The 72,089-nt window shown below is 32.6% G+C and overlaps 2 protein-coding genes across 4 annotated transcripts in view; one reads left to right on the forward strand and one right to left on the reverse strand.

Annotated features, from left to right (window-relative positions):
• Nucleotides 1-634, forward strand: part of LOC139485236 (homeobox protein CHOX-CAD-like) — an 8,100-nt gene extending 7,466 nt beyond the window's left edge. Inside the window, exon 2 of the mRNA XM_071269522.1 lies at nucleotides 1-634. This exon is cut by the window's left edge and continues 141 nt beyond it. Coding sequence (XP_071125623.1) covers nucleotides 1-362 — 362 coding nt within the window. The 3' untranslated portion in view covers nucleotides 363-634.
• A 24,482-nt stretch (nucleotides 635-25,116) lies between these two features.
• Nucleotides 25,117-57,256, reverse strand: LOC139485237 (pancreas/duodenum homeobox protein 1-like). Of its 3 annotated transcripts, none has more exons than XM_071269523.1 (3): nucleotides 57,082-57,256; nucleotides 56,197-56,674; nucleotides 25,117-25,673 (listed from the first exon to the last, which is right to left on the reverse strand). In XM_071269523.1, exons 2-3 carry the CDS (start codon nucleotides 56,657-56,659, stop codon nucleotides 25,255-25,257), a joined length of 882 nt encoding a protein of 293 aa, XP_071125624.1. In that variant the 5' UTR covers nucleotides 56,660-56,674; nucleotides 57,082-57,256; the 3' UTR covers nucleotides 25,117-25,254. The 3 variants fall into 3 exon arrangements, with proteins under 3 accessions (XP_071125624.1, XP_071125626.1, XP_071125625.1); XM_071269525.1 differs by lacking the exon at nucleotides 57,082-57,256 and adding an exon at nucleotides 56,989-57,052; XM_071269524.1 differs by lacking the exon at nucleotides 57,082-57,256 and having other exon boundaries at nucleotides 56,197-56,745.
• Nucleotides 57,257-72,089: the final 14,833 nt, after the last annotated feature.

The following is a 72,089-nucleotide window of genomic DNA, read 5'->3' on the forward strand; positions in this document are numbered from 1 at the left end:
GACAAGTTAAAATATGGTTTCAAAATAGGAGAGCAAAAGAGCGAAAACAGAATAAAAAAAGAGGGGATGATATCAAAATAGAAGAATATCACAATGAGACTTCCGGTCATATTCCCAACATGCAGCACCAAGTTCACAGCTCACAGACACCCACAATGCAGCAGGTTACAATAAAACAAGATCCTATTGACGATTATCCCGTTCCTCACGTGACGATGCAAATCCCAATGTCTAATCCATCTGATAATCACGTATCAACATCGCCCATACAGACCCCTCATCACATGACAAGCTCAGTTTCAGACACTATGACAAACATTAAAGTAGACACCGGAGAACCTCCGAATGTTATTCAATCTTAAAGTTATTGAATCACATTGAACGACATTTGCTTAAATTCGAGCTCAGCTTCCAACATCTTGCCAGATTATTTTCATTTAACAAAGATGGCTATATGTGCACATAGTTTGAGGTTTGTTGCAATGACAAGACTGAGATTAATAAGAAACATGAAGGGGAAACATTTACATGAATAATTATAAAACATTGTTATGTTCTGTAAATAATATTTTATATTAAACAATTAATGTTAAATTCGATTCAATATTGGATCGACAATGATAATAAAAGAAAATACACGAAATACAAATGTGTGAACAATAAATTTGCCATAGATATGAAAACTGTCGCCCAGTCTTATTTAATTGTCAACAAGTTGTATTTGTTTATACACTAGAAGTATATCGAATTTGTACAAGAGGTTCGAGTTGGAAATTTATTGTTTTATTACCGGGTCTAAATCACTCCAGTTCATCAAAATTCTATCTTTTATTGCCCTCTTAAAACCGGAGATAAGCTAGGAACACATTTTAGAGTGCTATTCCAACATGACTTGGAGTATTTAACATATTCCACAAGGCTCTGGGATATCACCCGACTTCTTTGCACGACACGGCACTTTTGATAGTTTGATTTTATGGTGTTTGTGTAAATCAATATGACCTAATTACAAATTCTTACAATAACAATTTTCGAAGCAAATGTAGGCTAAACTTTTTCGATAACAATAGCAGAGAAATAGGAATAAAGGAATACACAGCGGTAAATGTCAGTGGTTTTCAAAGTAAAGGATCCTGTCATTCATTGGTTGTCATTTGTTATTTATGTGTTGAATACTTGTTTTTCGTTCATTTTTAGTACATAAATTTGGCCGTTAGTTTTGTCGTTTAAATTGTTTTACATTTGTCATTCCAAGGCATTTTAAAGCTGAATGGCCTTTGCTCGTTGTTGAAGGCTGTGCGGTGACCTATAGTTATTAATTTGGTCTCTTGTGGAGAGTTGTCTCATTGGAATTCTTTTTTATATTGATGCTATATACAAAAAAAAACCTGACGTCATCAGGGATACATTGCAGATACAATCACAAAATGTCAAGGTCCTGAAATAGATGACCAGCAAAAACAAACATTTGTTAGATAAGTAACAAAATCGTGACTTCATCATATGTAACATGATTATAAGGAATGCACAAATATAACTAAAAGTTTTGAAACATATGCTTGTAAGATCTTAGTAACTGGGCAGTGTTTTCCATTTTTCATTAAGGTAAGGTGGGTGTTTTGAAAAAATCACTTTCAACCGGGTGTTGCCTTTTCCTTTATTTTCTACCGTTTACTGGGATTTGTCAAACATTATCCTTATTGTCCAATTTCAAGAAAATCTCCCCGCTTAAGCAAAATCAGTCGAGCACTCGCTTGATTTTAGAACATTCAAATACGAAATAAAAGACAAATATTGGTCTGTTTTGTAGAGTTCTTATGTCAACTCTCATTTTAAACTACTAGTATCCCAGATTTTGAATAGAAATTTTTATAACAAGAAACGGGTTAACACTAATAGATGTGCTGGTATTTTTTTAACAAGATCGATTTCTATCCGAAGAATTTCAAATAAGGAGGATACTGACTTGATATATGTAAAATTTGAGATGGACAAACACCAGGTTTGAGGTTTTAACCTCTCTTTCTATCTTGGTTAATTAAAATAAAGTTAATACAAAACATACAGAAGAATATATACTGTAAAAAACAGCTTAGAAAAAAGCACATGAACTCAATTATGTCGACATTGAAGAAGGACAAAATACCCAAGTAAAGTAACTTTAAATATATGATATCAGATATAGTTTGCTGTTGTTGAAAGTGAGTACTTGATCTGCTGATATATGGGAGACGGAGCTAGACGACTTAATTTATAACACTCTTCGTAAATGGACAATATTTCCGTCACATTCTATATGTAAATTTGCAACTTTTTGGTATTAGATAATGTCTCTTATATTAAATTATAGGTAAAATAACAAAAATACCTGACTACATGGAAAATTAAAAACGTAAGGTCACTGTACGGCCTTAAAAAATGACCATACTGCATAGTCAGCTATAAAAGGCCCCGAAATGACAAATGTAAAACAATTCAAACGAGAAAACTAACGGTCTTATGTACAAAAAATGAACGAAAAACAAATATGTAACACATCAACAAACGACAACCACTGAATTATAGGCTCCTGACTTGGGAAAGGCACATACACCCGTACATGTATACAGAATGTGACGGAGTTAAACATGTTAGCGGGATCCCAACCTTCCCCCTAACCTGGGTCAGTGGTGTAACAGTAAAACATACGAACAAACAATAAAAATAACATGCATCTATGGATACAAATAGAAATGCATCTACCAAAAACAGAGTGGACGCGGCCGGTGACTTGTGTATCAACAACAAAAGGACACTGAGTCCTGATATGAGAGCACTCGCAGTTACTGACAGCTTGTTCATAGCCACTAACAACTAATAAAAAAAATCATGCAATCTAAGACTAAATGATCAATCAGTACATATCCAACATCAAATGGATTTAGTGTAAAGACGTCATAAACAGTCGGAGAAAAACATGATTTTGTGCAATGCCAAGATACGGGTATCGACAGATGGTAGGTCCATGAATGTGTATACATGTATGTATATATAACAATGATATTAAGTTTGCTTTTAATTAAATTTAATCAAACTCAATATAAATACCAATAAAACAATATTCAATGATCTAAATACAGTGTTGAATTGGTAACTTTTTAGAAAGTTTAATGTTTATTTAAAGGATCGATCAAAATGAAGATGCGCTATCCCGTTTGAAATAAGTTTTCTATATACAGGTGCAACTAAACTTCCAAACCAAATCTTTATATCTATGGAAAAAATTAATAAAGGTTTCAAGTAATATTTGTGGTAACGAAATCCATGGCTTAATAATTTAACAGTAATACATAGATTATGTTCGTTAAAATCGAAAACGTCACAACAAACACGGGCATAACGAACTAGTTGTGAAATATTAACACCGTAAGATGGTGCCAAAGGAACATCACTTTCCAAAAAGGGTAAATTAACAATAGGGAACGAAATATCGCACCTCTTGTCGAATTTTAGTGTGGAGTTTCCCGTGTAAAACCGAAATATTTTAAATCTATGAAACGACAGTCAATACCGTTTCAATTTGATTTATTTAAAGTAAGTTCGATTGGGTAAATTTCGGCAGGATATTTAGAAAATTCTTGATTATCTAACGAAAAAATATCAAGATGAAGGTAAGTGTTTTGAAATTATCAATTAAATCCAATTGGACGGGTCTTTACTGAGTTTGGTCATACACTGTGATTCATAACATTACAAAAATAAGTCTGCTATTAAAGGGGAGCAATTAGTGCCCATTAGAATACCTACAATATGTCGATAAACTTTGTTGTCTAAACGTTCATAAATATTACCAAGGACAAACATTAACAACTTCAAAACAACTTCAATCATCTCATCACACCCCCCCCCTTTTCCCCAGTAAGTATATCTACAAATATTGCAGTTCCTCTCCACGCATTTTGTATTTATTGACCCTCAAGTCTTATGTTGAAGTTATTGTCCCACTTCACAAATACTAGTATTGTATGGCATGTCCCTTTCCGCACATATTTTAGCTTTTTTCCGTCCCAGTTTATATTTTAGTTATTGTTCCTCTCCACACATAGCACTTCCTTTCCACAAGTATTGAAGTTATGGCCCATCTTCTCACATATTTTAGTTATTGTCCGTCTCGGTGCATATTGTAGTTATTGTCCCTCTCGAGATTATAGTGGAGGACATACTCCTGTTATACTGATAGTCCAATTTGCCAGAAATATTTCATGCTTGATAGAAAAATAGCAACTGCACAAATATTGTAATAATTGTCCCTCTCTTCATTAATGTGTAGTCACTCTCCACACTACAGTGCTGTCCATCTCCACACTACCGAGTGTTGTCCCTTTCTACCCTTTAATGTTTTTACTCTCCACACTTCAGTGGTGTCCTTCTCAAAACTAAAAATGTTGTCCCTCTTCACATAGCAGTGGTGTCCCTTTCAAAGTGTTGTCCCTCTCCACACTAGCTGTTGTTCCTCTCTACTGTGTTTTCACTCTTCACACTACAATGATGTCTGTCTACACACAACAATGAGATCCCTCTCAACACTATACAATGATGTCACTATTCACACTACAATGATGTCCCTATCCTCGCTACAATGTTGTCTCTCTCCACACTACAATGGTGTCTCTCTCCACACTACAATGATGTCCCTATCCAGACTTCAATGTTGTCCCTCTCCACACTACAATGTTGTCCCTCTACACACTACAATGTTGTCTCTCTCCACACTACAATGTTGTCCCTCTTCACATTTCAATGATATCAATCTCCACACTACAATGCTGTTCCTCTCCATACTACAATGCTGTCCCTTTCCACACAACAATGTTGTCTCTCTCCACACTACAATGTTGTCCCTTTCAACACTACAATGCTGTCCCTCTCCACACTACTATGATGTCCCTCTCCACACTACAATGTTGTCCCTCTCCACACCACAATATTGTCACTCTCCACACTACAATGTTGTCCCCTCCATAACACAATGTTGTTCCTCTCCACACTACAATGTTGTCCCCTCCACACTACAATGATTTCTCTTTCCACACTACAATGTTTCCCTCGCACATTTAAATGATGTCCCTCTCCACAATACAAATGTTGTCCCTCTCCACACTACAATTTTGTCCCTTTCCACACTACAATGATAGCACTCTGCACACTACAATGTTGTCCCTTTCCACACTACAATGCTGTCCCCTCCACCACAATACAATGATGTCCCTCTCTACACTATAATGTTGTCCCCTCCACACTACAATGATGTCCCTCTACACACTACAATGATGTCCCTCCTCACACAACAATGTTGTCCCTTTCAACACTACAAAGCTGTCCCTCTCCACACTACAATATTGTCCCTCTCCGAACTACAATGTTGTCTCTCTCCACACTACAACGTTGTCCCTCTCCACACTACAATGTTGTCTCTCTGTTTACTACAATGTTGTCTCTCCCCACACTACAATGTTGTCCCTCTCCACACTACAATGTTGTCCCTCTCCACACTACAATGTTGTCCCTCTTCACATTTCAATGATATCAATCTCCACACTACAATGCTGTTCCTCTCCATACTACAATGCTGTCCCTTTCCACACAACAATGTTGTCTCTCTCCACACTACAATGTTGTCCCTTTCAACACTACAATGCTGTCCATCTCCACACTACTATGATGTCCCTCTCCACACTACAGTGTTGTCCCTCTCCACACCACAATATTGTCACTCTCCACACTACAATGTTGTCCCCTCCATAACACAATGTTGTTCCTCTCCACACTACAATGTTGTCCCCTCCACACTACAATGATTTCTCTTTCCACACTACAATGTTTCCCTCGCACATTTAAATGATGTCCCTCTCCACAATACAAATGTTGTCCCTCTCCACACTACAATTTTGTCCCTTTCCACACTACAATGATATCACTCTGCACACTACAATGTTGTCCCTTTCCACACTACAATGCTGTCCCCTCCACAATACAATGATGTCCCTCTCTACACTATAATGTTGTCCCCTCCACACTACAATGATGTCACTATTCACACTACAATGTTGTTACTATTCACACTACAATGTTGTCCCTCTCCACACTACAATGTCGTCCCTTTCAACACTACAATGTTATCCCTTTCCACACTACAATGATGTCCCTCTCCACACTACAATGATGTCCCTCACCACACTACAGTGTTGTCCCTCTCCATACTACAATGTTGTCCCTTTCCACACTACAGTGTTGTCCCTCTCCACATTACAATGATGTCCCTCTCCTCACTACAATGTTGTCCCTCTCCACACTACAAGGCTGTCCCTCTCCACACTACAGTTTTGTCCCTCTCCACACTACAATATTGTCCTTCTCCACACTACAATGATGTCCATCTCCTCACTACAATGTTGTCCTTTTCCACACTACAATGCTGTCCCACTCCACACTACATTGTTGTCAGTCTCCACACTACAATATTGTCTCTCTCCACACTACAATGCTGTCCCTCTCCACACAACAATGATGTCCCTATTCACACTACAGTGTTGTCCCTCGCCACACTACAATGTTGTCCCTTTCCACACTACAATGATGTCCACCTCCTCACTACAATGTTGTCTTTTTCCACACTACAATGTTGTCACTATTCACACTACAATGTTGTCACTCTCCACACTACAATGATGTCACTATTCACACTACAATGATGTCACTATTCACACTACAATGTTGTCTCTCTCCACACAACAATGATGTCACTATTCACATTACAATGATGTCACTATTCACACTACAATGTTGTCCCTCTCCACACTACAGTGTTGTCCCTCTCCACATTACAATGTTGTCATTCTCCACATTTCAATGATATCCATCTCCACACTACAATGTTGTCCCTCTCCACACTACAATGTTGTCTCTCTCCACACTACAATGTTGTCCCTCTCCACACTAAAATGATGTCCTACTCCACACTTCAATGTTGTCCCTCTGAAGACTGCAGTTTTGTCACTCTCTACAGTGTTGTCCTCGTCACTACAATATTACCCCCCTCCATACTACAGTGTTTTCCTCTCAGCAGTGTTTTTCTCTCAATAATGTTGTCACTCTCTTCAGTGTTGTCACTCTTCACACTACCGTGCAGTCACTTTCTACACTACAGTAATGTTACTATTCACACTTCAGTGTTGTCCGTTTCCACACTTCAGTGTTGTCCGTTTCCACACTTCAGTGTTGTCCGTTTCCACATTACAGTGTTGTCCCTCTTTATCCTTCTATGACGGTTTCGTTACATTGCAGTTGTGTTCTTCTTCACTTTGCAATATAAGATCGCCGAATGTTGTTTACTATGCTATTTTCGTTAATTTTCCAAGATATTTGTCTATGTGTATAAGTGTTGACAATGAAATGAAATACATAAGTCAGAATGTGAATATATATGTTCAAACTCTTTAAGGTCATTTTTTAGTAGCAATAAACAAAAAAACTATGTCAATCATAACATGCTTTGATACTATATCTGCCCTTGAATTTTTACTAGATAACATTTTTGTTCGCTTTGGAGATTCCATATATCGTCAGGTTATCGGAATTCCAATGGGGACTAACTGTGCACCACTTATTGCGGACCTGTTTTGTATTGCTATGAGTTACAATTATGACAAAAATTAGCAAAGACCCACCGAAACAACATCTGATACACAAATTTAATAATACTTTTAGATATTTGGATGATATTTTAGCTCTCAATAATGACGACTTCAGTATGTATACTAAAGAAATTTATCCTGTTGAACTTACTTTAAATAAAGTTTATACTAACAATGACCACTGCCCTTTCCTCTATCTTAATATATATATCATTTACGGAAAGCTTAATACTAAAATTTATGATAAAAGAGATGATTTCTCATTTCCTATCGTTAATTATTCATTTTTAGATGGTGACGTTCCCTTGTCACCATCTTACGGTGTTTATATATCTCAACTTGTACGATTCGCTCGTGTATGTAACAATATTTTAGATTTTAACGAGAGAAATTTATGTATTACTGAAAAATTATAACACCAGGGTTTTCGATATCACAAACTAGTCAAAACATTTACTAAATTTTATCATCGGTATAAGGACATCATTCGTAAATATAGCTCAACATGCAGACTTCTTATACGTTCAGGTATTTCACATCCAATATTTTATGGACATATTCTTTATAAAGCACAAAAATGTCAGTATTCACCTCAGAAGCTTACAAAACCTTTAAATAGACTTATTAAGAAGGGATATAGTTACGATACTGTTGTCAGGTCATTAAAGATTGCATATTTTGGCGTTAACATTGATTCACTTATAGAGTCTTTGCATCGGAACTTAACACATTTATTATTATTAAACCAGTTGTTGGCATGACACGGGTTATGCTCTTCTCATATATGTTATGATGGTATGATACTAAACCCTCACAGGTGGGATTGTGCCTGATATTCATATGATGAAGACATAATTTTTCAATCAGTTTGATTGACGTTCGGAGCTGGCATGTCAGTTCACTGCTAGTAGTCGGATGTTATTTATGTATTATTGTCATTTTGTTTATTTTCTTTGGTTACATCTTCTGACATCGGACTCGGACTTCTCTTAAACTGAATTTTAATGTGCGTATTGTTATGCGTTTACTTTTCTGCATTGGCTAGAGGTATAGGGGGGGTTGAGATCTCACAAACATGTTTAACCCCACCGCATTTTTGCGCCTGTCCCAAGTCAGGAGCCTCTGGCCTTTGTTAGTCTTGTATTATTTTAATTTTAGTTTCTTGTGTACAATTTGGAGTTTAGTATGGTGTTCATTATCACGAACTAGTATATATTTGTTTAGGGGCCAGCTGAAGGACGCCTCCGGGTGCGAGAATTTCTCGTTGCATTGAAGACCTGTTGGTGACCTTCTGCTGTTTCTGCTCTATGGTCGGGTTGTTGTCTCTTTGGCACATTTCCCATTTCCATTCTCTATTTTATAAAAGCGCATCGAAGTAATGAAATGTATAAAGTGTTCATTTTTCAATTCATAATTAAATGTGAATTCTGTACATTTTGTTGATTCTTTTTTGCATTGTCTATATATATATATGAGCATGTCTTTCTCAGACCTTTCCATGGTTTCGTGTTAATGATACCGTTTTACACTAAATCCATCGGATGTGTATTGATTGGTATTTTAGTCTTGGAATCATGCTTAATTAATTAGTTGTAGTTGGGTTTGGCGTAGCTTTCTGTAACTGCTAGTGTTCTCAGGTCGATATTTTGCATCTTTTGTCTTTTGTTTGTTTTTAGCTTGTGTGATTTGTGTCGAACTATCTAGTCTAGACTTTTTCAACTGTGTTTTACAGTTTGATCTTGTCGTGTGCTGTTACACCCCTGTTCCACTTTCAGGAGAGAATTAAACACTTCATCGCAAACATATTTAACAATGCCACATTCTGTTATGTCATGTGGATGTTTTATGTCAAGAGTCTTTAATTCAGTGTAAGTTGTATTTTTTCCCGTTCATTGTGTGCACATAAGTAAGGACCTTTTATATAGCTTAATGTATGGGATTCGGTCATTGTTGAAGGCTGTACGATGACTTATAGACGTTTATGTCTACATGAATAGCTGTCTACTTTGCAATCTTATTTTCATAGGTAAATTAAAAATAAAATAGACGTTTGCGCGTAAATTTTGAAGTTTATGGCTCTTTAAAAAGCAAAAAAAAAAAAAAAAGAAGAAGAAAATCAACATAGACAATATAAGCTAAGTGCTTCTGTTAGTCAAAAGTAAAACAGGCCCGTGCAAATACATAACAGGGCCGTAACTAGGGTTCGACTTCAGGGGAGGCAGGGGTTTGGGGGCCGCCGATTGATTTTTTCTCGCAGTAAAATGGCTAAAAATGACCCGTTTTCCTTCGATTTACTTTAATACTTTAACATGTTTAAGAAACATCAGTATTGCTGGATCCTGGAAGCAATTTTTAATCAAACAATTAGTATCTGTATTTTAAGATATTTTTGTTAGAAATCAAACTGGTCAGTTAAAAAAAAAAAATATAAAGCAAGATCATAGAAAGCAAGATATTTTTTTTTGTCGAGGACCTTGAATTTCAATATTGTTGAAAGCTGAACAGACATGTATATAACTACAACCAGGGACTTTCTAAATTAGAATATACTTAGTTTAGAAAGTCTCTGCTTCAACGAATTGGAGTGTTTAACTACTAAGGCATTGACCATAATGTTCTCGTGCGATCGGCCGGGAGACGTTAAAAAATGACCCAACAGCTGATTCAGCCGGTAACGAATTTTCGATATCATAAAAGATTCACAATACAAAGGGAACTTCCTCTGCTTAATGGAGCCCCTAAATAAATGTGAATAGTTAAGTTTATTCAGAATTGTCGAAAGCAAAGTTTCATATGTGTTCTCGTACGAATACTGAATAACAGACGGACGGCCACACGAAAAAAAAATATACTGAAACGGTTCACTTTCGATCAAAAATCCGGAAAATGACAGATATATCACGTATCATGATAACAGTGTTAAAACTGTAAACTTGTATTGTTTATAATATAAATTCAAGTTCTTCGTGTACATATTGTCAATATTTCATTTTATTACTTCAAAAACAAAATTTTGGTGTAGAAAATTCAGGGGAGGCAGTTGCCTCCTCTGCCTCATAGGTAGTTACGGCCCTGCATAATTTATAAAAAAATAAAATCACGACGTCTCAAAAATTAAGTAATATTCAAAACTAACTTCCGCAATAACAAAATGACGAAAATTCTGATATTTTCAAATTTATGGCATATTTTGTAAGCAGACCTTTAATCTTATTTGTACGGCTAAGTTTGCACTTATATACGTCGTGCATAATTATTGGAGAAAAAAAATTAAAAATAATCAACTTAGTGATTTTGATACGAAGTAACACAACTATTTCATTCATATTGAAATAAAACAATATTTAAATCTGTAAAACAGTTTGTTAACTTGATGAAATATTGCCATTCAAATCTACAAAGAAAATATTTCTTTTATATAAAGGCAATAACAAACATAATAAATCGAGAATATAGTTATATTGGTGATATTACGGGCTATATATCCTTGGTAAGGTTAATTCCTTTAATTCCAGTAATTTATACGATTCTAAGCTAGTTTTTAGACTTTATGGTACGGAGGGTGTACTTTTTACAATATATCATAAACAGTTATAAAGTAATAGATGAGAATTTATGATATTAACATCAAAGAAAACGGGCTGTAATTTTCTCCTCTTATACCTGCCTTATAAAAGCATTTAGCAATTGCATTTTCATTTTCATAGGACAGACTATCTTTAGAGCTGTTCAGTAGCTAGTATAAACTCAGTCTTCAGTCACAATTATAGTTAAAAATGGAGGAAGGTTTCTATCAAGCTTTATAGGAATTCAGATGATTCAAAATGATAGGAAACTTGTCGTGCAAAAGTACCACTATTGCCAGATATTGTGTTTAAATCATATGGGAATTTTTATGTGCCTGTTTGAAGAAAGAAATTATATTTCATTGTAAACGAATATAATAACTCAATATCACCCTAAACTGCATGCAAGGCCATAGTTAGGTCAAAGAAAATGGAATTATTCATGTGATGTGTGATAAAGGCTGATATGTCAAAATTATACGTGAATTCCAGCAGTTTTCAAAAGTGTGTTTATCCCAGAAATCCCAAACGGTGTGCAGTCCTACATTGCGATTAGGATGCAGGTTTGAAATAAATCTGCATGGGCTGTGAAGACAAAAGTTGCCTTATTATCACATATATAAAGGAAGTACGTCAAATCGTCACATCAGAATATCTGTATATTTATATGTCGGAATCAGTGCTCTGTAGCATGCATGTTAGAATTTCTGGCCAATCAGAGTAATTCTATGCAAAGACCATCGAATATGCTATAGCTTCTAATTAGTTTAGCATCACTGCAACCAATAGCACATGACAAGAAAAATGAGACAGCGACTTGGGATTATACGGCTATAGAAGCCTACTGCTAACTTCTACGTCATTTAGTCTCTGGTGCAAGGATGTCTAATTGGTAATCGTGCATTCCACACTTTCTTCTAGACATGCATTGATATAATGTAATATAGATGTAATACCAGATTCAGTTATTTAAGTTTCATTCTTTTAATTATTAATTTGATTGATAAAAGATATTCAAGGAAATCAATATGAGAAAATGAAAAAGATGCATTTTGGTTGTTTGTGTGGTAATGATGCTGAGGAATACATCGTATCTCTTTAGATTCATACGTTTCGGTATTGTCTATAGATAGGATAAGGTTCAAACAATCAGAACCGTTTGAACCTGCAAGTTTATCTTGACATTATTGACTAGCTTCTTGTGCAAGGAAGTAATATTACATAAATTTTCGGTATATACAATTGTTTTACATGAGTATTAAAAGGGGAAGTTTGGATAAACATCAATGAGACAACGAAGAAATAACAGAATAAAACAACAAGAAATGACACCTAAATGTAAATATTTGTATATTTAATCAAGGGGTATAAGCTAATGAGACAGTAACCCAAAATGACAAACAATCCAAAGAGATATAGAGTTCCGCATACAGTCTTCAACTATTTTCGAGCTATAAATCTCCCCGTTACTGAAAAAGTTAATAAGTTAAACAGACAACTATGAACAAATTTCTCAGACTTAAAAAGAAAAGAAACTATAAATATACCACTCGTGAATATGTGAATGGGTTCATAAACATTTTGTTCTATATAGTTTTTGAAATTTCAACCTGATCCTTTCAAATCGACAAAGTACGAATCGAGATGGCTTCTAGTACATTATGAAAATTAAAACTATAATGATTTTCCAAATAACCTTTGTATATGTTGGGATATTTGCTTTTGGTCGTCGATGAAAGTTAGCTTTATTGTTTTATCAATTGCTGCTTTCCGTCTTGTATCAAACATATTCTGGATTATATAACATGGAAATGAGATATAAATATAAAATTGAGAATGAAATACCAGGTGCTTCGTCCTTAACTGACACAATGAGTCGGGATTTCTAGCTAATATTGCATTTGTCTGCAGGACTTACATTGCCCTACTTAGACAAATTATTCTGTCTTCGAGCCGACTAATCTTGACTGAATACTTCTTCACTCGGAGGAACATCCTCAAATATCAGTTTTAAAGTGTTTGGTTTGACCCAGTCGACGATCGAACCCTGACTTCCGACACTCGAGTTCAGCAGACTAAGCCAACCTAAAAGACCACAGAGGCGGTTAGGTTTTATTAAATCAAAAATTTGACACAGTATTTTGTCCATATAGTAGACTTGCAAAGAATAAGACCAGGGAAGAGCCCAGACACGTATAGACTTCTATCTTTAGGACAAAGAATACACTTGAGAAAAGTTCCCAAGATAGCTTCAGAAGAAACATTGTCGGTTTGTTTATCTGTTTTACATTCGTCATGTAATCAAACATAGGTGAAACACAGTAATAATTCATGAAATACTCAAAGTCAGACTTCAAGAGGGAAAACTAACATCGTAAATAATTTATGGTTATCATAAAACTCTCCGTGCGCCCATTTTATGGCTGGTTGTAATTTTGAAGTTGTTTTCTAATGAAACTATTGTTTGCACAATTTTATCATTTCAGAATATGTTGATACAGTTTTTAATGAACATACGAATGAACATGCTTTAGGAATTAATAACTATAAACTGGCAATGATTTTTTTTAACTACTTCTCGATTTAGTCAATATCAAATTATCATTTACTAGGAACTAGATTTAGGATTTGCTTAGACAAGGGCGAGTGAGCAAAAAAATGTTGTTTTTTTTTCTAAAGATTATTTGTTTAGAAGATACTTGCAAAAACGAGTAATATTTAAATTTCTTAAAGGAAATTTGTTTCGGCAGTGAAGAGAACACTGTTTGAGAAGACAGCAACTTTTTAAATTTCGTCTGAAAGTATATGTAAAGAATTCGAATGCTTTGGTTAGATCTTTAATATTTTTTTAACTTTGGAGAGATCGAGTGGCTAAAATAACAACTTAAACTGGCCAACCGCTGATTGATACTTCTTTAGATAAGAGCGAAACAGAAGCCGGGATCCAGTTTACAGCAAGAGTATGCTAAAAAACAATGCCAAAAAGTTCCGAGTTACAAAAAATGTAAGAAGCATTATGCATATCATACACACATGTAATTCTCTAGCAGTTCCAATCTATGAAAATGTTTCATTTTGTCAAAATATTGTGCTTTTTGTGCAAGATATTCCTACTTTGATTATATAATTAATATGATAATTTCATGATCTGATATACCGTGAGAATTATGCAAATTCAGATATGAGACCTTCGCTGATGTATTTGATATTCATATGATGAAAACATGAATTTTTAATCAGTTTAGAATCATATTCAAAACAGTGTAGCTGTGGCCATTGATTGACGACCTTAAATTATCCCATTGACTGGGGCAGATTAGGTAAACGTGTGTCTGTAACGACAACTGCTCACTATGTACTTGTTAAACTGTGGGGTCACAAAAGGTTCTCAACACCTAAATAAAGAAATTAGAAAAACTAATCAGGAATAACACGATGTTTTGATTTATATCAATAATATAAATCAAAACATAAAGTTATTCCTGATTAACTTTTCGAATTATTTTAATATTAAAGGCGTTTAGAACCTTTGGTGACCCCACAGTTTAAATTCTATAATAAGTAAGTAGTGAGCAGTTGTTGTTACAGACATACGTTCACCTAATCTGCCCCAGTCAATGGGATAATTTAAGGTTGTCAATCAATGGCCACACTACACTGTTTTGAATATGATTCTAATTGAGATCTTGAGCTGGCATGTCAGTAACTGCTAGTATACATAGCCCTTTGTTAAGTTATGTGTCATTGTCATTATGATTAGCCTGATTAGTTTCTTTAGTTACCATTTCTGACATCGGACCCGTTATTCTTTTGCAGTTGCGTTTTACTGTGAGTAGTGCTGTGTGTTGGTTTGTTCTACATTGGCTAGAGGTATAGAGGGAGGGTTGATATATCAAAAACATGTTTAACCCGTCGCATTTTTTGGCCTGTCCCAAGTCAGGAGCTTCTAGTCTTGTTTAGTATTATATGATATTTAATTTTAGTTTCTTTTATTAATTTCGGAGTTTAGTATGACGTCCATTATCACTGAACTATTACACATTTTTAGCTCACCTGACCCTTGTCAAGTGAGCTTTTCTCATCACTTGTCGTCCGTCGTCCGTAAATTTTTGCAAAAATCTTCTCCTCTGAAACTACTGGGCCAAATTTGACCAAATTTGGCCACACTCATTATTAGGGTAACTAGTTTTGAAAATGTGTCCGGCTATCCGGCCAACCAACCAAAATGGCCGTCATGGCTAAAAATAGAACATAGGGTAAAAATGTAGATTTTGGCCCATATCTCTAAAACCAAAGCATTTACAGCATAAATGACATGATGTAAAATTGTTAATAATGTCAAGATATATTTGCTCTGAAATTTTCAGATGAATCGAACAACCAGTTGTTAGGTTGCTGCCTGAGAATTTGTAATTTTAAGGAAATTTTGTCGGTTTTGGTTATTATCTTGAATATTATTATAGGTAGAGATAAACTGTAAGCAGCAATTATGTACACCAAAGTAAGAGCTACAAATGAGTCAACATGACCAAAATGGTCAGTTGACCCCATAATGAGTTATTGCTCTTTGTAGTCAATTTTTAACATTTTTTTGTAAATTATTTTGATCTTACTAAAATCTTCTCCTCTGAAACTACTTAAACAAATTTAATGAAACTTGTCCACAGTCATCAAAAGGGTATCTAGTTTAAAAAAAAAATGTGTCCGATGACCCTGCCTGTGAAACAAGATGGCCGACATGGCTAAACATACAACATAGGGTAAAATGCAGTTTTTGGCTCATATCTCTGAAACCGCAGCATTTAGAGTAAATCTGCTGTCGATAAGTAAAGATCTATCTGCCCTGAATTTTTTAGTCAATTGTTCAACTTGTTGTTGGGTTGCTTGCATCTGCATTGGTAATTTTAGAAAATTTTGCAGCTTTTGTTTATTATCTTAAATATTATAATAGATACAGATAAACTGTAAACAGCAATAATGTACAGCAAAGTAAGAGCTACAAATAAGTCAACATGACCAAAGTGGTCATTTGACAAGGAGTTTTCCCCCGCATAGTCATTTTTTAACAATTTTCATAAAGGAGTAAGTTCGATAACAGCCATATTTGGCCCCAATTATAAAGTTCACTGTTACAAGTCAAAAAACATTTTAAGTTGACCCAAAGACATGGGAGAAAGTTAAATAGAACAATTTTTGGCATAGTTTAATTCTGACACGTTGATTTTTACATCCCAAAAAGGTCAAAATAGAAGATTTTGATGAAATTTGACAAAATCGGCTGAATTTCAACCAAGTTTATGACCAGGAAACATAGAGCGCAGGCGTCGACAAACTAAATATTCAAATAAGACATGTGAAATGTCTTCACAAACATTATTTTAAAAGATCTTTGTTGTCGATGTATGCGCTCTATGTTTCCTGTCCAATAATCTATGGAAATTTATTTACCCATTTTCTTTGATTTTTTCGTGGAAAATCAATATGAGTACAACTTGTGACGTCATAATGAAACGCAGGAACGTAAATTTTCAACAAAATGGCTTATTTCCTATCTAGTCACTGTATTAGTTATAACTTATTGTGATATTGGTCAATAAATCATAAATCGAAATTTACGCTAATAAAGGGGGCCATTTTAGGACCTTACCGAACCTACTCCTTTTGTAAATGTTTGTTAATTCTTACAAAGTATTTTCCAGTCGCCTCTGGGCCAAGTTCATTACAGTTAAAGATGATTTTAAGCAGCAAGATTTTTCAGTAAAGTAAGATCTACAAACACATCACCAATATACAATTTTGTCATGAATCCATCTGTGTTGTTACCTTAATATGCAGATCGACAAAGGTGAGCGACACAGGCTCTTCAGAGCATCTAGTTTTAAGGGTCATGTGAAGCACGCCTCCTGGTCGGGATTTTCTCAATTTTCTCATTCAGAAGAAATAGGAAATCACTCTCATTATGAAAATAAAAACCCTAGGCGAATTATACGTTTTATAGTAGGCGATATGATACTCTAGAACACCATTTTATATTTTAGGATCCGGATTCGTTTTTACCATCTACATCATTTAAGTTTGAGTGGTGTAGGAACAAACCATGCCCCCACTTTTACGCTCTATAAATAGAAGTGACTATTTTGAAAAACTGTTAATGTTTTTATACGAAGATTTACAAAATGATTCTTTCATTTTTTAACCTTAACAGCTTTTTATATAATTTTCTTTGGAAATGTAATCGCAATAGCAGTTTTATATGCCCATAACATGATATAGATTGAATTAACTTGATTTTTCATTGTTGAATTGTTATCCGGTAAAAACAAAAGTTTAAAAAACACAGATTGTCATAAAAGGGAGACAACAGAAATATACTCCTAGTGACTATTTTGTAGTCAAATACTGCAGCACCGAACATCGGATGACCGCAAGTTTTTATGGATGGTCCGACAACTTTCACTTGTCTCAGAAAAAAACCCACATCTTTATACCTGAAAGTGAGGTTAATGAACAGATATATTTTTTTGGGGGACAAGTTCGTGCGTTATTTATAAATTAATGACAGGGACATTATTCTCGCCGTAATGACAATTATATTGTAGTGATACAAACCAGTATACTCTGGTTTATTGTTATATATTATATTAATACTTGTATATTACAGTTATATGTTTATATAATTTTCATGCATTTGTATATCATTCTATTCTACTATATTAATAATAGTGCAGTGCAAGTGCATGTTGGACACGACCGTCCAGTTGATGAGTATTGAATTTCATTAAAGAAATGAAATTATAACAAGCGATAAGTAATGTTAGTTTGCACTTGATGATGTCTTCGTATTCATCATGTTTATAGATCGGTTAAAAACCCAAAACGAATATTACGTAATGGAAATCTAGGCGATAGCACTACACCGGAAAGTCCTCACGGACATCCGCTGTAAAAATGGAAGCCATTATTTAAAACCAATAGATTTATCTACATAGCATCATTACGATCATAATAAGAAAGTTGTATTTTAAAAGACAAATGTGTCTTCTAGCTATTAAGCATCATATAAAGTACTTGAGAGAACTTTTTCTATTTTAAACCATTTTATCATTGGTAGTCAAATGAGTTTTCGAAAGTTCAAAAACACTTAAAACACGACGGGTGTCACACGTGGAGCAGGAACTTCTTACCATTCCGGAGCACCTGAGATCACCTCAGTGTTTGGTTAGGTTCGTGTTGTTGAGTCTTTAACTTCCTATGTTGTATTCTGTATATACTATCAATAGTATGTTGATCTCTTTCGTATCAGTCATGGCGTTGTCAGATTAATTCGACTTATGAGTTTGAATGTCCCTCTGGTATATTTCGCCTCTCTTTTAAATACAATTCTAATTAACAGGTTGGTGGGTGGAAAAGGAAGGGGGTAGGGTAGATAAATTGTATGAAGAAAAGGGGGTTTCCAACGAAAATATTGTGAGGGTAGAACTTATAAAAAAATAACTGTTGAAATTATTTATGTGAGACGCCAGTTCTTTAGTTAACCAGAGTTATCGTTCTTATCGTATATATAGGGGTAAATTCAGTAAATAAATATACGTCATCAGGGACCGCCCATTTGAGGGAGAGCTTTCTGTCTAAAAGTGAAGTCATGTGCTCTTCTGATTAGTAGTAATAAATATTTTTTGGTAGATGGATCAAAACTAGAGTTGAAAAAAAAAAAAAAAAATGCTGAATGTACTAATTTTTTTCCCTACAGGGTTGAAAAGTAATGGGGTCAGTATAGGAATTCAGTGCGAATCTACATTGTTTGTAAACAAGGCAATGTGAATGCCCAAAAATGCCGCATGACCCTATGTTTTTATTGTTGCAAAAGATAGGGCTACATTTGTACTTTCATGAATGATATATGAAAGTTTTTAATTTCTAAAGGTAAATCAGCTATAAATTTATTTCCACACATAGATTAGCATTAAAAAGTCAATGGGAGATTTTTTACTGAATTTTCCCCTATAGTAAATGGAGAATCTGCGACACCTATTGGTCACTGTCTATATTTCTCATAAAACCATGCAAGTACAAAGGTAAGACTACTCTATTCAGCATGAACAGGTTAGATGCCCATATCCATATTAGATCAGTTTTGGGAATAATAGATTTTTGCAAGAATTTGCTTAACAATACCAACAAAATAAGCTAATATTTACCGATTTAGATGGTTAAACTGCCATTACAACTCGCTCAAGAAAACTAAAAATGAACTTGCTATTAAGTTGGTTAAAAATAAGATGTAGTATAATAGCCAATGACACAACTGTCAACCAGAGACCAAATGGAAAAGAAAATAACAGCTATAAATCAACTATGATCAAAACCAATACCGCATAATCAGCTACAAAAGGAAATGACTAAAAAAAACTAACGGTAACAAACGATAACAACTGAATAACATGCTCCTGACTTTGGAAAGGCACATGCAGAATGTTGCGGGTTCAACATGACGAGTGCCCAACCTACCTCTAACCTGGGACTGGGGTGTAACAGTACAAAATATGAACAAATTATAAAAATCAGTTGAAAAGAGCTTAACATTTTTGAAAAGAATACAAGTTAGTTTTCATTCGAGATGCAGTAACTTTAGAAAGTTTACGCTGATGAGAAGATGAAAAACACTTTTAAGAGACGAACAAAGAAAGATAACTCAATAACATTGATAGCCTTTTCCTTTCTTAATTCGTTTACCAAATAAACAATGTTACATTATGTTGCTTATTTCTTTTCATTCACCGAAATTAAGTGTGTACCATTTTGGAATCAAAGAATATGAAACAGAAAAAGGATAAGTATTTTACAAGTTTTTATCACGATCTTTTTACAGTGAATTATTTTGCAATCATATTGATTATCTATGATAGAATTATTGTAACAATTTTATTTCGTCTTAACTTTTAGAATTTGGAAATTATGATATGAAAAATATAGCAATTTATTAAATTTCTGTGTACCAAATCTATTATTAGTTTTATTTCTTTGTTTCTGAATTTGTTAATTCGTATACGATTTACTAGTAAAATTTTATATATTGACATTCATAAATTTTAAATAGAATAAATTCCAGGGTGTATCTTAGAGTTCATTACCACAAATTTTAAATTTTGAAATAACGAATTTTGTATATTTTGCCGATATTTCATCAATGACTCAATATTTTATTTTTGATTCAAGTAAAAAAAGATTAATTTTAAGCTAGAGTTACTGCTCTTTATTCACAGAATTGATTGTCAATTCCCTTCGTAAATTATTTTCAATGTTCACTAAATTTAGATGTTTGCCGTTCTTTTGAAATTGATTATATATGATCAGGTCTACCCACTGTTATTTTCATACTATAACTTCTCTTTTCCGAATAATTGTGATATAAAAAAGAAGATGTGGTATGATTGCCATTCTGTATGTGCCTGTCCCAAGTCAGGAGCACATAATTGGCTCTAAAAGTTTAATTTAATAATTTAATTTTGTGCATCTTATAAATGTGTGTTAACCTAAATTATAGTATGGAGCTTCGAGATATTTGTAACCTTAACGCCTGTTTTATAAAAGCATTTGTTTGCACCTGTCTTACGTCAGGAACTTCAATGGTTGTCATTTGTTGATGGGGTTCATAAGTGTTAATTTTCTCGCTTTTTATAAAGACGGTTTTCCTGTATTAATTGCTTTACGCTAGTCATGTTGGTTCCCTTTAAAGCTTCCTAATAAGGCTCTGCAGTTTGACCTTTAATTGTTTGCTTTTTCACATAGAGACTTGGATGGAGACTCCGACTTATACCTCATCTTCTTATTTCTATCTTAAATTATAGACACACAGTCGAAGATTGTCGACAGAATTAATTTTATAGTAGTTGTAAAATCATATCTAAATTTGTTTGAAAGACCCAAAAGAAAACCATTAAAATCATAGAACATATTCTAACAACAATATAATTTACATACGGGGCAAGTTTAGAACATAGAAAATTAAAAAAATATATATATGAACTTAATTGGGTCAAGGGGTGCAAAGAAAATTATTTGCCAACTTTATACTTTGTGATCATAACTCGAAAAAAGAAAGGGGTTGATATCACAATTTTGAAAAAATCAGTTAAGGAAATGGAACTTTTATAAAGAAACAGTAAATAGTAGATAGACATTTTTTTTTATTAAACTGTTCTGTTGAAGCTGAGACTGCTATAACACAGTGTTATAGTGGTCTCATGTTGAAGTCATTCATGAATCTGAATTATAAAAATAATGTTTCGAAGCTTTTTTTTAGAAAATAAATTTGAATGGTTAATGAATTACGAATATAGTAATATTTTAAAATATAAATTCAATATAACGAACAGAGAATTCATTACAAAATACAACCTGCATCGTAAATATGAGAATGAGAATGATTGAGTTGTCTCTCTTTGTCCTAAAAGATGTTATAGTAAAATCAATACAATGATTATTGTAATTTCCCATAATTGTCAAATTGGTTTATTGTTGATTATGTAATGAATATTTACAATGTAATTAATCTGCCCTTCAAAGACAACCTAATCCTATCGAAGGTCCTGGGTTTTCTATGGGCGCTCCTAAACCAGTAAAAACTTGCCGCCACTAAATAACCCAAAAGTGGAGCTTAAAAGTTGCGTTAAGCCACCATCAATCAATCAATCAATCAAGCAATCAATCAAAGAGCACCTGTATTAGTTAATGAAATTATGTATTTGTATTCCCTTTAATCCATGACATATGTTGAATATGCAATACACAGCACTTTTCATGTTGATGTGTACCTGAGAAGGAGGCCGTGAAACACTATTGAATGTATATAAAGCGCCAACATCGTGCGCAACGTCATAGTTATATAAATATATATTTAAATATGTGTGTTGTTCATGATGTTCAAACTGGTTTTTTTTTTTTACCTCGGTGTGTTTGTAGGCCTTTATTGTCATTTTGTGTTTCTTTGAGCTTATTGTCCGATTAATGTCTTACGCTTCTTGTGAGTCCATTTAAAGGACGCACATATATTTTTCTTTACATGAACAATATAACCAATATAACGCAGCTAACTAAAGTTGTCGTCAAAATATATTTCCCAGGCTGACGGAAACTATATGGGAAACAATAATATTGTTGGTTGAAAATATCGGAAATTATTAACTGTTAAAAGTACAATCTTTCTGTTCATTTCCCTGGGAAACTTTTCATTAATACCAGTTGAACATACACAGTTTTACAGGGAAGTAGTTTTGTGACTGACATTATTACAACTTGATTTTCTAAATAGTGTGGTGGTTTATACCAGGTTCGGCGGTACAAAACCTCTACAAAAAAGTAGAATGACTACCATATCTCTGATAGACAACATCCTCATAAATGATGCTCACATGGTGGTACAATTTTCGAGATGGAATAGGTAATTTTCAAGATTCAAGATGGGTTAACCAGGCGGCACACAAAACCGCCAAACTTATTTGAAAGCATTTTCTATTCTGACTTATTGGTGCTTCTGCGGCGACCCCCCCCCCCCCCCCCCCACATTATGGTATCAGAAGATAGATGACCCCAAAATTTCAACAACCTTAAAAAAGGTGTCTTCGTACTCATACTTAAACAAGATTGAATAAATGTATATAAATGTTCTAGGGCACAAAGTATAAATATTTCTCACTGATTCATTCTACTTTCTTGTAGAAACATTTTGAAGAAGAGTCCATTGGCAAAAGAAAATTAGAAACATCAATTCTACAAAACAATACACCGACGCCTTAAACTAACGATTGAATTAAATCAAATCAAACTGGAAAATGGGACGAACTCGTGTGCTTTACTTTTACCCATGACAAAAAAATTACATTTTCTGCAATAGTCATTAACATGAATATGAGGACGGGCTATCATAACAAATGGAACGTATCAATGACACATTTATAGGAATTGTCTTGACCAAGACATATATACGTGTACACCGCTCGTGTTTGTCCATTTTGTAGCATGGAGCTCAATGAAGAACATTACTGGTTTGGAATAAATTTCAAAGTTTGTTGGCTGGGGAATGCAATATTTTGACTTTTTTGGTAACGGTTGATATAATTGTGGTTTCACAGCTCCCGATATTTTATTATCTCCACTTTGTCTCTTGTATCAGATATATACGATTTGGCCGTGGTCTTGTCGGTTTTTCTTTCGACTTTTGGTTTCAATTGTCATACTGCTTTTATTATTTTTTTACTTCATTTTGCACGGGGAAAGGTTAGGAAAAACATCTGTTAGTGTAAAAATAAGGAGTCTGAATATTGTAAAAATGTCTTATACATATTATCGTAGAGATCCTGTTAGAATCGGAATGATAAAACAGTAATCATCCAAAATTGCAGCACCGATACATAAATTCAAAGAAAATCTTAGAATTACATAACAAAATAAGAAAAACGACACAATTGTCTCATGTAATGAGCCTATCTTTCGGTGGTTGTCAGTGTTTGCCGTCTGTTATTTCTGTTTTTCGTTTATTGTTTTGTCATAATTTAGGTGACTAAACGGAAATACGGTATATGATTTGCTTATTGTTGAAGGCCGTTTGGTGTCCTATGGTTGCTCAAATCCAAATACATGTCATTCGGACTTGCTGAACAGTGGTCTCATTGACAATCATACCACATCTACACATGTAGTTATCTTAAAATAATTGCCAAAAATGCGTGCTATTTTCTAATATTTTCACAAAAGTTAAAGCTGATGAAATTTAGACTTACACCACATCTTCCTATATCGTTAAAGAGTTTTATGTACAGACAAATATATTGGAATCAACTTCGACACCAGAAGATTGCTCAAATGTCATATGGTATAAAACCACTCCAGCCCAGAGACGCGATATTTCAGTCGGTCTTTCAGATGATGAAGTTAACGTTTCGTTAAAACTTTTAAAGGTTTTCTATCTCATATAAATATTATAATGTAATAGTCATATAAATCCATTGTCCTGAAAATCGTGTTTTCATGTCAAACTTTATTAACTATTGGTCAAGTTTAAGGACTTTGGAACTTTCGTGTACCAATGATTTACGAATTTGACGATTTCGTATGATAAGACAAAAGACATTCATCAATCCTTTTTATTCTGAGGTTGGCACTAACTTGGTTTTTGCATAGGTATACATTATATCGTATGGGGCCTTATCAAAGAATATATAACTTTGCTTTTGATAACCAAGAGAAACATGACGGGGGCCACCAGTGGACCAAGATTTTTCTCGGAATATCTGAGTTCAACATTAGTTGTTGGTGTTGGTGTTATTCAATATATTTTTCCTCATTTTTTATGTCCTTTCGTAGTTTTTGAAAGGTCATAATGAAGTGTAATGATATAAAATGTAACTTGATAATAAGCGTTGTTGAAGGTTTAAAATATATGTTGTGTCTGACCGCCGATATACTGATGACCTATACTTTGAAACTGGGTCATGTAAAGAATAATCTGATGTCAAAATATGTTATAATTATCTTAAAGAAATGATTCAACTTATTTAAAAAAAAAAAGAATTACGCTGGTTTCAACTGGAAGACTTGACTGCTGTGACAACCACTATAGCTAAGATTATCTTGATTTAGCATATTTTTTTTCTGTTTTGGTGGTGTTAGATAACTACAGTAAATGTTTTTGTTTGAGATATTTTGCCTAAGCTTTTGGTTTACAATTGTAGTTTCATTTACATCTGTCCTTTACATATAAGCTTCAACGACCTTGACATCTGCCATAGATTCTAGGCTTTTGAAAAGCATGCATGTTTTACTTTGATAGACTCACTAAGTTATGTAAAATTCCACGAGGCGTTAATAAACAACAAATATAGAAAATGCAGTCTTATTAAATCATAATGGAAAAAAACGAACAAAAAATGAAAAATCCACTGAATGAATTAATTGGTGTGTTGTTAACCTTCTACAATATGAATATAATTTATGACACTAATATCTAGCAGTTGATTTTATGTTGAATCCTGTTTCACAGATGATTTTTTCAGTTCCGTTAACGATTCTCGTTTCAATGTTTTTGGACTTTCCACGTCACTTCGCGACGGAGATGAAATCTTACTACAGTTTGATATGGGAGATAACTCAGTTAAAGACGGAGAGTCTGGAGATTCGGGGCTATTTTTCTTTGATTCCGACGAAGACAGTGGTCGCGGTCTTCGTTTTGCTTCATCTTTCTTCCATTTCATTCGTCGATTTTGAAACCAAATTTTAATGTGTCTCTCAGTAAGATTTAACATGGCGGCAAGTTCTATTCTTCTAGGTCTTGAAATATATTTGTTAAAATGAAATTCCTTCTCAAGTTCTAATAACTGTCCTCTGGTGTAAGCTGTTCGTGTTCGTTTGTTTTCATCCTCAATTGAGAACTGTGCACCTGAAACGATAAATTACAAACATTAAGTATATTGAAAATTTGTCCAATATGACTTTCTATGAAGTTTATCTCGTGAGCAGTGACCAATTGTAGCAGAGGTAAGTCTAACGGAAAACTTAATTAGGTCGAACGTTATCAATTTTGCACTAACGTATATATATTTTTTCATATCGAACTCTAAAATATATATTAAGTGAGCATGAGAGATCCAGTAATCGCATAAGGCTTTGTTTGCTAAGTTTTTACATTTTTATTTTTATATATTTCTAAGACTTAGTGCCTGTTCAAAATGAAAATATTGTATCCTGCCGAAAATCCTACTTTAACGAGTACCTTCTCGTTGGTGAACAGGGAATTAATAAATAGATGATAAATACTCATAAGTATGTAATTTACTTATGTTTTCCTATTTAACCTCAACAGTGATGACGTGTGCAAATATAAACTACACTAACTATAGTGTATACGCGAAATATTATGATTTTTACGCTCAAATGTAAGTGCAATACGCTTAAATGTTAGTGAACTGATAATGGTGCATTGGTTAAATCATGACAAAGGGATTTAGCACAGCCAATAGGTCGGACTCAGTGCATGCAAGTTCTCAGAAGCGAAGTATAAGCATAAATGTTTACCAAACTGATGTTGTTAATAGAACCCACAAACTTAGATGAGATCAATGTAACTCATTGATCCTTAGAATAACGTTATTCTTAAAAGTTATTAATTTAGCACTGAAGTATATTATTTTTAGCAACTGCGAGTACTCTTTGATTGGGACTTTTTGTTGGCTTTTTTTGTGTTTCTTGTCGATCTGATGAGTAAACCCCTTTTCAAGTGATTTTACAGTTTATTGTTATGCTTTTATACCACTGCAACGGGTTCGAAGGGTTGAAGGTTCACAAACATGTTCACCCCGCCACATTCTTTAGGAGCCTGTAATCAAATGATCTCAAATGGTTGTCATTGATTGCTATCGGTCATGATTATTTTTTTGCATGTACACGTATAACATATTGTGTGTGTTGGTTAAATATTCGTTGGTTGTGATTTTGGTTCTATAGGACATCTGACTTTATTAAGTCAAAGTTTGCATAAAACCCCTATATTACCGACTATCGCAAAGGCAACGAAAATATAGGGTCTGTGTTCCCGATTGCTGTTACGTACAATTGGGAAAAGTCGTTTGTATAAGAAGGATGATGTGGAAAATTAAGGGTACGGACTGACACACAATAAGAATAATTATGCTCAGACATATTTGATTTTAATGTATCTCTGAAAGTTGGCCCAAGACCACAATTAATGACCCCGCTTTTCACCCCGCTTTTCGTTGTTCACGAATATAGTTCCCTTTAATTTAAGTGTATTACGAATATAGTTCCCTTTAATTTAAGTGTATTTCTTCTTAATTTTTTTTCTTTCCTTTTCTCAAACATTTCTTAGCTTTTATAAGGTGGAAATGAAAGAAGAGAGGTGAAATAATTTTTTAGATGTTTTATTTTAACTGATTTTGATATGGAAAGAGTGATTAGGTCAGGTGCAAAAAGGTGATATTTACAGTTTTCGGAACATCTCTTGACTTGTCCATAGGGGTATGGATGTGTATTGGCTAAATTTGTAAGTTGTAAACATGCAATGTTTCTGAAACTTGGACATATTTTTGGACTTGTACTGTACATTACACACACAAAAGATCTGCCAAAAAGAACAGTTCAATTTTTTTTTATGAGACAAAACGTTATAAAGAACTAATAGAGGAATTAATTGTGGTCTCGGGCCAGTTAATTCACGAAACGAACATCATTTTTATTTTACGACTTGTTGCTTCAATTTTTAAATTTTTTTTACTGGGTTATCTCTTTCAAATTTACAAAGAAGAAAATATCTAATAAAAATCAAAACTCTAAATCCTAGATTTCTTTTACTTCTGTAATGTTAATTTTCCTTAACGAGATGAGATTGTTTTCACGGAATTCCAACCTACATTACATACATTTTTATTTAAATACAATGTAAATATTTAATCTGAAATACAAATGACAGAAATATATATTTTATAACAAAATATTTATCCGAGTTAAAAGGAACAGACAAGTATCAATATCGTGTTGTCAAGAACACCGAGACAACGGACAAACATGTAAATAATAGTCAAGCATCCTTATACTTCACAACAAAGAAACGATGCATTGACCGTGGTCAACCTGTTCTAATCTTATGTACACAGTCATGTTTTGACAAACAGTCCAAGCTGAGGTGATAATCCATTAGTACATTCCTAAACCACAAACACTAAATCCGAACTTAATTTCTAAACAAGTAGTATCAAAATTCACAATTTCTGTGTAAACAAAGATGGTACATTTTCAGTTTAGAAATTCTTTTATTTGAAGTTCCCACATACATTTCTTCAACGATTTACAATAGAAGAAGTATATCTTTACACATGACTACGATTCCACTTAGTCTAGCGATCTATTTTGGCGAAATATGTAAGAAACACTTAAATTACCTCATTGCACTATTTTCACTTCAAATTTATCTTTGATATCTGTTTAATAAGTATTATGAAGTTCAGTCACCTTTCGGTACTATTTTTTTTATACTAGCTGTTAACTTTTTTTGTTGAATTGAAGAGTAGGAGTTTAAATACTTGTATTTGAACTTTGCCACATTTTAGAAGTCTGTCTAAAGACAGCGGGTGTCTGCATGTTTTATCTTTATGTTTTGACATTAAGAAAAACTTACTGTCGGTACTAGATATTTGAGAGTATCTGTCAAATCTATACCCAGTTTTCTAAACTAGTCGCAAATTTAAAACTTAACATTCATAAAATATATTATCATTGTAGAAAACCATTCATTGATCTCCTTAAAATGTCTTTTTGTTGTTGTTGTTGTTGGGTTTCTGTCTCATTAACTTATACCTAACATCTCTTTTGATTTCAGTCATACAAAATATATTTTTTTCCCTGAATAAAAAAAATGTACAGAGATTTAAAGGCTGCCATGCTGTAAAACAGACCTTTGATATAGTCTAATTTGGCCTGACAGCTGTTGCAAATAACACTTGACAAGTGTTTTTTTTCATAAATGATAATTACAGTGGAACCTGCCTAGTCCGACACCTGAGTATTCGAACATCCTGCTTTATAAACCGACACATTTTCATGGTCCTTAACATATACCTATCTATCCTTACAGTAATCCGATACCCTGCTAAATCCGAAAACAAAATGCAGGTCCCCTAGTGTGTCGGATTGCACAGGTTACACTGTATAGGGGATAACTTTTCGGCCTACAACTGTTCCGGCCGCTCTCGATGTTTTGAGAGGATTTTTTGTTATCGTAAATGGGATAGAGACTTGTTTCCTGTCCGCATTAATTTTGAATTTAAATTAAAAGATTGTGAAATTGAATATCCTGTGTTAATAAATAACCTTACTTTAGACAGGATGAAAATGAATATTCTGCAACACAAAATACAAGAAACATTTGTTACGCTGTAAGTGCAGATAAATTACTGTGTCTAGAAAAACATGTATAGCAACAGATGAATTTTTTTTTTATAGTAAATCCGCACAAAAAAAAAAACCCCGAACCTGCCTACCCACTCTGCTACATGGATAAAACCAGAGGGTTCCAAATATCTGACAAAAAGTAAAAACAAGACCATCTAAATCTAATATTCTTAAACTCATGTTGATAGTTAACTGTATACATTCGCTGACTGCACAAGTTTCTTACTCAACAGTACTTGTGTTTAATCCCGTCACATTCTGTATGAGAGTCTGGCTGATCTGGGTGGGGGTCTTAATTTGTCCTTCTATAGCTTGCTGTGCGATATGGGTTGTGCTTATTGTTGAAGAGTTTACGGCAATCTATTGTTGCTAACATCAACGTCATTTTGTCTCATTTGCAATCATACAATTCATCTCGTTATTTTTTTTATCTTAATCTTTTTTTTAAGTCGTAGCGGTCATTGAGTTATACTTTTGAATTAACACCTTATTTGTTTTGATCTGTTCATTAGGCCAACACAATATATACGCTTTTCTTGCATCCAAAGTAGGTAGGTAGTTAGGTAGAATGATACTGAACATTACAGTTCATATGCAATTGTAAGTCCACGATTTTTGTCCATTGAGTATCTGCGTAGTTGTTCCCCTTTGAACTTGATAAAACGAAACTGTCCAAAACATATATTTTTACATGCATGTAATTGTGTAATTTAAGATATTTATACATCTAATTTTCTTGTGACTGAAAAAGGTACGCGGGAAAATTGTGTACGCTGTAGGTCGTAATAAAAGTGGGCATTTCGAGAGAACTACAGGTTATTTGTTTACTAAAATGTACAATAAATGTTCATAGTAATCGTAGTTTTTGAACGATTTTGTTCATTTCACACAATTGTTGTCAGGTCTACCTTTTTGAATTAATTTACCTATTAAATTGTTCATTTTGGAACAAAAGGTTTATTTTTTTGACTGAATGGGATAGATATTGTTTCCGTTTGAATATCATATCATATCATTATTGTGAAAACAAAATGTGTGGGTCAAGTAACTCTCTTTGTGATAAGAGTACAACAAGTCAAAAGTTTGAGTACATTGGAGAGAACAGTCCGAACGAAGACCTGTTGTTTCGCATTATGCTGTCTAGTTTACTAGCACACCAGTCTTTGCCTTAACGTTTAAATGCCGCTTGCTTAACCTTGTTATCAGGGAACCATCGAATGCAAATCTTACAAGCCCGGTTTGACCCCACCCAGTATATTTCTATTTTGAAGTCAGGAACAAAATTTAGTTTGTTTAACAATACATACAGTCAGGAAATTTGACACACACACACAAACACCATTTGTAATAAAACTGATGAAAATATTACATGATTTACCTGCCTATGCCATGGCTAGGGAATAAGAGAGCAATCGATCGACGTAAAATCAAAGACTTCTTAACATGCATTTCAAGTCGACAAGTCTACATTCCATTTGATGTCAACAAATGAAAGCTACGGTAGAAATCAGATAATGGGCAATGTGGACGCAGAGAATTCCTCTGTACTTTTCAAAATGATCGAATAGTGTAGAACATATGTATATCATGAGAGTAGGGAGAAAGAAAGCAGATCTATGAAGTATGGAAAACAATATCATAAAATTTAGAAAATTAAGTTTTATATTGAAACAAATACATTTTCCAAATTCATACATATTCAAAATCGAAAGTTTGAAAATTCCATTTTAACTTCATCACAGTTGAGCTTTATCACGGGATCAAAACCTATAAAAATTTAAGACAACACTGTATATTGTTTTTCGCTCTCGCTATCCAAAACATCATCGCATGATAAATCAAGTTCTCCAGGTACAGACATATTTCGTGAAGCATCATCGCATGATAAATCAAGTTCGCCAGGTACAGACATATTACGTGAAACTAGACCCTGCGACGAAATGTTTTCGTAGTGTGAAATTTGGTAAGCTCTACAACATTTGCAATTTCCACATGGATCTTCCTGTAATTGGGGATCTGCATACGATATCTGGCTACTGTTTGAATATCCATCATTTGTTGTGAACAATGCGTGCGATGTGTTGTTTACAGTGAACAATGATTGCGATTGGTTGTTTACAGATTCCAGAATGTCCCATTTGTTGGCGTTCAAGTTAAAATCACATTGATTCCTCTCTGTCCAAGTGCAAAAGTCTTCAAAACTGAACTCATTTTTGATAAAAAGTTTCATTATATCAGATGCCACTGAACTAAAAGTGTTACTTGAATTATAAAGATTATTGTCGACTGAGGAATTGTTTAAATTATCTGGTTTAGTTGGCTGGTTAGAACTATAACTATCATTGCTGCTACCGTCTTGTAAACTGTCATTGATCACAAATCTAGAATTGTTTGTGTAATCTTCAGAATGATGAGCGCCTCTATTTTCTGTTTCAAGCGATTTTCTGGTCTTTGTGCGTCGGCTTCTTCTAGTGTTGTACCGTTTGCCATCTTCGTCATTGTCATTCTCGAGAGCATTCACTTCTTTTTGAAAGGCAGAAATGTCTAACGTTGGTTTTGAAAACGATTTCCGTCGAGTCCGGATTTCAGAAACGACATCTCTGTAGCCATATACAAAATACGGATGAGCAAATTCAAATGTTTTTCCATCGTCAAGAAATTTCCAGTCAAAAGAGTACTCTCGGAAAAGCCGTCTAAAATTTACAAAGGAAGGAATTTGTAGAAAACCTGGGTAACATTTCATTACTTCTTTTTCAAACAAATCAGGGTCGTCTACCTGAACAGCAGTGCCACAACCGTTCCATTTCACCAAGTATCCATTATTTGCAACATCATATAGTTTTTCTGGAAATGGGTCTTTTGAATCAAAGCTAAGTCTTACTCTGACAGAATTCGTAACCTTCCCTTGATGACAGTTCATAACGTGTTTGCTTCTTCACAACGCACTTCGGGTTTGTTGATGTTTGCGTTTGAAATTTACGTCACTTTGAACGTCATAAAATAACTTCCGGAAATCGGAGTTCGGGCAAAACTCTGTTTTTTTCCCGGAATTAATACGACATGAAAATGTATGGGCGATAGACAGTTTTCAACAGTTGTACTTAACTTAAGTATTTCATACATACCATGAGTTCGTACTTACAATATCAAAGTCATAATGTATTTCACTGATTTTTTTTTTAGTTTTCATCGAGATTTATGGAATATTTACTATAAATGTAGCAGTATTTTAATTGATACTGAATGTGTAAAAAAAAAAGGTACTTGGAGTATTTGTTGGACCTTAACATCAGATATTTAATCAATTTTTAGATTGCATGAACACGATTTTCTGAAAAATCGATAGGTTAATACACTAAATCTTTCAAGTAAGTCTTTTATGAATATTGTGTAAATTATGTTTGATAAATGCTATTTTAATGAATGTTTTCGGAATTTAATATATTCAAGAATTATCTTGATATTGCTGTAATGTAAACCCGGATTTAAATAACTGACAAGAGCGGCTGTCATAATATTTTGAAATATTTTTTACCTTGAGTCAATGCTCTCGAAAATCAAATATCGTAAGTTTCATATCAAACAATAGAGAAATACTTAAATAATAAACTTAATTATGAAAATGTACAACATTCGAAAAAAAAAGTCATTGCAGTGTTCATATTGTATTGAAAAGAGACCCACATTACCATCGATAAAAGCTAGTGGAGGGTTTAATGCGAATGTGTCAAAATATGAAGTCGCGCCTGGAGGAGTAGTATAAAAAACAATAACTGTTTTTTTTGGGTAGTTTATAATACTAAACAATGAAAATGCCGGGAATTTCCTTATCGTATATAAATAAATATGTATATTAAGTTATAAATACAAAACTGGTTGTATGCTAAAGATAGTATTTAAGGGTATATAATTATTTATTTCATTTAGAATGCTTCGTGAATTGTAATTTCTTATCTCTATATTCAATACCTACGAGAAGAAAATAATTTAAAAAATAACTGGTGTGCTTATGCTGATGTCAGAGAAGGAGATCAGGCAGCGGCACACTATAGGTGATTCTGACGTAGATAAAAAACAGGGGCGGATCCAGCAATTTAAAAAAAGGGGGGTTGTAACCCAGGACAAAAACGGGGGGGATCCAACTACATGTGCCCATTCAAATGCATTGATCGTCCAAAAAAAGGGGGGTTCCAAACCCTGGAACCCCCTGGATCCGCGCCTTCGAGAGGAAAAAAAACTTGTGACGGGTTCCAAGATACATAACTTAACAGTTGTTTTGCACGCAAATGTTTTGAGCAAATTCCTGTTTAGATAAAAGAAAAAACTTTCATGCCTAAACATTCTATTCTTAAAATAATTTGGGAAGACTGATTCCTTTAGAAAAAAGAACATATGTTTTTTGCCGCAGGTGTATGAGTCCTCGAGATGCCCTGTAATAAATAAATATCATGTGCACACAAAAACCAATTAGGAATTGTCTTGCCCTTTCTGAAACGCATTTCAGTAATCTTCATAATATAGTTGTGTCTTTGAAAATGGATAATAAAAACTGCCAATCCGGTTGAGCAAGAAGTACAAATGAAATCTTCTCTAACAATTTTGTGATTAAAATTTTTTTTTAATATACTCTAACACAGCTTTATATTTCGTCCGCGATTGTCTTTGTTTCTAAATGTTTTTGTCCATTGGGGATGTTTGGTTTTCGGAGGTCTCTGTTTGGCACATTTTTATATTCTTAACCGTCCATAATCAACTATTTTCATATTGTATGGTTGCTGTCTTATTGACACTTGCCTACATTTTTTACTCTAAATAAACGTGTTTCCAAAAATAAATATAATAGTAGTTCAAAAATGACAAATATGACCGTCTTTTCAAATGACTTCTAAAAGGTTTGGCAAAACACCACGATTGGTGATATCAATTGAATTAGAGACTTTTTATTATGGTAAATAGAAATTATTATTCAAATAAAACAAAAAATAAATTAATCGTTTTTTTTTCATATTACAAATTTTCTCTTAACATGTGTCATGTTGTTCACGGAATCTAAAGAAAGGGGGAGTAAAACAGGCTACTTTATGAGTGGAATATTCAAAAGTCTATGCATTAACCATTTAGGTTGCTCCGTAAGGGGGCGGGTACACAGCCCTCTCGTAAACCCCCCTCTGTACCTCAAGTGAGTGTACCATGATGATTTAATTTTACAATAATTATATACATGAATGATTATTATTGTTTATATACTGTGTATATCGTCAGTGGTCAACAAGAGAGAGTTGACTTTTTAGGTAGCTACAATATTTATTCCATAAAAATTAAACAAGAATGGATTATATATCTACATCTCACATTGCTCTATTTAAAGATTGATTTACACTCAGTTGGGGGTATAACTAGTGTCAAATTTTATTTGAACAGACAACTTCAGGGTTTTTACATTGTATTGCCTCAGAAAAAGAGTACTAGTATTAAAGTTGTCTTACTGCATTTAATGAATATCATAAGTTTTTTTATTAACTCAAAATGTTTTAGATTTTGATTTGATAAGGAGGTCGTGTATATACGGCGTGGGTAAGAACAATACAACTGCCTTTGCTAATTGTTTTCTAATTTTTTTTATGAATCCATAACAAATCTAACATCTAAAAAAAAATCATGTACTTTCATTTAATGAAAAATTTGGATTTACGCGGGAAACAAGAGGGTTTAACCCATAACAAGAATTTCTTAATCAATAAATCCAACATACATTTTAGTCTATTTTTTTGTTTAAACAATTTTTACCCAGACATCAATGTAATATTTGTTCAAACAGATACACAAAGGATTTGAGACAGCGACAAACAGAATTCCATACCATCGTTTTTATTACACAGGATAGTTCTCGCTGAACCCCGTCTCACGGATGCTACCAAATAACGGGTATTACTACGCCATGTTACCAAACTATTTCTTCATTTTACATCGTACATAAATAGACATATGTTTTAAACTGATAATCTGTTAAATATTAAGTTACACAATTTAAAACTAGTTGAATGGAATCAAGGTTCTTTCCAAATCCTCTAGTTCGTTGTTCTTTGTAGATTTTATTCTCGTACTAAAGAAGTTAATCTTGTGACATTTGTGAGAATGCACAAGTTATATCATATCTAATTTAATCTTTTATTAAGAAATGAATATGAATTTAGACTAGAGTTTTTCGTTGTCATTTAGGGATACCAGAGTTTCTGAAATTGTTTTTTTTATACCAGGGAATACTTTATAAAGCACACATAAACTAAACGTTTGGCTATATCTAGACTGTATGTATCAATTAGAATAGAAACTTCAAATGCGGAGAATTTTATATATGTATCTATAATGGTATCAAGCATTTTTAGAATAAGAGCACTAGCGGATCTAGAAATTTTCATAAGTGGGGGCCCACTGACTGCCTAAGAGGGGCCCGCTCCAGTCACGCTTCAGTGATTCCCTATATAAGCAACCAATTTTTTTCCAAAAAAGAGGGGCCCGGGCCCCCTGACCCCCCCCTAAATCTGCCTCTGAAGAGGCGATGACCTAATAATTTTAGTCGGCATTAAGACCAAGACCAAAAATAGTACTTCCAGATAAGTACAAAAAGGTTTTAACAAGAAAGTCACTTCCAACTGCAAAAAATATGAATGATAATTAAATTATTTTACCAAATTTTAAAGATTGTAAACTGTATATATTTCTTTAGGTTTTAGATACTCTTCTAGTTCCATATAGTACATTTAATCTACTGAAGACCAGTATGTTCACCATATTTTTTTTGAAGACATAGTACATAGAGTGGCGATCATAAACGTTTGCAGTAGTATTTATTTAAAGACGATATTTTAGGTTCAAAGGGGAATAACTCGTAGAAAATGGAACTGATGATATTTTGTTATAATGGATATGAACAATTTACATGTCACATCCTTATTATCGACAAAGTTTTATGAAATTATAATGTGTATTTTAAGAGGAATTGTGATCACAAACTGTCGGAGTAGTATATGTAGGCAGCAACTCTGAGTTCAAAGAGACATAACCCCTAGAAAAAAATAGAACTATAATTTCCTGTCAATATGCACATCTACATAGGATGTCGATATTATCTACAAATTTTAGGAAATTCAGTTGCGTTGTCTGAGGAGTTGAGAAGAAGAACTATTGCTGTAGAATAATTTGTTTAAAATTCTAAGTTCAAAGGGGTATAACTCCTAGAAAAAATAGAAACATATTTTCCTGTCGACATACGTTAATCATCAAAACTGAGTGTCGCTTGTCTTCACCAGCAGTGACAACTATTTCATGCACATATATATTACGATTATACATAAAATTAAATATGTTATATCATTCGTTGTATAGTCCCATATATGCATGAAATAGGTGCCACTGGACCTTATATCATTTGCTGTATAATCGTCCTATATATGCATGAAATAGTTCCCGATGGACATTAAGACAAGCAACACTCAGTCTTGAATAACGTGTGTCGATCGACAGAAAAATATGTTTCTATTTCTTTCTTGGAGCATACTTTCAAATTGTATGAGTGAGTGTCACTTCTTTTCCCCATTAAGACGAAATTGCTCTTTTGAACAACCGACAGGACGTTACATTGTAGAGGGACAACTGCGATCGCAAATAATTGATGGGCACATCAGTTTAGAAGAATTTTATGTGCTATAGGATGTTTATTTTATATAAAATTAACATAAGGTCAATAATAACCCTTTCATATTAAAAAAAAAATAACATATACATGCTTAAAATATTTCATTTACGACAGTATTACAACATAGATATTTGCTTGTGTATTTTAGTCTTTGGGGATTAGTAATACAAAAAAACTTCCTGATTTTCGACAGTTGAAGTAATCATAACGCTGTTGGACACCTGTAATTATTGAAAAATTATATAAAAATTTATCAAATATTGGACGTCGAACGCCATACAAAAGGGGTTGGGTCTTTTATCTTACAGTATTAAATAAACGTCAAACATACAAAATAGATTAGATTTTAAAGGTGGTTACTGGCATGGTATAATTTATCTCTTAATTCAAATTTATGATAAATGGTTTGAGAGTTTAAGTTTATAAAAACTGTGGACATTTTACTTGCCTTTTCTTAGTTTCTTGGTAAACAGCACGTTTTACAGATAATTAAAATGTAAAATTATCACTTTTAAGTTCAATATTACCCTCTATTGAGATTAAAATTAAACAAAACTTTATAGCGGGGTTTCTAAATCTCTTGATTTATAGCCAAATCTAAGGTGAACGTGTAGTAGAAATCAAAATGAAACTTTATCAAACGAGAAGGAAGTGGATAGAAAGTTTCAATAAATTGTTCCTCAATTTACCAAATAGTCACTGCATGTTCATGTAAAGTTGTAGTAGAATACTACATATTAAAAACATTAAAGAATGTTAAAAACTCGATCTAAGAATACCATTAAGTAGTCTAACAGATTTCATTTTCGTCACATGTTTTGTTATGAATGGCAGTTAGTTTTCTCTATTGGATTGCTTCATATTTTTCCTGTCGGTGCCTTTTATAACAGACTATTCGGAATGAGTTGTTACATGGTAGGTCGTTTGGAACGAAAAAAAAAGGGTTTGCTGAATCTGACAAATATTTAGCCTCGCAAAAACCTACAGACCCCACATAGAGAAGTTGCACTTAAGATTTGTTTTTCAACCTGGAGATAGTGTGGCACCCTCCATGCACGAGGGAGTTCAAGAAACAAAGACATCATGTTTAACGAGAAATATTTTTTTAACATTTTTTTTACAGTGGTCCGAAATAAGGTACAAAAATATGTTTAAAAAAGTTTAAGTGAACTTAAAATATATCTGTTAATTCAAAACATATTTATAAAGATATAGTGGCAGCCTTACTATTTTAAGCAGCGAAAAAAAGAAAGCATGAACACAGAGAATGAAAGTTTGATGGATCACAGTGCTGGTCCATTATCACAAAATAAATAAGAGTTGATTTATAAACTACTAACTATTTAAAGAATTGACAATTTATAGTGTCACAAATGTAGCTTCTGACAGGTTAACGAAAGGGACCGCCACTTTACAATTTTACACAGATATTTTCGTTTGAAATCACAAATTCAAGATACCAAAAGATGTTTACACAAACACAAGAGTCACAACCCCTCTATAAAGGATTTGTATCCTATTAGGAGAATGTGTTACGACTATCAAAAGCTATTAAATTGTGTTTGTTTTACAATAAAACGGCGGTTCATTGCTGTATATTGCAGGATGTTTTCTGATGGCAATTAGTGATACCGGGTAGATTATTTAGATGTGCAGCACTGCAGCGGATTGCTCGGTATAACTAGTATGGTGGAGTACTTTCAATCTACTGCGATTTCCGGAGAGGATTGAAATGATGGACAAAACTTAGTTAAACAAAATAAGAGTTTTGTAATATCTAAGCAACACAGATCAAATGTGGAATACATATTTGTACATAATGCTATTAGAGGGCAAACTACTTCAATTTCATCCCCGAGGAATAGAAAGTTTTAATATGCGAAAATTAGGATTTCTTTTAAAGATGTTGTTTTCTAATATCAATTACTTATTTGATATATTTTCATTATCACTCTCCGGTTTCTTAATACACCAACCCAATAATGACTCAAAGGTCATAGACGGATCAGTTAACATAAATAAAGGCAACAGTAGTATACCGCTGTTCAAACTCATAAATCCATGGACAAAAAACAAAATCGGGGTAACAAACTAAAACTGAGGGAAACGCATTAAATATAAGAAGAGAACAACCAAAAGGCAACAAGTTCAAAATTTTAATACGCCAGAAGTGCATTTTGTCCACACAAGATCTACTAGTGATGCCAAGATACAAAAGTTTGAAAGCCGAAACAAGCACAAAGTCGAACAGCATCGAGGACCAAAAGATAAAAAAAGTTGTGCCAAAAACAGCTTTTACTGACAGCAAGACACTTTTCGTGCATATAATACCACATCTGTTTTTATCTATACCAGCTTGTCCATATTTTTGATGAATTTTGATTTACAAGTTTGATTATCAATTCAGTGAAAAGACAACGAGAGAATGCAAGAATTATTCTAGAACAAGGGAAGCAACTCTTTTAATATATGTTCTTTTATATATAAGGTTCTTTCACAAGATTTCCTTTTTTGCATTGAATATATACCTTGGTAATTTTCATTTAAGTATATATTGTTAAAATACGCTTAAATTATTTTTCAGCCTCAACATTTTAAAATTCTCCCAACACTACAATGTAACACACACAGAAAAGCATCAGACAAAATCCCACGAGAATAACAAATATAACATCAAAACCAAATACATGAATTTGGGATAGACAAGTATCGTGACACGTCTTATCGCAATGCGAATTTACACTAAAAAATAAGAGAAAACAAACGACTCAAAGTTAAAATGTAACACAAACAGAAACGAACTGTAATATAACAATGGCCATATTCCTGACTTGGTACAGGACATTTTTAAAGGAAAAAATGGTGGGTTGAACCTGGTTTTGTGGCATGCCAAACCTCCCTCTTTTTTAGCCATGTGAAATATAACATTAAAATGACAACTCAACACCACAGGACTACAATATAAATAAATTGGAGAACACAATTGACAAAGAAACACACGAACAACAGCCAACAAAAGGCAACAAGTTCAAAATGTTAATACGCCAGAAGTGCATTTTGTCCACACAAGATCTACTAGTGATGCCAAGATACAAAAGTTTGAAAGCCGAAACAAGCACAAAGTCAAACAGCATCGAGGACCAAAAGATAAAAAAAGTTGTGCCAAAAACAGCTTTTACTGACAGCAAGACACTTTTCGTGCATATAATACCACATCTGTTTTTATCTATACCAGCTTGTCCATATTTTTGATGAATTTTGATTTACAAGTTTGATTATCAATTCAGTGAAAAGACAACGAGAGAATGCAAGAATTATTCTAGAACAAGGGAAGCAACTCTTTTAATATATGTTCTTTTATATATAAGGTTCTTTCACAAGATTTCCTTTTTTGCATTGAATATATACCTTGGTAATTTTCATTTAAGTATATATTGTTAAAATACGCTTAAAATATTTTTCAGCCTCAACATTTTAAAATTCTCCCATCTTTTCATTTCTAACACATCGGAACATGCGTTTACAGTACAAAGTAATCCCGTGGGAGAAAAGCGGTCACAAGAACAACAGATCTACAACAACAGTATTGCTCATTTAATGGTCGGAGACTACAATCAGGAAAATTGAGATGAGTAAGTCTCAGAAAGACAAGAAGCACGGTGCCAACATTGGGTAAAAGGATGAAGACGAATAGCCAAACAACAATTCACAAACTATTATTGTAAACTCAAACTATAGTTTTAGAGATTATGATCACATTATGGACCGATGTGCTCGGAGGAACGGGAAATTCCTGCAGCATGAGTGGAGCTCACGTTAAGTAAACATATGGTAGTTGAAGGTTCGCATTTTATAAACGAGGAAATCAGGATAACAAATTAAATTAAAAAAGGTACAACTACACACTAATGTATTATTAACAAGAATGTGTCCCAAGTACACGGATGCCCAATCCGCACTATCATTTTCTATGCTCTAATTTGGCATTAAAATCAGAAAGATCATATCATAGGGAACATGTGTACTAAGTTTGAAGTTGATCAGACTTCAACTTCATCAAAAATACCTCGACCAAAAACTTTAACCAAAACTTTAACCTGAAACGGGACAGACGGACGAACGGACGCATGAACGAACGGAAGGATGGACGGACGGACGGACATCCAAACGGACGCATAGACCAGAAAACATAAATGTAATACATTATAGACGACATTCATAAATTAAATTGATAGAATATAAGACGACTGTGCATGATTCAAAAAGACATGCACACGTCAAATTCGACAGAAAAAAACCATTACAAAACTCGATGTAAGTCAAACTTTTGAAAACGTCGAAAATATCAAAGAGTAACTGTAAAAATTATGATCTTAGATAAATGAAGGAAGTAGTGAGAAAATACAAATGTCAAACAGTCAACTTATACAAAGAAAAGGGAAGTTAAAATCAAAGCATATATACAGAACTAAAAACAACGCTATGAAAACAGAATCTGCATATAGAAGCAAAACCTTTATAAAATTAATTGATGCAAATGTGAAATATAGAGTAAACTCTCCCTAGAAAGACATCTATAAATACATAACCAATAACCGTCAGCTGACGAAATTGCGACATTTGCACATTAACCTACACGGATAACATTAATATATTGGCGAACATGCAAAAGCATGCAAAACCTTTATAAAAGACAAGGATGTAACTGTGAAATTTAGAGTAAACCCTCCCCAGAAAGACATCTACATATACATAGCCAATAACTGTCAGCTGACGAAATTGCAACATTTGCACATGAACCTACACGGATAACATTGATATATTGGCGAACATGCAAAAGCATGCAAAACCTTTATAAACAGACAGTGATGTAACAGTGAAATTGAGAGTACACTAGCCCTAGATGGTCGGACATCTACATATATTTAGCCGATAACCTTCAGCTGAAGAAATTACGATATTTGCACATTAAACTACACGGATAACATTGATATATTGGCGAACATGTAAAACCATGCAAATTTTATGTAAAAAGACAGTGATATAACTGTGAAATTGAGAATAAACTCTTCCTAGATAGACATCTATCTACATTTGTACATGTTTAGCCTATAACCGTCAGCTGATGAAATTGCCACATTCGCACTTTAACCTACACGGATAATATTGATATGTTGGCCAAAATGCCAGAAATTAAGTCTATTAGATAATATCCATGTTGAACGATGACACTAATACGTCAGTGAAACTTCAATAAAATAGGACAGTTAAAACCAGATCTAAGTTCTCAGTAGGATATCAACACAACAATTATCTATCCAATATTATTTTTTGCTCTTAACTTTCTATTCTTACGACAACATAGGAGTTAGGTATTTATCAATACTCCTAACACGAAGCATAAATCCCGCATTCGATTATAGATACTTCAAAATGGTAATTTTGTCCAATTGACGGTAAAATACACGTTCATAATGTAAACATTTAACACCTAATGTATGTGATAGTCCTAATTTATCATCCAAAAGTAAAATTATTGACTAGACTTCACAGCAAGTGTACAACAATTGAAAAAATACGTCTGCCAAATGGAGTGGTTGACGGATTATAAAATTATTACCCAAATAAATAGTACCTTGATTCAACCTGGAATTTTTTATGCACTAAGCACTTTTTACACCTACCTAATATCAGTATATACTATGCTAAATTGAAAGTGACCACAGCACTAGGCAATGCTTGACCAATACAAATAGCTGGATGAACTTTCGATAAAAAAGAAAATAAGATAGATGACCATAAGAAAAATAAGAATATAGGATACATGACCACGAGAAAATGATAAAATGGGTGAATGACTAGGATCCTTAAGTAAGTGGGCAGAGAATGTTTTGCTAGGTCTACGACAATCAAAAACACTTCATACTTTACACAGCAGTTTACAACATAACTGTCGCTCGAGTAAAAGAAAACGACAAAAAAAGTGAAACATTCTTACTGATATTCGATTTTTAGTATCCAACCTCGAATAGTTTTCGAAATTTTAAAATTAAGTCTTTGTGGCCATAACTATCCCTTTTTTATCGAGAATCCAGCTATGTTTCAAGCGGTTTTTGAAAATTCATGAATAACAGAAAATATAAAAATGTATCATTCCAATACTTCCTTTATTGTAGGGAATGTTTGTCATATACAAAGCTTTTAAGAGAACAGAGATAAAAGGCCGTATCGCAGCACATAAGTTGGTCTTACTTTGATGCACGACAATGACGAACGGAATTGTGGCCAAACTGAAGAGTGTTTGTATTTTATCTGTCGGAGTGAGGTAATTCGTGTACGATGACGGGTAAGAATTGCATAAACGGATCAATAATCATAAGAGATGTCTGTCCATACAGAACATGGACAAAATTCCAATATAGCTGTAATTTACAATGTTAAATGTTTTCTTATGTTATAAAATACTGTGTTACATATTTAATACGAACTATGTTTTAATTGAATGATGGAATGTAATTATATGGTCTTACTTTTTTTTTTACTCGAAAAAGATATTCTGACCCTGTTTGGCTACATAGGTTTTAAATAATTTCTAACGTAAACAGGTTTTTACTTGTGGTAAATCGAAAAAAAAGTTGGAAAGGTTAGATAGTTTGTACAACATGAACATCAAACTATGACGTGCTGCGTAGGACTTGTAAATATTTGTTTTCACAATACTTGTTTTTCATGTGCAAGTGTTGGGATGGTTAAAATTTGAAAATATGATTTGAAATTGAATCATTGTTCTTGTTTTCGTTTAAAAAATCATTTCATACGTAGTAATGAAGATTGAAAATTTATATAAATAAAGGCAACAGTAGTATACCACTGTTCGAAATTCATAAATCGATTGAGAAAAAAAACAAATCTGGGTTACAAACTAAAACTGGGGGAAACACATCAAATAAAATAGGAGACCTACTACACAACGGAAACACAACACTAAGATAGAACACACACAGAAACGAACTTTGACATAACAATGGCTATTTCCTGATTTGGTACAGGCATTTAAAGAACAAAATTGTGGGTTGAATCTGATTTTGCGGCTAGCAAAACCTCGCACTTTTATAGCAATGCTAAATATAAAATTAAAATGACAACATTACATGACAGGACTAAAGTACAAATAAATGCAAAAACATTCAGGACAAAGAAATACACAAATAAAAATTTCTCAAAAGACAAAAAAGTTCAAAAAGAAAAATCTAAATAAGCTACGCATTTTCAAGGACTACTATTTCTAGAATTTCATTTATAGTGCATGGACAGTGACTGCTATAAAAAATTAAGGACACGGATAAGTCGGTCAAAATCAAGTGGCAACTCTCAATGATCCTTTTTTAACATAAACAATTGGTTTGGTCTTTGAGATTTTAACTCAAACAAACAAATTAGAATGTGTTATAAATTCTTAAAATAGATTGAAATTATAATAATAATACCCTATCTTCATGTTTTTATGTGAAAGAATAAGAACTGTGTAAAAGCCTTTTTTTGTGTTGCTTATATTATTGTACAATTATGTTTTCTTGATTTTAGTTCGAGCACCACTGATGCATCGGATGTTGACGAAACGCGCATCTAGATTTACTGATTATAAGTTTGATATCTTTTGTGAGTTAAAAAAAACAAGACCGAAATTGATTTCAGGCACCACATTTGGATTTCGAATATTTATTCTTCCACTGGTATTTGACACTTTTATATAGGCAATCAGACCATTACCAATACAAAATAGCAAGAATCAAATATAACGAAAAATTAATTTAGAAGCAAAATGTGTTCTAGATGATTACCAAAAAAAGACCCCCCAACCTCAAACTTTTAATCATCAATGTAAAAAAAGTAAATTAAAAATCCTTTACAGAGTAAATTTTCTTAAAAAAATTGTAAAACTGTTATTTTTTTCCCTAAGATCTGGAAACCAGACGTCTATCAATCCTGGCTATAAAATAACAATCCTGTAGATAAACATTTATGCCACCTTGAGATGTTCCCAAAGTAAGTCATGTCAAACACACACATTCTGTCAAATAGTTGTCCACCACTGTAAATTTAATTAAATTTATATTACAGCACAATGCATACGTTTGGTTGCTAAACATGACATTATTTGTAGGATTCGAAGCAGTAAAACCAATATAGAGAGCGATAATCTTGCAGCGATTAGGAACTAGTTAATACACCCGCATTCGCCTGTCATCCCAGTGAAGTGCAATGAAACGATGGGGATGATAAATTACTACTCCCGTCAATGAATAAAAAAGCCTATTTAAATCTTATCCGAGGAAAGAAATGTATCTAGGAAACAACCTGACAGTGGAAAGACGTTTTCGTATAGTGTTATTGTTAGCTGGACATTTGAAGAAAATACAAATAGTAGTAAAGTAATTTATTTGACTGGTTTGTAAACCGTCAAGGGTAAAATATAATATCTTGAATGATGTCACAATTGTTTGTAAAGTCTTAGTTTATTCCGATGTAAACACAAATATTTGGCAATAAAACAATATTAGAAATGTATACAATGAGGCTTAACAAAAGAATTTTTATGCAATGATCAAACTCGACTTCGAAATCAGTCTGATGTTTTGTAAATTTTCTTTAACAGTTTCGTATGTATTATTATTGAAATGTTTTGCTTCCCTGATTGAAATTTACTTATTTATTCTAACGAAACGTTCTTTCTATTTTCTTATTTTCAGCCTTTTTTATCTATTTTTCTCTGCTTTGGATATAAAAAAGTAAAAACATAAAAATACTGAACTCCGAGGAAAATTCAAAAAGGAAAGTTCCAAATCAAATGGCAAATTCAAAAGTTCAAACACATCAATCGAATGGATAATAACTGTCATATTCCTGACTTTGTACAGACATATAAATGTTCACTTCTTACACATAAAGACCTAAGTTTTCCACTAAATTGACAAATTTCAAGATGTAAAATTGAGAACGGAAATGGGGAATGTGCCAAAGAGACAACATCCCGACCATAGAAAAAAACAACAGCAGAAGGTCACCAACAGGTCTTCAATGTAGCGAGAAATTCCCGCACCTGGAGGAGTCCTTCAACTGGCCCCTAAACAAATATATACTAGTTCAGTGATAATGAACGCCATACTAATTTCCAAATTGTACACAAGAAACTAAAATTAAAATAATAAAAGACTAACAAAGGCCAGAGGCTCCTGACTTGGGACAGGCGCAAGAATGCGGCGGGGTTAAACATGTTTGCGAGATCTCAACCCTCCTCCTATACCTCTAGCCAATGTAGAAAAGTAAACGCATAACAATACATATCTGTTGATTTTGACCTGAAAAGTCTGTATTTATTTTGTAAAAAGGCAACTTTATAAATATGTAAAACCGTATACAAACTCAACCTACGCGCATGATTCCATTTTCCAACTTTATTATCAAATTAAGGCAAAATAGTTTACCGTTGTCTCAGACCGTTGTTCAAATTTCATTAACTTATAATTGTTCGTCTTTTAACTATATTGTTTTGGTTACAAACGTGTTTATTATTTCCTATTTCTGTTGTTGTATAACAATTTATCTGTGTTGCTGGTGTTAAAAAACCCTTAAAAATGACAGTAAAAATTTTGGCTAAATTAATACATCAAAGATATCAGGTTCAATATTTAGCACTTTAAACGAATGTTTTGTCTACGTTATTTTTGTTCAAAATACGACTACTGACCTTTCTATGCTCTGTTGTAAGAAGACCTTAAATTTCGAATGTATTACTTGTTTAATGTTATTATATCCATTTGAGTCTAAACCCAAAGCTGGTATTGCAAATACATGCCTAGCAAACCTTCACACTTCAACTGAGGAAGACCACCAATAAGGAAATCTTATAAAAGGAGAATGATAACTTATGTTCTCAATATTGAAATAACGATCATTATAGCAAGGAAAGGGCTGTTGAACATTTTTCAAATTGAGAACAAGTTGATTTGAATAAAATGCACTTGCATCTTATATAATACAAGTACACACCCGTGACATCGCGGGTCCGTGACTGAATTAAAGTATATAACTATGCCTAAGCCTTATTTTAGTAATTGGTATTGTCATCTGATAAGTCATGTCGATTATATGATACACAGTTTTCTCTGCCTTCAAATCTTTCTGTTTGAACCCGTCGACCTGGAACTTATCAATTATTGGAAATATTAATTATTTGGAAAACAAAAGGTCCTGGCTATCCAGGAATGGAGTATTTTTTAATCAACAGCATTGTCCTATATTAGTTATCTTAGAAAGTCTTGCTGATTGCTGAATAAAACTACAATAGGGAACAATTTGACAATGATTGAATTTAGTAGTGTCAGTCCTTTGATTATGACCCGTGTATATAGCAAAATCCTAAATACACCGTTTGATGGTGCGTCTGTCAAATGCGGAACGTACAAATAAGGTAATAGCTGAATATACTATTTGTATCGGTATCGGATTCGACCCGGAACTTGTTAATTATTGGCAATATTAATTATGCTGAAAACAAAAGGGTCTGGAGTGGTGTAATTTTTAATCTACACCATTGTCCTATATTAGTTATATATAGAGTTGAATTCTTTGATTTGTCGTTTTTACCCGATGACGGCTGACAAATTGGACCTCGTAATTTTAGTATTATAGATTATTTAGAGTTATAAAAAAACAGAGATATCAGGATTACAATTTTATACACCATACGCGTGTAACGGTGATACCAAACACCTTGATTAAAATAAATTTGGCTCGCTTAATTTTTATGAATTTTTGACAAATATTTACTTTGACCCGTTGAAAAAACTGGAACCACACACTTTCTCGAATTTCATTGGATATATAACAGTTTGATAAACACTAATTTTTATCATTGAGATGCGTAACAATTCCCTAATAATAGAATATGATTATAATGTTCAGCTGAATTTTACAGAGTTATCTCCTTGTAATGTTATGCACCACATTCAAAACAAACTTACCAAAGACGAAATTCACTGATTACCTTAGCCGTCCGTATTTGGCACAACTTTTTGGAATTTTGAATACTCAATGCTCTTCAACTTTGTACTTGTTTGGCTTTTAAATATTTTGATATGAGCGTCGCTGATGAGTTTTATGTAGACGAAACGCGCGTCTGGCGTACTAAATTATAATCCTGGTACCTTTGATAACTATTCACATTAGTTTCGGTTTTATTTTAATGACAGGATTGAAGTCAATCAAAACGAAACAGATAACCAAAAATCGCCACTTAAATAATAAGTAAATAGTCGGATTCGGTAAAGTTTTTTTTATACACTTGTACAAGAGCTCTCCAATCCTCAAGTTTCCCTGGGAACCTGATATCACCCCCCAGTTTTTGGTGGGGTTCGTGTTGCTTAGTCTTTAGTTTTCTATTATTTGTCTGTTTGTCTCTTTATTTTTTAGCCATGGCGTTGTCAGTTTATTTTCGATCTCTAACTGTCCCTCTGGTATCTGTCGCCGATCTTTTGGCTACATCTTTTCTTTTAGAATATAGCTTATATTATCTGCCATGAATTTAAAACGAACGGAGTTGTAATAAGCAGACACTTTAGTGGTAGAGGAGATGACACATTTTTTGAAACCTTAATAAGAACGAAATTCTCAAAATATTTGTTTTTGACGATCCTCAACTTATGTTTTTTTCATTTAGCTAGAAGACACATCGGAAATACCGATAAGCTTTATAATGTATAAATAAACTCATCATAGATACCAGGATTGAAATTTCATATTTACGCCTGACGCGCGTTTCGTCTACAAAAGACTCATCAGTGATGCTCGAATCAAAAAATGTTAAAAAGGCCAAATACAGTACGAAGTTGAATAGCATTGAGGACCAAAAATTCCATCCTTTTAAACTTTCATTCTTTTTTAGATATAATAAAAGGTGTTCTTTATTACTAATTTCCTCGGACACCTATCTTGTGTTTTATTTGACCCGTTTTTGTATCATCCAGTTGACTATATAAGAATGCAGTTTGGATGGTATCTGTCACCGGTCATTTTCCAAGAATAGTAATATTCTAATATCTTACGTCAACAAATAGTTATATATTTAATATCTTAAGTCAACAAATAGTTATATATTTTAATATCTTACGTCAACAAATAGTTATATATTTAATATCTTACGTCAACAAATAGTTATATATTTTAATATCTAACGTCAACAAATAGTTATATATTTTTAAACCATGACATTAAATTGAATCATCACTGTCTAATAACAGTTAAACCAATTACAGGTGATAGTATCACATGATACCACAAACGTTATACAACCATTAACCAATTTTGCATACAGCAAAAACTATTTGAAAAAAGTTGTATATAAAGAAATGTAGAAAAGCAAGTATTCGAAGAGGCATAAGATATTGAATAATTATATTTATCTAAACCCATTGTCTAATTATGTGTTATCCTTATCTAAACTTATTGTCTCACTGTGGGGTATGGACTTTCATAACCTGTAAGACATTTAAATTTTGTATTTTATTGCCAATTGTACGCAAAACCTTTTAACAAAACAATGTCTCCTCGGTGAAAAAAAGACACCGGCAAATTTCAACCACATGACTTTTGCTAAATGCAAAGGAAAAACAATACAGTTCTGTGGACATGAACTCGCACAAATTGAAACTACATATATAGTTGAATTCTATAAACAAGAAGCATATTATTTTTCCTTACAAATTGCCCTCAGCACTGAAATTTACATTTATATGTAGAGGTTTAGATAGCTATAAAACCAGGGTTTCTACTAATTCAGGAAAACGATAGTTGTTATCCATTCGTTTGAAGTGTTTTAGTTTTACTTCGGCCATTTGATAAGGGACTTTCCGTTTTGAATTTTCACTAGAGTTACTTATTTTACTTTTCAGCAATCTTTGCCCTAGTCATAGTCGTATTAAACATACAATTATAGAATGAAGGAAATCTCTAGATAAAAATTAAAATTAAAATTAGAATGAACCATTAATTGATCAGAAAGATGAATCGTGTTTAAATTTGTTTGTTTTATTAACTCTACTTTGAGTCATATTATTTATTAATTTTTACTTACTAAAAAATGGAAGAAAGAGAATAATATCACAAGCCCAGTAGTCAGCACTTTTCATGCTGACATGAATTATCATTGATATTGTTATATTTATAAATTAACTGTTTACAAAATTTTGAATTTTTTGAAATACTAAGGCTTTTCTACCTCAGGCATAGATTACCTTAGCTGTATTTGGAAACACTTTTAGAAAGTTTGGATCTCTATGCTCTTCAACTTCGTACTTTATTTGGTTATTTAAATATTTTTGGTATTCGAGCGTCACTGATGAGTCTTTTGTAGACGAAACGCGCGTCTGCGTATATATAAAATTTAGTCCTGGTATCTATGATGCGTTTATTTAAGTAGTTTATCAATAACAAGCTGCAGACTTAGCCATAAGGTACTGAAAAGTAGCCAAGCCATACGACACATGATTACAAATAGACCACCATTTATAGATGATTGTACATAAATTCAAAAAATTGCAAACAGTCAAATAGTCATCAAGATATATTGTAGTTTCAAAAACACACACATCTTAATATTGGCTAAATAATTTTAAAACCCTTTTAATTTTAATTACCACATCAATGATCGATATAAATGTCTCAATTAATCAATAAAGTTCATTGAACCATTTGTTGTCCCGTATTTAACTGTATACCAAGGGTTCAAATTTTAAATATTTATCCAATTTTTTTAATATCTTTTGAAGAAGGCTGAAATGTGTATAAAGAATTTTGAACAATATGAAGTAATATAAGGTGCACTTTGGAACAATTCATATGAATATTTGACAAAATATTTTACACTTTTTTTTTCTTCGCATGATAATTAATTGTCAATTATTTGGACTACTACACCATGATACAATAAATCGTAAACACAAACAGCCTAAAAGTATCAACAGTCGGCGTTGAAAATGAACTCATCATACCAGGATTAAAATTATGTACGTCTTACACGAGTTTAGTATCCAAAAGACCCATCAGCGACACTTGAATAAAAACATAAAAAAGACCAAATATAATACGAAGTTGAAGAAAGTTGAGGACCCTTAACTCGGAAATATTTAACTGAATACAGTATTTCAGTATACGGCAAAACAATAATTAGGTCATGACCTTATTATGTTTTGGCTGTATACTGGTAAAACAAATTAGTTTTCTGAGTGAGGTTTTTTGTTCAAACGATGTGAATAGCATTACAAATATTTATTACTTGCTCTGATATTACCTTTATTGTTTAAAAATTCATGCACTTGAACCGGCCACTTAAGTAGGGGGACTCTTTTCTATGATTTGTTAATGTCGCCAGCTTTCTAAATGGTTTGAACAGCGGTATATTATTGTTGCCTTTATTTACTTAATTTCCGTCTTAACAACTTATATCATGCTATATGCTTTCAAGGACAAGTTGTCTATAGAATCTTTGCCAAAAAAAAAAATAAAAAAATACATAAATAGGGTCCGAATTCATTACTTTCTAATAGTTTCGTCTTTTAATTTACTTTTTGAGGCCTTTCTGTGCCCAATTGCTCTTTGTATTTGGAAAATGCCGTGCTATTGTTTAGATTGGAGAAAAAACACAAAAACTATAATAGGAATAAACGAAAGTAAACAATTATATATATGCTAGATTTACATCTAAATTAAATGCATCTTCTTCAAGAAAGAACATAAAAAGATAAGCATGACAATTGTTAAAGTGCACAATTACCTTTTTTATAAATATTTCATTATTTAAAACACTTAGTTTTTATACACAAACGCATAGATTGCAATAGCCGTATATAGTTCAGTTCTCGATACACTTCGACTTATATGATGTGGTCTCGTAACTGTTTGATAAGGGCCTTGTGTAGACGAAAGCGAGTCTGGCGTACAAATTAAACGAATGGAATTTTGGATGATTTTTTTTTCAACACCTGTCGAATTCGACGATTTCCTCATCCAATCTCTCGTCTGATAAGTTGAATGATTGATCACACAACACATAGTACATACAATTAGAAGAAGCTTTGAAAAATAATAAACATCTATAAATCGTTTGCCACCTTTTGCAAAAGGATCTTTACTATTTAATTATTCGTTATTTGTCATTATCATACATTATAATGTATTTGCATTTATTTTATTTGTTATAGAGTATATCTTTATATTTTCTGTACTTTTGTATCCTGTTTATTTCGTTTCCCCTCACATTATGACATTGTTGAAATAGAAGCATACAGTAAATAATTTTGGGTTACATGTATAACTCCATTATCAATAGTACACATATCCTTTGCTTATTCTTGGCACACATAAATATTTTGAGTTAGATAATATCATAAAGTCTGGAACATATGATATAAATCACTAGCAAACAAACGAAAACAGTTTTGTCATGCCAATTATAGGATTTAGATGTGACAATCTGTCTACTTTAAAGATCACTATATTAAGCAAAACTCTCTAAGAAAATTTAACTAATACAGGAAGATAGTATAGCGACGTCCATTGAAACACTTTCAGATACAAATATACAGACTTAGTGAGTAAAATAATAGAAATATCATAATCTCCAACCGGAGTGATATAACGTGCATCGGCATGCAGGTTAAACATTTCCGACTTTGTTTACATCACTGGTTAGAAAATTCCAAAGTCACATTTAGTTCTGTGTTTGGTAAAATCTTGCAATTTATATCTCAACAAAAGGCAAGATAATTAATTAGAGTTATCGATGTTCAAATCTCGCATCTATTAAGAAAATACAAATCAAGGTACTAAAACAAAAAAGGGACGGAATCACATAAACTCCAATTGGAAATAGACGTTAAGGAACCTTTTATACTGCATCAGATGCGCATTTCGTCAGTTAAGGTCTCTTTCAGTTATGCTCAAGTCCAAAAATTAAAATCGCAAATATATTGCTGTATGAAGAAAATCCTTGCCTTAATTATATTGTTTCCAACATTTTAAAACGTACATTTAAATAAAATAAAATATTTTTAAGATTGAAATTTAGTTTGATCTTATCATTTGGTTGATTTTTATCAATTAATATTAACAGTTTTTATGAATACTTGAAAGTAACACTAATACTAGTGTAAGAGAACAATCCTTTGTCATTTTGGGAATAGGATTATTTAAAAAAAAAAAGATAAAATAACATTGTAACTGGCCAAATCTAATCAAAGGCAGCTTGAAAATTAATATCCACAATTTGTTTGAAATAGCTTTGCGTCAAAGAGATTAAAAAAACTATCCATGCCACTGATAATTAGAAATAATTTTGCATAAAAAATTAAAATCGATATCCAGATTTAAAAAAAGGTATTGGAACAGTTGTATAGTTGTTTATGAAAAATCAAATAAATCACCCAGAATACAAAATATTAGAAACAATTTTATAAAAATTAAAACAAAAATTAAAACCCAGAAAACGTGTGAAAAAATTGAGTATTAAGAATGAACAAAAAATAATCCACACCCACAAAATGTTAGAAATTATTGTGCATTAAATTGAAAACATATATCACCAAATGTTGAAATAAATTGTGTATGAAAATTGAATATGAATATCTACACCAACAAATGGTTTGAAATAATTGTGCATGAAACATACAAATATAGATTCAGGCCCTATACTTGTCGGAAAAAGTTGCTTAACGAAAATCAGTATTCATGAAGCACCCTTTTCGCTAAAAAAAAAATATCGTTCATCATTATGGTTCCGAAAAAATCATTTACCCTTCAGATTATCAAATGGTCGTCTCCTAATGTAAGGGGGTTGGCAACATTTCATAAACCTTTGAAACAGGTGTTTTTATGTGGATTTGACTGATACGTGTTCGTCCTATAAGTTTCTTACTCCAGTCTTAATTGCGCATATACAAATACATATGTTATAATAAAATCAGTAACATATTCTTCTATTGTTTTCTATACGATATGCAAAATAGATGTTTCTTATTCAACCATTACTTATGAATACCAAAAAAGGCTCGGCTTACTTACATTATAAAATAGAGACAGAAGATATATATATAAGACAACCAACAGTATTATCTTGTATATTAATGTGTAATATATATTGCAATTTCATTATTATTTTTATAAAGTATATTTAAGTCATATCATGTTCCAAATAATACCAAATTCAAAGCCAAATTCAAAAAGGCACAATTCCTAAAATCTGACAAATTCAAACGATATCAATCATTGGAGCCCTTGGTACACACATTTTCTGAAGAAAATAGTGGGTAAGAAAAACAATCTTCCAATTTTTAAATTACGCTGTTGAACACAACACAACCTTATTCCAGTTCTCCATGTAATCCATGAACATAGATGTTTATTTTAAAGAATTTTAGGAATATATACTTATTCAAATATGGATATAACTAATTGCTTTTCTTCCTCCTTTATTTATCATACGAAATGAATCATTTACTGAGGTGAAAATGTGTTTGTTTTAACTATATAAACATCAAAATAATGAAGGTTGGTAGATAAACTACGCGGAAATGGTCTTACCACATAACTAAGGGATATCATGAGATGAAGAAATGTGTTTAAGATTTATAATAAACTTTCAAGGGTGGGTATGTGAAATTTATGAATACATCGAAAGCAGGATTATCTTGAACAAACATGCACTTTTATTTTCTTTCAACTTTTTTAAGTCATTACTTAGGACTATTCATTTACGTAACCCTTTCGATGAGCTTATCTAGAATTTATACAAAATTTTAGCTTCCAATTACAACGCCATTTTCTTATAAATATGGGAAACATGTCTCTGAAATTAATCTATTTTAGGATATCATAAAGTAAAAGATCAACTTTTATTAAGTAAAGAATTAATGTTTAAAAAAAACCCACATAACTTGCCATTTTTTGTTATCGAAATGAATGACTAAAAAACAAAAATAAAACAAAAGCCAAACCAAGGCAAACACTTAAAAACACAAGAAAAGAAAAAAACCATAAACAAGAAAAATCGGAAGTGAGAAAAGGAAATATTTCATGAATTATCAAACAAAATTACAATTTTCAGATATATTTCATATATTACTAAAAAAACCATTAACGAATCAAATAAACTACATATCATCAATTTCGGGAAAAAACAAATCAAGCATTGACATATTTGAAATAAAATAAAAGCAACAACCTTTACAGTGCTGAATTAAAGGCGAATATTGAAAAAATAAATAAATTATTTAGCAATGTTCTGTAAATTCATTCAAAGTAGAAAACCAAAATCAAAATTAGTTGAACATTCACCTTTACAAAACACAGTAAAACAGATATAAATCAGTATATAATAACATCAACTATTATTTTGACTTGCATACTATCAGATTTAAAATATTCAATATTAAATAAACAGTATTATTTGCTTACGACATCAGAACTTGGTCGGATTTGTAGGTTTACATAAACCTATAATGTTAATCCTTCTGCTTAAAAAAAGATACTTTTTATAACTTTGTACTTCAAACACTACCAACGCAATCCATGGAATAAAGATTTGCTAAAGATATCAGCATAGAATGCAGAAGTAAAGATGACTTAAAAAGTTCGTCAAACTATCAACCCACACTGCAACCAACTTAACACCCCTTCAAACATTACTAGTCATCATCAAGTTGTATTTGATCAATTACTTAGAGATAATCCGGACCATTAATTTAAGTTTTAACTTGTAATAACTATAGGTAATTGAATTTTAACATGTAGTCAAGTTATTTATCAATTTTAATTTCCAGTATTCTGAAAGCAATGAACAACTCTAAGATACAGAAATAACCGATACCATAAAGGACCATTTATCGTCTAATAAATTACTATTTTGTATAATTAAAAACAATATAAATGTGCACGAGCCAAGAAAAATAAATTCGTTTTCATTTGACAACAAATTTATAATGCCTAAATAACAAGTCATTTGAAATTAATTTGTACAATTAATAATTATACGCGGACAATAGACTCATCTTCCAGAAACGCAAAGATTACTCCAGTAAATAGATTTGATTACTTTAATGTCGAGTCAATGAAATAAATCACCTCAGAATTGAGTATTTTTGTGATTTTACTTTTCACCAACACAAAAAAAATTATGGACGTAGAATATAAAAAAGCATCTGTAGTTGAGACATTTAAAACACTCAAATGTTATATAAAATGGTTTGCCTACCTGGCCACTGTGCTTTCCACTGATGAGCATGAGACTTTGTCGTCTTCATCCATGGAAACTGTAAATTATCCTGATTATTACTTCCTGTCTGGCTCGCACCTGTTGGAGCCGTAGTGGAAACATTTTGAGAATGTGCCGGAGGCGGCTTAGACACTTGTAATGACGAACTGTTCAGTTGATGTGCATTTTGCATATGAGCTGGTGTTGTGTTTGCCACTTGTGAATGTCTCTGTGGCATGTTTTGCATTCCAACTAATGGTAATTGATGTGTTATGCCATTTTGAGATTCATTATGAAAAGCTTCATCAACTACAGTCATTGTCTGTCCGCCGTAAGGTCCCTGAAGGTTATGTCTCTGGTAGGCACAAGTTGAGGACTGATTTACAGGATACGTTCCAGGCGGTCCATAATTGTCCGTAGTAAACATTGGTTGTGTATAATAAGTACTATGACCATCCATCATTTATCAGTTATGGATCTGAAATGACAAATGACATTATAGATGTGAAACCATTTCTCGCTGTTTACTTATTCATTACATTCTAGAAACAGAAGTCAATTTTTGTTTAAGCTTTAAGTCACATGATCAAATTGGGGGCCATCTTTACAGTAGCTGTCAAAAAGTGGCGGACCTTACAAACTGTCAACAGAAAATTAATCTAAGCCATTTATAATGTAACGATTTTCAGTCACAAGTCAGGTCATATCAGGGAATATTGAATCCCATTTAAACATCTTGCCAATAAATGACCTAACGAAAGAGTAATTAATAACAACCGATTAACAACCGACCCTGATGACTTTTAGCTGTCTGACATTCGGCCCTCTCCACTTTTGTAATGACACTTGAAGAAATCTCTTATTATATAATGTTATATATTTTACCTGTGATTTGCTCATATTACGTAGTACATCTGAACTCGACTCGGCCTTTGGTTGATGGTATGGACACTTTCCTTCATAGACAGTCTTGATAGAGGAATCCAAAGTGAAAATCTCAATTCTCTGATTCATTCATTGGGGTATTACAAGTAAAATTAAAGGGATATTTTGCGTGAAGTGTATTTTAAACGCACGAATGGCAATGTTCACCTGTATATGGGATATCAGGAAAAATTCCATCTTCACCCTGTTAGTAATGCTACCTTGTTTGACCTCTGGTGATTGTCAGTTTTAACACACATTCATCCTAACCATACCCGCTGATGACATGTTGAGATAAAAAGTGATTTTTCAGATTTCAAACACTCGTCATTTTCTTTATTTTTTTTCACACTATTTATTACACTGATAAAGCACAGCATGTTGGTGATTCCAAAAATTAAATCTATTTTGGCTTCAGTATTATAACTTTTTCAAATATATTTTGTGTTATCGTTTTCTAAAGAAAATTTTAAGACGCAAAATTCAGCAGTGTTTCGTTATTTCATATTTCAAAGGTAATATGCAAGTATAAACAGATATGATTGAACGAAACAACAAAGGTGAAACAAACGACATTAGAACAAAAGGGACAAAAAAAAGAAAAGATTAATTCTTTTAGAATATTAAAACATTTGTGCATAAAAAAATCATATATTTTAAACTAGCTGTCAACGTAAGTCTAATGGTGGATGGGAAACTGTAAGCTTATTGCATAGGCATCCTCAAAATTTACCAACTTCATTTTTTGCTTTGACTTTAACCTTCATAATTAGAGCATCACCGATTTAACCTTCACAATTGGAGCATCACCGATTTAACCTTCATAATTTGAGCATCACCGATTTAACCTTCATAATTTGAGCATCACTGATGAGTCTTTTGTAAACGAGACTCGTTTGGCGTACAAAATTATAAGCCTGGTATCTTTGATGATTTTTTTAATACACATTTTTGATTTGCAACTTGAGATGTTACAACTTTTTTTCTTATCAATTATGTTTTATGAGTTTATGACCAATTGAAAAACAATTCTACCCAACAAAGCAACAAGACGTGTTTCTTGCTATGCATATGCACACAGAGAGATTATAGTTCCCCCAAACGTATAGATACCATAACATTCTTTTAATCATTATAATTATGAACCTAAAATGTTGCATTTCGATGCGATTTAAAAATTTAAACAATTTTATTTGATTATGTTTAAATAATAGAAGTAAATAGTATGTATTCTGTTATCTGCGTTCTATCCTGGTGATAACAGAATTTAGCCCTACCGTCCGGTAACCGATACTATTCCGCCTGACACAACTTTCTTTTGTCTATCAAAGCCTGTATGAATACGGAAAATGATAACACCTGATTCAAGTTAAACTAAAAATGTCATTTCATTTATTCTGCATTTATCCTAAGTTTTATCTTTGAATTTTTAGTTTGTTTTGTTTATCTACCTTAATGTACACAAGCTTACTCATGTAATAGTATAGTTATTGAAAAAGAATGTAGAAAATTAAACCATGTATTAACTTTAGAATAAATTATTGATCTATAAATCATATTTGTAAGTTTAATAGAAAGTTTGGCAAAATAGATAGATTACTACAAATCTAGAAATATCTTTTATGTTTTTCTTTCTGTAATACACAATCTTGTAATTGTAAATAGAAATAGGAAAATTAGAAAATAAAACTAAAAAAAAGTATCATAGAAAAATAAGATTAGTTTCAACATATTTTATTTGGTCAAAGCAAAACTGATCAGTTACAAGTAAAACATACTTATAAAGTTTTATCTACAATACAATATATATATATATATATATATATATATATACAATACAGTTGGATGTGAGCATGCATTATATAATATGAACAGCATAACTATTAATAAACTATGCTGAAAAAGGGAAAGGGGATGAAGATTAGGATGACGGTAAGATGATACGAAAGGCATTGGAAAAAAAACCACAACACACACAATATAGAAAACGTAAAACCTACCAATCCTAGTATTATTAAAATAAATTAAAAAAATAAAACACAAAACATTATCATGCATTATACTACATGTACATGTATATCATAAGGAACTTTAAAATTAGGAAAACAAACAAAGACTGAAACTGGGTCTTTACACTTTGAGTATTAATGGGATTTGATTCACCAACATTAGACGATATCGTAGTACTTACTTGTTACGGTTAAACGCCCGTTTTACAGTCTTGTTGACCAAAACATTTGAGTGCGACAAATATGATACATATAATCATCAGATATTCTGTAGCAGAAATATATGGTAACATTTCCAGTTGAACTTTTGCACGGATGTGGTTGTTCTGTTTATGCTCTTTCAGTTTAAATACTCTCAAAAACGTAAAATGTTTTCATTCCAAATGTTTGTTCTCGAGGTTTCTTGGTGAAGATTATTCCAGGAACATTTGTCATGCAATAAGAAACCAGTGTTTAACTTCTATTGGTTATGTATCGTTTCTTAGTTTAAACATATTTATAGTGGATTGGGAAACAAGTTCTTGCAACTTATTCTAATCCCTTTCCACTTTGCGGTGCGAGTGCTGCCTTGTAGCGACATTAACCGCTTCTTATGCACAGTTCACAATATTTCCTTGAAGGTATCGTTTGCCCAAGAGACAATGTTTCAGTAAAGGCATCGGGTAAAGATATAATACAACTATTGTTAGTTTCTAGTCTTTTATTCATTATGAAATTAAAATCCGAATGTAATACTAACAGTTGATAATGGCATATGTGTTAGCTGTTTACCCGAGGCCCTTTAAGTTTAATTGCTATCAAAGCATTATTAGAGCTTTGGCTTTCAAATTTTAAAAAGAGCATGTCTACCCTAAACTTTATGTTTTGATGCTCTCAAAACCTTTTTTTTGTAAAAATTGCGGTCACGTACGTAAGTTATATAGTTATTTATTTCAGTGTCGTGCGAACGGATGTCAGTATACCATACGTCTTTTCTGAGCTATAGAAAAGTCAGTTATAAAATTGAAGACCACCAGATGTCAAGATATAATGACAAATGAAACATTATTAAAACGTTTTATTCAAACCGTATTATGATAAAAAGTCGGTCGAAATCATGAAAACTGCATCCTTACAAATTGTGCGTACGGAAACATATTCGACATCTCAATCAATGATGATTTTGGAATAGCAGTTTTAGTATAGTTACAAAAGTATACATGTCTTATTATGAAATGTAATAATTACTTTAAGGATAATTTTATGGCTAGGTTAGAAACAATAAATAAACCAGTTTCAATGTTAAGGACAGCTATTCTTCAATTCTGAATTTGATATTCATGAGAATAACTATTTCGCACAGCTGTTCAGTTTTAATGTTTATATTGCAGCCTACATTTTCCCGTATTAATTTTGCCTTTTTATGAATAATAATAATAATATTTATTCAGGAAAAGGCAAAATATACAAATACATAATACAACCTTAAAATGCAGCAATGGTTGAATGCCTTAAACCCAAGAATGACCCATGAAAGCAAACAGTTTTTTCCCAATCAGATTCTCATGGTATTAATAACAAAACAAATACTTTCTCATTCAATTTTACAGAAATAAATAGTATCCAAGAATCACACCTTAAAAATATTCGTATAAAAGCAATCTATATAAATAATAAAATATAAAAACTGAATCTGACATTAACCTCAGAGTTATTTCAGCGGAACTTATTATTATTTTCATATATTTTAACACGAAGACACCAAAGTGTTACTATACAATAGCTTACGGTGCATTTACACACATACATGACATGCTAGATAACATAGGTTCAGAAATTGCTATTGGCATATCGTGGAATCTTGATGAAATATATGGCATGCAGTTTTACTTTTTTTTTAATAAATCTGTGTTGTCCTAATTTTGGCTTCTTTCAAAAAGCATTCATGTCATACCTAGAATATTAATTTTAGATGAATATAGATCCCTTATATTATTACTTAAGAATCTATTCTATTTAACCTTCAATAAAATATTCCTATCGTTCTCCGAAACATTATTTTCGATATCTTATTGACCACTTATAGAGCTAATAAAAGCTGTTTTCGGGAGAATACTATTTCTACGTATAACTTTCCACAAATAACATTATTAACACAGGCAAATTTTGAATATGACGTAAAATTCTTCCCAAATCATATACATGTGAATCTCACGTGAAAATGGTGACGTGAATTTCATGTGAATCTCGCATGGAATTTTTCACGTATATTTCGTGTGAAATTTTCAAAACAAAATAGCTATAGATTTGAAAAATGGATTTTATTTGAATAACTTTATTGAAAAAAATCGCTTGATTTTGACTTGAGTTTCACATGACTCACGTGCAATCATTTCACATGAGTTTTATACTTTAGCTAGATTGAGGTGAAATTCCCGTGAATTTCACGTGAGATTAACGTGAATCTGGACGTGAATGAAACTTTCCTGTGTATATCAAGGAATAAGTGAGCTTGAATGGGAAAGCAAGCGTTAAATGCATATAGGAGATCCTAAATCTAACGCACTTATATTAGTTTTTGATTGAGACGAGCAATTTCAAATTCTTCAAATGAACAATTAAAGAAACTAATAAGTCACAAGGCACACAGAAAAAAAGCATTTAATAATACCACAGACTGGCTCTGACATATATGTCTCTGATAATACCGTATCAATACATTTTTGCAATTACTGAACGGATGATAAAATACTTTTTCCAGTTGACAGTGAATCCCGGCAATGTTCGCTATAGTACTATTAGATCATAATGAAGTAACAAGAAATTGAAAATGTTCTACACACATAATTCAAAATTATAGAATTAGTTAGAAAACAAAAGTTTCAACCCTTCTCCTGTTGTTTTGTGGTCACTGTCAAAATACCTTAAAGATTGGACAGCTGATGAACAGGAAACGCCCCTTTTGGTATTGTTGATGTTTGTTTATTAGAATTTGACTTCAAAACTATTGTGACCTTGAGCGTGCCATTGGAAGGTTATCACAGAAACACGTGTGTAATTATTGTTACATAAGTCCATACAATTACTAGTAATTTGTAGATCACCAATTGTATCATTAACTCAGTAGGCAGTGCTTAGTATTTGCATAATTGAAATGATGGAATTTTCTTATGAAGTTAGATTTTAAAGTTCACAAATTTGGTGATAACTCCCCAGGAAGAATAACCTCAAACAAATTTATCTTCGCTTGTTAGATTTTATTTTTAAGCTTTCAATGAGTGAAACGTGAAAAAAAGTATGACACAGTAACCCGAAATTAATCCCAAACAAAAACACCAATAGGGCAACATACATTTTAAAGGACATGATTTTGGCTACCTGTTTTACAGTAATAAATGTACTAAAATATTTAAAGCACCAGTTTTTTACTACTGTTTAGCAGAACCATGCAGGTTCAACCAATGCATTGTATTTCTTTATTATTATGATTTTATAGGTATAAGTTTGTTGAAAGTGCAATATATGAAAAATATTGAACTGGTACCATATATGTTTTGTATCTAAAATGTACTACACACTAAAGTATAAAATCATAACTAACAACTCGGACTACACATCCAGGACTGTGAAAGTATGGTACTGAAATAATACAAAACTTTTGCAGTAATAAAAAACTTACAATATATTAAAGTGTGTTTTCAAAACTTTAAATCTATAGTAGTAAAAAGTACACAGAGTAAAGTAGCTGTGAAAACTGCCAATCCCCGAAGTTACAATAATATCAATAGTTAGTATTTCAGATCTGAATGATATAAAACAAATCAGTGTACATATCAAATTTATACCCTCTTATTGTCGATGTTTTTCAACGTTTGTTGTCTGTCCCTCTGGAATCTTTCACCCCTCTTTTATTGCTGTCAGCCCCGGAAACGTTTGGCCTCGAATGTACCGATTTTGAGTTATATTAGGATCACGTGTGTAGTGCTCCTTGAAAATGTTTATATTATGAGTTTTTGTATGAGGTCCTTCTATTTACTAAAGTGTTGCTTCAATTCGTTCTTGCAAAGTGTTTATCATTTATGGTCTTTGCTTGTCTCTTCGTGTGGGTTTTGGGCTCGACGGTAAAAAAGAGTTTAGTAGTTTTAAAAATTCCCAAAATACTGGTGCTGTATCTGAAAAAGCAATGAATATAGTTACTAGACTTTGATATGTTTTATCACTTTGTTTCTTTTAATGTCTTATTTTTTCTAATCCACGTTAAAAGATTTGCATTTTATATTCTCGTGTGTCATCAGGAAGTCGTAAAAGACAAAAATGTCAACAAAGGCGCTCACAGCATGCTTGATAATTGTTTATAAAGTTACTTGTGACCAAAAAAACTAAAAACGACTTGTAGTAAAATATGTGTACAGAATTGTTTTGTTTTAAAGTAATCACTAAGAAGACATGTTTCAGTTTCTAGTGATCCATGCATCCATAATATAAACAGGGTGCCTAAGGATTTATTATTAGCTCTTTGTTTTTTGAGAGGCAGGATATTTTGTCTAGCCGTTATATAAATGTATTATTGATACAGATTATAGACGATGCAAGTCAAACATGCAAATGTTCCAAATGCTTCAGTCATCTTTGAATAAAATTACTGCAATAATTCAGGGATGAATTGAAAACATTTAAAGCCTTTGGTTTACTTTATAAACGGTTGTTTTCTTTTTAAGAAATGGACTCCTAGGGGATTGTGTTGTTTATTTGAGGATTAAATCAACTTTTTAAATTACCTGCTGCATGGACTGTAAATTGTTAAGGACGCTGTGTAGTTAAGTTTTTTTTTAAAGTATTTTTTTTCTGTTGCAATTTCACAGCAATTAAAAAAATGTTAGACTAGAAGACAAATACATAAAAACTGTCAACATACACTGGGCTGCATTATTACAACACAGGCTGCATTATTACAATACAGACTGCATTATTACAATACAGGCTGCATTATTACAATACAGGCTGCATTATTACAATACAGGCTGCGCTGCATTATTACAATACAGGCTGCATTATTACAATACAGGCTGCATTATTACAATACAGGCTGCATTATTACAATACAGACTGCATTATTACAATACAGGCTGCATTATTACAATACAGGCTGCATTATTACAATACAGGCTGCATTATTACAATACAGGCTGCATAATTACAATACAAACTGAATTATTACAATATAGGCTGCATTATTACAATACAGGCTGCATTGTTACAATACAGGCTGCATTATTACAATACAGGCTGCATTATTACAATACAGACTGCATTATTACAACACAGGCTGCATTATTACAATACAGGCTGCATTATTACAATACAGGCTGCATTATTACAATACAGACTGCATTATTACAATAGACTGCATTATTACAATACAGGCTGCATTATTACAATACAGGCTGCATTATTACAATACAAACTGAATTATTACAATATAGGCTGCATTATTACAATACAGGCTGCATTATTACAATACAGGCTGCATTATTACAATACAGGCTGCATTATTACAACACAGGCTGCATTATTACAATACAGGCTGCATTATTACAATACAGGCTGCATTATTACAATACAGACTGCATTATTACAATACAGACTGCATTATTACAAAACAGGCTGCATTATTACAATACAGGCTGCATTATTACAATACAGGCTGATTACAATACAGGCTGCATTATTACAATACAGGCTGCATTATTACAATACAGACTGCATTATTACAATACAGACTGCATTATTACAATACAGGCTGCATTATTACAATACAGGCTGCATTATTACAATACAGATTGCATTATTACAATACAGGCTGCATTATTACAATACAGGCTGCATTATTACAATACAGGCTGCATTATTACAATACAGGCTGCATTATTACAATACAGACTGCATTATTACAATACAGGCTGCATTTTTACAATACAGGCTGCATTATTACAATACAGACTGCATTATTACAATACAGGCTGCATTATTACAATACAGGCTGCATTATTACAATACAGGCTGCATTATTACAATACATATAGGAATTTTTGTTTGAATATATAAACTCTTCAAAAGGAATATAGTTGCGAACGTATTTTATGATCATATATCCTACGGCTTAAACATACAATCATTTAGAAATGATAATGCTTTATTTTATTTTACCCCCGATTACCATATAAATGTTTCGTTTGTAGCTGTTATCTTAAAATATTTTTCATCATTTTTGTTAAAGGGTGTATCTCAAATATGAACTATTACCATTGTCAACATATATATTTTCTCACCTAACAGAAGTTTCCCTGGAAACTTTGTTATAAACAATGTCCTGTTGGAACAAATATTCTATACCCTTTATTCCGTAAGGAACACAAACTGTCTGTAATAATTGTTCACGCGGGAATAATATTGTAGAACATTTCTTCCATTTAACTTATATTATGAAGGAACTTAAATTTCGTGACATAGTAACGACTTTAGCATTTCAAGCATTGAATATATAAAAAAGAATATGTGGTATGATTGCCAATAAGACAACTATCCACAAAAGACCAAAAATGACACAGACATTAACAACTATAGGTCACCATACGGCCTTCAACAATGAGCAAAGCCCATACCACATAGAGAGCTATAAAAGGCCCCGATAAGAAAATGTAAAACAATTCAAACGAGAAAACTAACGGCCTTATTTATGTCAAAAACTATCTAACGATAATCTGGTCTGTTATACCCTAATAACACTGAGATTTACTTTTAATTCACATGAATTATAAAGAATACTGTGCTTTTTCATAGAATACTACATATTTAAAATCTAGATAGACTTAGTCTTCGTTATTTCGGAAAATGCAAATAATGAATAAGTATAAGTACGCTCGTTTTGTATATTTTAAGTAAAGAGAATTTCAGATAAATTTGGGTAGAAATGACCACTTTATCTTATGAAAGAACATTCCTTTATTTGAAACTAAAAATATTTACTAACACAGTGTATGTGATTTGATTCCAGACTAGGAAAGACAATTTCAGATATATCACTTTTCATGTTGTAAATTAGTCTTCAGTTATAAATAAGATAACACGAGCTAATTAAAATATTCGTTATTTATAACTTGAGAATTGTTTTATGTAGAGATTGGGGGAAATGTTAATATCTAAGTGAAAATCTGTTAAGGAACTATCCTTAATAAGCATACAAATTACAGGAATGAAATAATATTAACTGGTTTTTATTTAAATTATAACTATTTGCAATTTGCAATAACACGTTGGTAAATTAATACATTTAAAACTGCGCGATAAAGCTAAGCTTTGAAATCGCAATTCGTATAAAAACTATGAGTGACAGATATCATATTACATTTTATCACAGCGTCTTTAATTTTAAAGATTGAAAAATCGCTATGGCAGATTTACGGATCCCTGGATTTCATGTTTATATTTGATGTATTCAAATTTGATTTTGGTATGATAATTTTTGCCGTTAGCATGTAGGTTTTTCCCCGGATTTATAACTGACTATTATCCTAACAACTGCAGTGGTGGCATCGATATGCAGCAGTATATTGAACAATTACGTAAATTGCTTTCTTTACTATGATCTATTGAAGTCGCATTTCACACAAAAAGGTAGAGGCAATATTTAATGGTTTACATTTGGCGAAAATGTTGTATAAATTTAAAGGTAAGCATGAACTTAAAGTTGCCATAAAGACTGTGCCGGACCATAATACCGCTGAAAGAAACGCTGGGGTTACCTCGTGTGCTTCGAAAGGGTTTACTGATCTAGCTATATACGAGGCACCCATTCTATTGGTTATGGTTCAACTTGGTTCATATTAGAACGGTCAGCTAAATTGTAATCGCCTCCGCTAACCTTTCCAATGATCGTCTTAAAATATATACCAATATGAAACCTTAACCCTACTAGGAAAATCATGTTCTGAATGAAAATAGTTTGATATTTGGCTATCCCGATACATCTCTGGCGTTTGGCGGTCTTCTTTGTGACTTGTTGGGGTCGTTTAAGTTTAGTCACAGTGCAAATGGAAATTTTTGACCAGCCTTAAGGCAAGTTCGTTAACAACCGTTGTTTTAAGCGGATAGACTATGATATATATCTTTCACTTCCTCAATAATTTCCCAAAATTATTTTTGTGGTAGTAAAACAATTAACAATTTCAGTGTCTGGATAGGGACATGTCTATGTATGACCTTTCATAACCATGGCGTGTCTTGTAATGCATTTTACAAATAATTTCAGAGACTAATTGATTTCGTCAAGCTAAGGCGTACGGTTTAACGTTTTGATTTGAAAGTTTTGTCGAATAAAGCAATATTTAGAAATCCTCAGTACACATTGATATAGATACAGCATGAACAAATTTGGAATTCTCCTTTCAGATAACAGTTCAAATAAAGTTTTGCAGCTATTTTTTGGGGGTTGAATTTATACATATGCCATTGACATTCCATTAGGTAGTGATATGTTTGTACAAAACGTGTTAAAATTCACAGGTTTCTAAATCCGATTGTTACAAACATTTCACAACTTACATTTACAAACTGTTAACTTTCAAGAGTTAATTGAATTTTATTTTCTTTGGTCGGATGTCCCTTTTTAACTTCTGTAGTGTTTGGACATTTTGGTCTTTATACCGGCGGTATTGTATATCCGAATTGACTATATTTTTTTATATATCATATGATTAAATAATACCATGATGGTATATATACGTTTTAAAATCTCGGAATTGAAAGGTTTTCTTTAAAAAAAAGTATACTCCTTGTAACTTCAGGTCTGCTTTTATTTAGATTTACCTAAAACAAACGTGGTCAAACCAATTTTATGAAACGGGTGGATGTTTGTTAATGGTGACCAAAGTAATGTCTTGTTGTCAGGTAAAATTGAGAATGGAAATGGGAATGTGTCTAAGAGACAACAACCCGACCAAAGAGCAAACAACAGCCAAAGGCTACCAATAGGTCTTCAATGCTGCGAGAAACTCCCGCACCTGGAGGGGTTCTACAGCTGGTCCCTAACAAAAACGTATGCTAGTTCAGTGATAATGGACGTCACGCTTAACTTCGAAATATACAAAAGAAACTAAAATTAAAAATCAAACAAGACTAACAAAGGCCAGAGGCTCCTGACTTGAAACAGGCGCAAAAATGTGTCGGGATTAAACATTTAGCATTTGTGATATGTTTTACTTACCGATGCACATTATGCGTTTGTTTTTCAGATATCTGTGTTGATATGTTTTAATTTCGTCTGACATATTCGCTTAGACCATCATACTTCTTGCATCTAAGAAAGCATACAGTACTGTCAGAAGTGCCAAATTATGTCAAAACTAGATACGGGCAACAGCTTTACCAAAATGATACAAGATAAAATAATATAAATACTAGTGTAAAAACATTCAAATGGGAAAATCAACGGTCTTATCTATATGAAAAAAAAACCCAAGAAACTAGAAACACTTATGAACCACATCAACAAACGACAACTACTGCACATCAAAGTCAGATTCCTGACATAGGACAGATGCAAACAATTGCAGAGGGTATAAACGTTTTAATGGTACCAAACCTTCACCCTTGTCTGAAACAATAGTGTAACATCACAACATAGAAAGAAATATGTATATATGTACCAAAAACTTTAATCATTTTACAAAATATACACACGTTAACACACGTGAACGTACTTGTAATAAACCAAATGTAAACAATATTCATTGTATTTGATTTAATGCATTCAGACTTTAGAACCTTACGCGATCTATATGAAATAGTGAGTGACCTATTTTAAATTCTACATTCAGGTCAAATTTAGCATAATCTAATCCAGCAATATATTGGTTACTATGCATGCAGTTGATTTTGGTGTACAGCACTATATATATCCTGAGAGCATACGGGCATTTGGATGAATTGACGACTTGGATGGTTCATGTCTTATAGGTCTAGTTTTCCTGTAAACTCCAGAAGCGTAGATTGATATTTATACAACTTCATATCTAGAATTTCAGAGTACATGGATGTTTTTCGTAAAATACCTCCAATGAACGGAACTGGATACAAACATAGTGGTAAATGACCAGTTTCATCGGTTTTTATAGAAAACTTTTAGTTTTGAATCACCCTAACTTGCCTAAATGCAGCAAAACTCATCCTTCTATTGTTTCTCTCAATCATAATCAATTCTGATTTTTTCAATACGGCTTTTGGTCTAAAATTTCTTGCTCGTTTTTCCCCAGTTGATTAAAAATTTGGCCTATTGGTAATTACGCCCTCTTGACTTTGACTATTGCATATACCCATTAATTAAGACAATGTTCTGCTCCTACGTTATTGTATGTAGCATATACATTCATTGAAACTATACTAAACTAAACAATATCATTATCTAAAGCAACATTGGACTCACATCATCATCTTTGTAGTAAACATATGTAGCAAGTTTAGAAAAAAAGTAAAATTACAAAAATTCTGAACCCCGAGGAAAATTCAAAACAGAAAGTCCCTAATCAAATGACAAAATCAAAAGCTCAAACACATCAAACGAATGGATAACAACTGCCATATTCCTAACTTGGTACAGCAGTTTTGATGTAGAAAATAGTGGATTAAACCTGGTTTAATAGTTAGATTGTTGTTTGGAAACATCCTTTGTAGCTGCAACTGTTTAGATGAATATAATGCATATGTCTGCTGTATTGACTATAACCGTTGTAACAGTATGTTTTTCTTAAATCAAATTCATATCAAATAGTTTCGGTACTTTTTTTTTGACTTCATTCGAACGAAGACACACAATAGATACAAGAAGATGTGGTATGAGTGCCTATGAGACAACTCTCCGTCCAAGTCAAAATTTATAAAAGTAAACCATTATAGGTCAAAGTATGGTCTTGGTTCACACCAAACAGCAAGCTATAAAGGGCACCAAAAATTACTGGTTTACAACCATTCAAACGGGAAAACCAACGGTCTTATCTATATAAAAAAAAAAAAAAAAAAACGAGAAACGAAAAACACTTATGAACCACATCATGTATTCGTTAGACGGAAGGCTCTCTGCTGGACAGTTGTCTCATGGGAAACCATTCCATGTCGTCTTATTTCTAAAATAAAAATTTCTCATAGCGACGTCTAGTCAAAGACTCTAAGATTGGCACTTGTTGACTCTAAACTAACCATTCATTATTCAAGAGTCAGAAGAATGACGGGTCAATATAAAAAAGGAGATGTGGCATGGTTGCAAATGAGACAACTCTCCACAAGAGCCCAAATGACACAGAAGTTAACAACTATAGGTCACCGTACGGCTTTCAAAAATGAGCGAAGCCAATACCGCATAGTCAGCTATAAAAGGCCCCGAAATGAAAAATGTAAAACAATTCAAACGAGAAAACTTACGGCCTAATTTATGTACAAAAAAATGAACGAAAAACAAATATGTTACATATCATGCATGGTTTCATGAAATAGTCGAGTCGGAGTCAGAATAAAGTGTCCTTGCTCAGCAAACATTGCGTGTGGATTGTTACTTCGTTATATATAGCACAGAAAAAATTGCGTTGCGGTCTACAGAGAATAATTCTGCATAATAAATTATATTTCGTTGTCCTGAAATACAAGTTATGTTTGCCATTGGACTTTTTTGTAACCCAAATATCTTAATTATATAGGTTTAATTTTGATTCGCTTACACTTATATTTGGGTTTTTGTACTTTTCTTTTGTCGCTTCACAATCTAACAAAAATGATCATCTACATGTATGAAATTCATTTAAAAAGAAGCAACCCAGATTATACGTTTTGCTTGTGACGATAGACTATAAATTAGACTAGTTATAATTAAAACATGCAAACGTGTTTTTCCTTTAGAATAACAAGCAGAAGTTTGTTAACAACTATATCATACCCGTTCCAATATGACCACTACGTATCCATAGCAACGTCATGCGACATTTATCCCAAGTCTTACGATAGTGTTTGTTTATATGTATTTTTTTTCTATAAACTGCATTTGGTAAGAACCTTCAATACTTTATAACTGTGAAGTAAATGCAAACAAAGAAAGGGGATCTAACGAGGATGAATCTTTTCATAAAAAGATAAATTTGTCACGTATACGAATTAATCATTTCCTTTCGATGTCCAGGGTGTTTACCGTCAACGGAAGAAAGTATCCGAATTTCATGTTAAATGAAAAATTATCGACTTGCCGAACAAAAAATGTTTCTAATACAAATCTAAATCTAAGCATTGTTAGGCGGATTACCCTAATCCCAAAGTCAATCTGTTTTGTAACGGAACCGGGGTTAAATGCAAAATACCCGAAGGTTAGTTAATAAGATTTGTAAGCGGCAGTGACACCGCAGGGGACACCAGTGTACGACCTGTATTAACAAATCTTGATAACCTTCGTGTCAACTTTCTTTATACGTAAGCTAGCAAGGAATTCTTTACAATAAACAATCAGCCAACACCCGGGCAATGATAAGTTTACTATTGAATGTACAAACCTATTCTTTGTTAAAAAGTTTATAACCGACAAGAGGATGTCTGAGCAAACCTTATTGTAAACATTGAAAATAGATGAAAAATCATATCAAACAAAACTTTAAAAAAAAAGTTGTGATATCGTACTCAAGCTAGGTTATAATACATGCATGTTGACATACTGCACTGTTGTTGTAGTGAAATACCCAATGATAAATCGTGTAAAATAAAATTATCTTTTGTTTTGAACTTGTCATATTTATAAACGAAAATGCTATGGTCTCTTCAAAGGCATTGTTTTCATTCGTTATAACGAGTTTTAGAATATGTATTTCCAAGTTTAAGAATTTGGTTATTACGAATTTAAATTGTTATAACGATGTGGCGAATTCTAAAACCTTTTTGTCACACATTTTTTGA

The sequence above is a fragment of the Mytilus edulis genome, chromosome 8 (assembly GCF_963676685.1).
Source record: "Mytilus edulis chromosome 8, xbMytEdul2.2, whole genome shotgun sequence".
NCBI lineage: Eukaryota > Metazoa > Mollusca > Bivalvia > Mytilida > Mytilidae > Mytilus > Mytilus edulis.

What these genes read in the sequence shown, in the direction of transcription:
- LOC139485237 (XM_071269523.1), bottom strand. Translation starts at nt 56,659, where the DNA reads ATGATGGATGGTCATAGTACTTATTATACACAACCAATGTTTACTACG. An exon ending in GTGGAAAGCACAGTGGCCAG is followed by an intron (nt 25,674 to 56,196) that starts GTAGGCAAACCA and finishes TTATCGTTTCAG; the next exon opens with GTGCACAGTTCTCAATTGAG.